The sequence below is a fragment of the Artibeus jamaicensis genome, unplaced genomic scaffold, assembly GCF_021234435.1.
Source record: "Artibeus jamaicensis isolate MK-2021 breed Jamaican fruit bat unplaced genomic scaffold, CSHL_Jam_final scaffold_612, whole genome shotgun sequence".
Classification (NCBI taxonomy): domain Eukaryota; kingdom Metazoa; phylum Chordata; class Mammalia; order Chiroptera; family Phyllostomidae; genus Artibeus; species Artibeus jamaicensis.
In genome coordinates this window covers 2,984,900-3,042,410 of record NW_026522049.1, presented here as the reverse complement: position 1 = coordinate 3,042,410, position 57,511 = coordinate 2,984,900, and the positions used below count along the sequence as shown (strand labels likewise).

Here is a 57,511-nt window from a genome sequence, read left to right as displayed (position 1 = left end):
TAAATAAAAAATGTTACAGAAATAGTGAGGACATTGCCTTCGAAGTGTCATTCTAAGCACCCAGGATTTTTCCAGCCTCAGCTCTCAGCGGATCCCACGTCTTGTGCCCTCCCCAGTGGCCTCACGGTACGGACCCCCAGCCTTTGCTTGTGCCCGCCGCTCTGCCCGCAGTGCCAGCCCGCTGCCCCCACCTCTGAGAGCTTTCTCCCCAGCAGGCGTTCATCGAGCATCTACTCCGGGCCAGATTTTAGGCCCCGGGGATACAAAGATGAGTGAGGCCAGGTCCCTCCTCTGCCAGGGACTCAGCGCCTTAACAGCGGCAGCGTGAAACAGAACTTTTCCGCATAGGACCCTGTGCACGGGGAGCCCGGAAGAGGAGCATTTTTATTCCTGACTGAGCTCTCGAGTGTGCAGCTCATCCTGCTCAGCGCTGCCAGGCTCTGTTCACGCTCCTCCCGGCCTCCCAGGACGGGTGCCCCGCCCCCAACCGGCTCCCTATCGGCGTTGGGGCGGGGCCGGCCTCTTGAGTCCTGTGTGTCTCCCGTCCCGTTACACTGCTCTTTATTTGTGCCTTGCGTTGTTGCGAAAGGGATGTGGAGTGGCTGAAAAAGGTTTGGACACAAGATACGTGATAAGGTCCAAAATAATTAAAGAATTTGGGATCAAAGTAAATGGGAAGAGAAAAGGAAAAGCAAGTAGGTGATAAGATGGATCAGAAGGCTGCTGTGCAAGTTGGCTCTCAGCCCCGTGGGGTTTGTGTGAAGAGGGACAGGGTGGTGCCTGTGCTTTAGTGGAACAGGCCTGATGGGATAAAGCGACAACGATGCGTAATGACACCGAGGACCAAGGAGTTTTCCTTCCGGGGCCTCCTCGCCGGGGCGTGGGGAATTCTTCAGTAGCCTCTGTGCCAGGCAGCCCACCGAGGGTCTCAGGGCTCGTGCCTTCAGCGCAGGCCGAGTGGGGCCGCCTCGCAGGAAACCGGCGGCCACCTGGCCAGCCCGGAGCCTCCGGCTGGCTTTTCTGCAGCGTAGCGCTCCTTACTCCTACAACCACGGCCTCTTTGAAGACACGGACAGCTCTCGTACCTCTTCCTCATTCTGATAAGCTCTCTCTTGTCTCTTGTATCCAACCTGTTACCCTCACCAGCTGAGAATATTTCATCTTGCTTAAGTTGATATTATAAAAACTGGTTACTCACATACAGTTATAGTATTATATTGAACATGATGTTCAAAGTGTAGATTCTTGTTCTACCAGTCTAGGAGTTTCTGGAATGCCACCTACTCTCAGTTCAGAATCATATCTCTCGAACCCTCACTTAGTTAACTGGCCAGTTCGAGTGGATTGGTAAGCTTTGGTTCCAGGAGTCTAGTTAAAAGGATGAGTGCTCAGGACGTACTCCACACACGTCAGCCAGTTGGCTGGCATTTAGTTCGATCGACGCTGTCTGCCCGATGACTGGTTTACGCGAAAAAGAGAGAACCTTGTATAGAACTTGTTTCTTGGACTTGGTCAAAAGTTGAAGGAGCTGTGCTAGCATTTTAGTGGATCAGGCAGCTCCCAGTGTCACGGCCACTCTGCCAAGGCATTGGGTGGACTGTCCTGCCACCACCGGGCCTCTGCCGCTGCCCAGGGGAGCTTTCTGCCTCATGATGGATGGGCTTCAGGTTCCACTCAGGCTTTGCTTCTGCTTCTCCTGGGACCCAGCTCACAACGTCGAGTACTTAGAATTGCCACGTGCTCTGCTGTGTACTTTTGAATTTATAGTAGGTTTTTATTTTCTTTCACTTGGTCCTCAAAATCAACTCCATTTTACAAAAGAGAAAAACCAGAAGTGGAGAGATTTGCCCAGCACCTTCCAGTTCCTGGACGACGAGCCAGAACTCGAGGTCGGTTGCTGGGTCATGTCACAGTGCTGAGTGTCGTAACCCGTTGCCTACCTCTGCAGAGTCTGGTGAGGCTCTTATTTGGAATAAACTGCACAGTAGCAAAGCCCCTGGGAATGGTTCTTCAGAGTCTCTGGGTGGTTCTGTTGTGGATTTGCTCGGGTTAGTAAATCTCCTAGATACAGCGAGGTTCTCAGGCAGCTTTCCAAGCACTGACACCTCTTTGAAGTTTCAAGCGTATTTATTTCAGTTACTGAAATGACCCCTGAAATATGTGGCTGTTAACACCCAGCTAATTGTTCAGGCCGGGCCTGGCCCCTGGCTCCCTGGAGGCTTCACCGCCTCCCTGAGGCCTGGCTGCGAGCAGCCGAGCTTTCTCGGCCACTGTGGGGACTGTCATCACTTTTTCATCGGATATCGGTATTCTCTCTCTTTTTGTAAAGATAGCCTTTTTTTTTTTTTTTTAAGAAAAAGCATTTTGAAATAAATACCGTCCGATAAAAGAATTGCATTTTGACAATTTCAGTTTCCGAAATATTTCCTTATGAATGACTAAGGTTCTGATTTTCTAGCTAATGTCTTTGAGTTCCTTCCAATTTTGGGAAACTATGAAATATCCCTGATCTTCCCTTTGCCTCTCTTAAAGATTCTGCTGTTTTTCTGATGCTACAACCCCTTTCTTATTCCAAAGAGAAAGGCCTGAGGTGTCTCTGGATGTTTCCTGTGGGTGCCCCAGCCCCCAGAAGGGCACCTGCGCCCAGAGGTTGGCCAGGAGACTGGTGTGACACCGTCCTATTCAGAGCGGCTCTATGCTTGTCCTCATTGCTTTTTACTAGGCTCATTGATGTCTCATTTAAATTTCTGCTTTCTCTTTCTCTTTTGTCCTCTGTATCTTTCATTTGTTTGAAGTCCACACTCATTTTCTCCATTTGTTTAATTTCTCGGAAACTAGCTTGCTTTGTGCAGGAGTTAGCTTCTCTATAAAAGGGGTGTAATACTGGTCTTTAATGCATCGGAATAGTGTTGGGGGTCACAGGAGCATGGATGCGCTTTTGGAAAACGTGTCAACAAAGACTCAGCTGTGAAAGGTGTTGCTTGTAATGGATTCTAATTTAATGAAAATATAGCAAACAGTAATACGTGTCCTCTCTTTTAAACAACCTTTGATTTTAAACCATGATGTTTTTACAAAAGTCTTTGAGAGAGAGAGAGAGACATGGATTTGACGTTCCACTCATCTCTGCACTCATTGGTCGATTCTTGTATGAGCCCTGACCCAGGACCGAACCTGCAGTCTTGGCTCACTGGGACGGTGCTCTAACCAACTGAGCCAGCAGCCAGGGTGCAGTTTTAATGTTTGGTTGGCATTACTTATACCAGTATTTGCCACGTATTTTTCCCTCCTTAAGTCATTTTTCAGATTATCTCATGGATCTTTCCCGCATTTCCCGTGGATGTCCTCAAATGTTGTAGGAACCTGGGGAGAGTCAGCAGTGAGTTCTGATGAGCTTCCACACTGCACCGCCATGTGCTTCACTGCCAGTCTTCCCTGTGGGAGGAATGGGGGCCTTGGGACTTCCCTGGCCATTGCCATGAACTTGGGGAACAGGCAGCCAGCAGTTGAGGTCCTCGTCCTGAACCCAGAACCTTGTACTCCCGGGAGATCCCTTAAGAAGGGCTGTCTCCGGCCAGCCACCCTCTCTGCCGTGCCTAACGCTTCTCATTCCTGAGCAGCACTTTACAGCTGGCTGTGGAGCGGCTGGCTGCCCTGCTGCGTTCTCCAGGGTCCTCTGGGCTCCTTCTTCCTGTGCTAGGCTGAGATACAGTGATCCCAGGGGCACCCGGGGGCAGCCTTTGGGGGCAGCCTCGGAGCTGCTGTTGGGTGGTGAACCCAGGCTGTGTCAGAGGAGGCCTGGCCTACTCAGCGCAGCATCCCGAGGTCCCTGCAGAAGGGAGGTGAAGCTCCAGATTCAGGGCCGGCTTTCTCTCCTCCTGAGAAATCTAAACCAACTTGGTGTTTAGAATTGGGATAGTAAAGCGGAGTGGGAGTGGTTGAGGGAAAGCAGCCCCTGCCCTGACCTGAGTGGTCCCAACAGACCTGAAGTCTGATTCCAGTGTGGGGTCTGGACCAGTGACTCAATCTGGAGCCCGTTTCCACCTAGGAAGAGAGAGGCGAACCTACCGAGAAACATCCCTGCAGATGTTTCCTGGAGCAGCGCCCAACGCCAGCTCCTGTGTTTTCCCACCAGTCACTGCATCCGAGGACCGGAGAAGACAGGATGGGCATGTGACTGATACAGAGGAGAGGGAGGGGGTCGCCGAGGGGGTGACTGTTATGGGAAGGTGACAAGAGCTATATCTGTGCACCATGGCTAAGCTGTGATGAGACTGCGGGGAGGTGTAAATGCCGGGGTGGGAGACGAAAAGCAAGGTGGTTGGGGGAAGCCAGGGCCGGAAGCGGAGTGACCTTGCCCCGTGTGTCATGCTCCTGGGAGGCAGCTCCTCTTACACGCTTCCCTTTGGGGTGGCGATCCCGCGGGAGCAGGCCTCAGAGCAGCCCTCGCTGAGCGGCTCCGACACAGCCCTGGTGTGCGGTGTTCCAGGGCAGGGTCCGCAGCCCCCGGCCGGCTCCACCCACGCCTCCGCCTCCGCCGCCACTCTGTGCCTTCCGTCTCCAGTGCCCAGCAGCGTGCCCTGAGCTTGGGTGGTTAGTAGACATTTAAGCTAAAGGAAATGTGTTATTTTGGAGCCCAGTTTCTTTGCCTGCTCGTAAAGCAATGCCGCTGACCCAAAAGTTCTTCCCGGGGAAGACTGGACAGCTCGGGATGGGGGGGGGGTGATACTGAGTGTGAGTGGGCAGAGCTATAGGGCAGCTGCTTTCTACTACGGAAAACTGTAAAAAATGTAAAAGTATTAAAAATAGGGCCATGCGGTTATTCCCGTCTTATGTTGAAGAAGAGTGGGTTTGGGGGCGTGGGGTCCTCACAGCCTGCACAGGACTCCTGGCCCGGTGCCCTTCCCCCAGCCCAGAGGTCCGCCTCCACCGGCCGGGCAGCTGCTGGCAGCGCTCTCCCCAGCAGGGTGTCCGTGGGGTGGGGCTCCTTATCTCTTCCTCGCCCTACTTTCCGGGCCCAGGCACCTGCTGTGATTTCCGCTGAGTGCCGAGTGCTAACCTGGAGCGGAGGAAGAGCTGGCCAGAGTCCAGCCAGAGTCACTGGAGGGAGCGAGGGGCTCCCCCAGCACCTGGGTCTTTGCAGGGCTCGGACGCCGGTATGATACTGGGGAGTATCCTCGCCCCGCTCTTACCCTTGCAAAGGGAGGCTTAAGAGGGGGGCGGGAGCAGGGAAGGCCGAACATCCCGCAGGAGCGGTGCCCACCGGTGCGGGAGTCTGGGTGTATAGGTTGTGGAGGACCCCGTGGAAGGGCTGGCGGGGCGGGCGGGGCGGAAAGCAGGGGCGGCTCCTGAGGCAGGCTCCGCCCCAGGGCGCGGGTTTAAAAGCGGGAAGGCAGGCGCCGAGGAAAGGCTCGTAGCTCAGCAGGAGTGGAGCGGCAGTGCAACTCGGGCACAGCCATGGCCCTACGGGCGCAGGGCGCCCGGTGGCTGGGCAGCATCCTCCTCTTCGCCTTGCTCGCTGCCAGCGCCGCATCGTTCAGTTGGGATCTCCCCGAGCCCCGTGGCCAGGCCAGCAAAATCCGAGTGCACCCACGGGGCAACCTCTGGGCCACCGGTAAGTCTTTGGGACCTGGGCAGGTGCTCCTCACCACTGTGCTCTCAAACCCTTTTTCTTCTCTGGCTGCCCTTCAGCCACAGACAGAGTGTCTGGGTGGGCGGGGACCCTGTAACTCATCTGATTTAGTAGATGGACAACTTGAGACCCAGACAGGTCAGTTAGTTGGCTAAGGTCCCTCGGCTAGTTTCACAAAAAGCTGAGAGGCTGGGTCTTGTGTCTGCCTGCCAACTGGTGGCCCTTCCCTGAAGCAAGACCCTGCTGACTTCTCCTCTAACCTGTGTGTGTCTCCTCCCTGCACCTCCACCTCCCAGACCCCTCTTCCTTCTCCACTTCCTTCTCTGCCCTTTGCTACCCTCCCTAAGCGCCCCGGCCCATCCCACCTGCTCCTCGCTGCACCGTCCTCTCCACCCCCTCCAGCTGTTCAGGAAAAGGTGAGGTGCAGGCTTGGCCACCAGCCAGAGGTCCTTATGGCTCCTTGGTGAAGAAGGGGGAGGTTGCGTGTACTCCTGCCGGGAAACTAAAAGGCGGGAGAGACCCGGAGCTTTCCCACTATGATGGGGTCCTCGCTCCCCGACTTCCTTGTGCCTCGGCACCTCCTTTCTAGGTCACTTCATGGGCAAGAAGAGTGTGAAGCCCCCCAGCCCACCCCTACTGGGGACAGCTCCCCACATCTCCCTCAGGGATCTGAGACTGCAGCTGAGTCATGATCTGCTCAGGATCCTCCTGCTGAGGAAAGCTCTGGGCACCAGCCCCAGCGGCCCACCCCCTCGCACCCAGGTGAGCCAGGCCCCACCTCGCACCCAGCCAGGGCTGCCCCTTGGCTCAGCACTGGGTTTAGGGGGTGCCTGCCCGGCCAGGCGTGATGGGCCCCAGAAATCCAGGGATTCCAGGCTCTCCCTGTGATCCAGAGCTCAAAGGAAGAGGACTCCAAAGAAAGAAAGGCAGGTGAAAAAATAAAAAGAAAGAAAATAATAATAAAAGGAAACTGACCTTCCCAGCAAACCCCACAGAGTAAGAAGCAGGTTTTCCCCTCACCAGTTGCCTGGTCTGAAATGAGCGTCTTGTAGCTGGACCTTCACCAGACAGTCCAGACTCATCCTTTCCCAGCTCTCCACCCTTGCGGTGCCTGCTCTGTGCTCATGGTTGACGCTGGGACACTGAGGCCCACAGGGGGCAGAAGGGTCGGTCAGCAGCTGAGACAGAGGCCGGCCTTGTTCACACTGACCAGCGCCCTTCCCAGTCTGTCATCGGCTCGGTGACCAGTGGCAGGCCTTCTCGACCTCCGCACGTTCTGGGCTGGGTAATTCCCTCTGGCGGGGGCAGTCCTGTGCATTGTAGGAAGTTTAGCAGCATCCCTAGTGTCTGTCCACTAGATCATCCCCCCCACCTTCCTAATTGTGACAGCCAAAAGGTCTTCAGACACTGTCAGAGATGCTCTGGCGAAGAGGCAGAGCAGGAGTTAAAATCAGCCTTGGCTGTAAACTACTGACCTCTGGGGTTCAAGGCCCCAAAGCTAAAGCCAAGCCAGCCCCAGTCTCTAGCCATTCCCCGCTGCTGCTGCTGCTATCCCCTCCCCACCCCACCCGCCCTGGTACTCTGCTGCTGTGTGCGGAAGGCAGAGTGAGGTGGCAGATTAGGGGCGACAGTGTGCTAGGCTGAAAACTTAGCTGCTTAGAAATGTCACTTAACCTCTCTAAGCCTCATCTTCCTCATCTATAAAATGGGGGTAATAGTGCCGATCTCCCCTTAAATGAGACCATGTCGTGCTTATTAGCCTGATGCCGGGTGTATAGAAAGTGGTTAGTAAGTGGGAGCTAGAGTAGTCTGTGAGCTCCCTGGCAGCGCCTGTTGCTGACTCACCTTTGCATCCCCCTCTGTGCCGAGCATGGACTGCGTACATTTTGAGAGAAGGCAGGGGCGTGCCCTAGAGAAGGTCCAGCTGCAGTCAACCCTCCTGACCCTCCCGATGCCCAGAACCACCCCAACCCTGGGGACCTCAGATGAAAGGGTTAGGTAAGAGCTCGAGCTGGCTGGGTCTGAAAGGGAGACGATGTCACCTCTGGGGCTGTTGGTCTTGAAGGCCTGAAACATGCAGACCAACTAGAAAATCTCAGACGACGCTGTACCTGGCCCTGGGAGACGGGCTTCAGAGGTGAGTAGGGGGGGTGATGAGAACACTGACCCTGGCAGAGGGCCAGTCACCATATGTAGACTTCCGTGATCTCCCTTCACTGGCATGACCATGAGGGTGGGGCTGTTACTGTGAGAAAACCACCGCCCCGACCCCTTCCAGACCCTTCCTCAGGGAGAGGTGAGGGAGGTTGCCTCCGATGACAGGCTGTCCCTGTGTGACTGGATGCCTAGTGCTCAGGGACGGCGGGATGCCCCCATCAGTCGCCCCTTCCGCCTGGGTCAATTCCTGTGCCTTCCCTTCCAGTACAGGAGGCTGCTGGTGCGAATGCTGCAGAAGTGATGCCGTTAATGAGGAAGACTCGACCACGTGGCTTAGATTGCGCCCACCCAGGGAAGGTGCTGAATGGGACCCTGGCAGTGGCCCCATCTGGTTGTAAATCCTGGGCTCAGATCTCCATTACTCCATTACTGTGATTTCTGGTCCGGTCACCAGGAATGTCGTCAATGCAGACACAAATTATATTCCTGCTGTATTTCTTGCTTCCCTGTTGAAGTGGTGAATAAAAAGGCCTTGCTCTTTGCATAGAACGTCTGGTCCTCTCCTTCCAGTGTGTTTGAGGGGATGGGAAGGAAAGGGGTCTGGATGATGGGGTGTTCAAATGAGATGGGGCTGGCTCCCAAAACCCCAGAACACTCCATGGCACCAGCCAGGCACTGCCCCGGGGACTCCTACTCGTCAGCCCATTCAGCAAGCAGGTTACTCAACACCTGCTGAAGGCCAGGTCTCGTGACAGGCAATTGGTTCTGCTCTCGCCTCTGCCACCTACAGGCAAGTCTTATGTTTCCTTGCCCGTCAAAAGGAGTTGCTTTGCTTACCCCATTCATTTCATCCTCTCGCCAGGCTTTGAGGGGAGCCCTGGCACATACAAGGGTGAGAGCCCGGCGGGACTCCCAACTCTGCTGCCCTCTCAACTCTTCTCTGCTTTCCGAAGGATTGCCGGAGTGGGCAAAAAGTACAGGACGCCCAGTTAAATTAGAACTTCAAATAATCGTTTTTTTCGTATAAGATGGCCTAATATTGCATGGATATACTTTTAGGATAAAGTTACTCAAAACTGGGATTTTACCAGGCGTCCTGTATTTTACCTGGCCCTGGCCCACTGGGCTTCAAATAACCTGGTCGTAAAGATCGGTGTCAGGTCCCTCAGGCCCTGCCCGGACCTGACCTCCTGGGGATTCCTGATTCTACGTCATTTTTCCGGAGCCTTTGCGGGGAGAACCCCGAACCTAGGCAGGTGAAGGGCACAGCGTCTCCGCATCCCCTCTCTTACGAGTCTAAGTCCCGCCCCCTGGCGTGAGGCTACGCCCCCTATGTCCGAGCAGGCCGCGCCCACTCCTCGCGAGAAGACTGCTCCGGCGCCGGAAGGCTCCCAGACGGAAGTTGGGTACCGGAAGTGGCAGTTACCATGGAGCTTGCGGAGGACTGGCTGGTGCAATCTTTGCGCTTGTAAATCGTGTGGGCTTGGGTTGGGGGACTCAGTTGCACAGCTAGGCTGGCGGGCAGGCGGGCGCGAGATGTATCACGTAGGGAATCCTGTCCTGGGTCCGGCGAGCGCAGGCGGAGGGGCGGGGCCGCACGGAGGACTCCGCCTGGGCCTCGGCTCCCGCCTCTGGGATGTGGCACATTCCCGAGTGTGCCAAGTGGTTTGAGGTGCTCCAAGTAGGAGCAGTGCTCGTGAAGGGTAATGATAAGTGTCCTATTATTTTGTGCCAGCCAGTGAGTCGAACCCCAGGTTATCTCATAGATTCCTCGCATCAACCTAGGGGAATCTTGGTGCTCTGAGAGGTCCAAGCCTCGGGGATATCGTGACTGGCCTGGTTCCAGTCACACAGGAAGGAAAACGTGTGTAGGAAGACTTGATCCTGGGTTTGGCTGACTCCAGAGCCTGGGTCCCCAAACACCGGACCACGTCAGAGTTCTTTAACAACTGTGAAGTGCTGTGCACCATGTAACCTTGTGTCCCTACCATGCAGGTACCAGGATTTCCATGCATTCGACCTCTCAGGTGCCACTCGAGTTCTTGAATGGATTGGTGACAAAGGTGAGGAGATGGGATCCCACTCAACCTGGGAAGCAGGAGCTCAGCCCAGAGGGACCCAACCCACTCTTCTGAGAGCCTCGTGGTCACTTGCGGCAATTTCGTGCCCTGCTGGCACTTACTAAGATGGGGATCTGTTCCATCCCCCAGTAACTTGGCTGCTTGTCAGTGACAAAGGAATTCAACGGGTTTGGCAGAGTTTCTAGACTCAGCCACAGTCCAGAATCTTTCTAGCAGTTTGTCACAGCTGTGTCTACTTCTTTCTCCAGGAGTTTTTGTTGCTGGCTACGAAAGCCTGAAAAAAAATGAAATTCTTCATCTGACGTTACCTCTCAGACTGTCTGTAAAAGAAAACCAGGTAACTTGAAATACAAATGCTGTGTATATGTGTCTACCTTTAGTCATCTATTATACCTTCCTGGAGCTTCTGTTGTCGACTAGCTGCTGTTGACTAGAAAGAGGGAGATGGAGAGAACAAACCGTGACCCTGCCCTTCCAATCCGATAGAGGGAGGCAGAAACTCACGCAGATAAGTATTAAGGAATGTCTTGTGATTTTCCAGAGGGCTACTGGAGGAAGAGGTCACTTGTAGTTTACCAAAAATAGATTTAAGGAGCTATTAAGGTGTAGAGGGTGGTTAAAGCCCTTAGAATGATCGAGAATAAGTGTGTAATAGATAAGGAATAAGAGGGGAAGATGGCTAAAGACAGAAGGATTGGACAGAGAAAGAGGAACTCAAAAGGAATACTAAGAAGTTGGAGAGTGCCCAGGCTAGTATGGCTCATTTGGTTGGGCATCTTCCCTCACACGAAAAGGTTGCCAGTTCGATTCCCAATCAGGTCACATGCCTGGGTTGCTGCTTTGGCCCCTTAGGGCACATGTGAAAGGCAGCCAGTTGACATTTTTCTCCTTCTCCCCCGCTTCCGCTCTCTCTAGATCAAAAATAAAAAATAAAATATTTAAAGTAGGAGGAATTCAGAAAAGGTCAGTGTTTCAGAAGCCAAGAAAAGAGAATATGTCAAAAGAAAAGAGTTGCCCTGGCTGATATAGCTCAGTGGATTGAGCACAAGCCTGTGAAGCAAAGGGCCGCTGGTTCGATTCCCAGTCAGGGCACATGCCTGGGTTGCAGGCCAGGTCCCCAGTAGGGGACACATTAGAGGCAACCACACATTGATGTTTCTTTCCCACGCTTTCTCCTTCCTTTCCCCTCTCTCTAAAAAATAAATAAATATTTTGAAAAAAAGAAGAAAGAAAAGAGTTAGTGTCTGCCTGGGATTGCTGTAAAATCACTGCGATTCATCCGATAGGGCAGCCGGGGTCCCTGTTGCCCTGGGGCAATTTCCTACCGCTCCGCACCTATCAAGCAGGAGCCCAGACGGGCCTTTATGAGAGACCTGGTTTGCCTCCCACCTCACCGCTGGCTTTTCCCATTCCCTCATGTGCCACTTCCTTTTTTCTGCCTCCAGTTCTTTGCACGGAGATAGCGGTCTGGTGGTTAAGACCATGGACTTAGTAGATGGACTTGGGTTCAGATTCACAGTATAACCCTGAGTGGTTTTAGAAAATGTGCTGAAATTCTCTGTGCCTTAGTTTTGTCATTTTAGAATAGGGATAATTCTAGTACCTACATCTCACAGGGTGTTTGTAAGAATTCAGTGAGATAAAGTAGATAAAGCACCAAGCACAGTGCCTGATACAATAAATGCTGGACTATTGGTAGCAATGTTTTTATTGCCAGAAGAACCCACCTGACTTCCAGTGGGAGGTGGTAGGAGAAATGGGAATATGTTAGTTGGCTGATAACTTCCTGTTGTTCTACCCCCCTCCCCCACTATGAAGCTGTTAAGCCTCAGTGACTGCTCTCAAAAGGCCTGGAGTGTAGGCCGTAGAAGGCCTTGTGCTAGAGTGAAAGGGGCTGGGGAAAGGTAGGGAGGAGGGTTTGGGATCTGCAATATAGCAGGGAAGCTGCCCATGAAGGCAGCTGAGACCAACACCGACAGATCGCAGCCCACGAGGCCCCGCAGGGGGAAGCATCTGTTGCCAGCAGAGCAGCTTCCCTGGCTTCCTGCTGGGCTGGTATCTGGCTCCTTACCTGGAGCTCTTCCTCAACATTCCTTTGGGGAGCAGGCTCTATCTGATTGGCCACCCCTCTGTATTTCAGGGCTTATTCCCAGAAAGAGATTTCAAGGTACGCCACGGAGGATTTTCTGACCGGCCAGTCTTTGATCTGAAGCACGTGCCAGACACCAGGTATGGTCAGCTCGTGACCCAGACCCTCCACTGGGGATGGAGTGGCTGGAACTGTGAGGGATGTTCTGCCTCCGTCACCGCCACTTCCCTCCCACCTCAGCACACGCACACAGAAGCTGGAACACAGAGGATCTATTGCTTGGTGGCTTCATGGTCCCTCAGAAGGCCTTTTGACTACCGTAACCCACAGATCTCTGGAGCTGCTCCAAGTAGAAAGTAGAAGGATGCTCTTAGGTTCTCAGAGAGCTGATGGCGTGTGCTGGGGGCTAACAGCTTGGTTGGCAGAGGCTGGGAGTTGGGTCAGAACTGCGTGCTCGAGCTCATGCTGGTGTCCTCTCTAGGACATTCCATGCCGCATGGAAGCCCAGCTCAGCCCCGTGACTCTCCATGGCTGTGGCCTTGTCCCTAGAGTGGATGAGCCTGCTCCTCCTATTCAGTGAGGGTAACTGGTCTGGACAGACCCTTCCTGCAGTGAGCTTTCCTGAGGGGGGCGGTGTAGGAGTCCCACTCTGAGTGGGCTGAAGAGGGGAAAGGGTGTGTGGGTGAGCTCTCCACTGTCTCACCCGAGATTGCCTGTCTGTCCTGAATAGGTTGCTCGTGACCAGTGGCCTTCCAGGTTGTTACCTGCAGGTGTGGCAGGTCGCAGAGGACAGTGGTGAGTGGCTTTAACTTGGTGCGGGTTGACACACACACCTCTGTCCCCTAATCTGAGGCAATTAAGAAGTAGACCCAGAGCCAGGTGGGAATTACAATTCAGTGTCTACTTTAATGCAGGCAGAGATGAATTAGCAACCACAGCATAGCACACAAGCCCCAAATGGAGCTTCCTGTAACTTGCTTCAGGAATTGAACTTACCAGCTCAGTCACAGGCGGGGCACGTAGTGAGCTGCCTCTCCCCCAGGCAGGTGAGCTCGCTTCTGGAGGGGGAGGAGGCAGCAGGAGGTCCCCTCTCTGCTGCATGGTAGCCTCGGGGAAGGAAAACCGGAGTGAGCGGGAGGCTTGGTTGACCTGGTCTCCCCCAGAGAAGCCACTCCAGCCGCGCTTGGGAGTGGAGAGGAGTGCCCTCTGCATCCCCTGTCGCAGGTGCGGAGCCTGCAGTGCCGATCCAGCCCCACGTCCCTCTTCCAGTAAGAGCCTTGTCGTCCAGCCTGCGCGATTGATTCTCTGCCTGCCAGCGGGTCCCCGCGCCACCTCGCTTGGCTGCTTCCCAGAACGGCCTCCGGGTTTGGCTCCCCTCCAAGAGTCCCTGTCGCTGGAAGGCAGTTCGTGTGGCCTCCCTCACTGCGAGGCTGCCGGCCCTGTGCACCCTCCTCCGCTGTTTCCCTTGTGTCACTTCAGGTGCTCGAATCGTTCTCTCGTCGTGTAGTCGTTGGCTACATACTTCTACTGAAATTCACCCATTTCTGGCCTACGATTCAGTGATTTTTAGTAAATTTAACAAGTTGTGCAACTGTCACTGTAAATCAATTTTTAGAGCATTTTCCTAACTTCCAGGAAGATCCATTATGCCATTTACTGCTAATCTCCTGCCCACACCCCGCCCCAGGCAACCACTAATCTACCTTCTGTCTCTACAAATTCCCCTTCGTGTGGATGGAATCAAACAATGTGTGGTCCCTGGTCTCTGGCTTCTCTCGCGTAGCGTGTCGCTTTGAGGTCGGCCTGTCTTCCCCGTCACAGCGTGCGGATCAGTAGCCTGTTCCCTTCACGGCCGAGTGGTGCTCTGTTGTCTGCATGTGCCGCATTCGTCTGCTCATCTGCCAGTGGATGGGTTTGATGTTTGGCTGATAAATCTCTGTGGATGTGTGCATGTTCTCACCTCTCCTGGGTAGACAGTGAAATTGCTGGGTCATGTGGTAAGTTTATGTCCGACATGTTTAGAAACTGCCACACCGTGTTCCCAAATGTTTCATCATTCGCATCCCCACCAGCAGGGTAGGAGAACTCCCATTTCTCCATCCTAATGGGTGTGAAATTGTGTATCATCGTGGCTTTCATTCGAGTTTTCTTCAGGACTGGTAGTGTGCAGCATCTTCCCTCATGCTCATTAGCAGTTCATGCATTTTCTTCGGTGAAAAGCCTATTCAGATAGATCTCTGCAGCGAGGTTGCTTTTTCCCAGCTGAAACAGTGCGCTGTCAAGGGCCCCCCGACACTCTGCTGTGTACGCTTTCACAGATACTTGTGCAGGTGGATCTGTAGGATGTAACCCAAGGTGTTCATGGGTGCGTGTTACGTCCCAGGCACTGTATTGGGCGCTTTCCACACGTGAGATCTCATTACATCCCTGAGTCGAGAACAGAGTCCGTACCGGGGGGCTAACCTGTTCACATTCACAAGGACAGTAGGACATGGGCTCCGAGAAAGGAGCCGGCGTTCTTGCTGACCACGGCGTGCACCACGCCCACACTTTGTCTGGAACTGGCCGGCGGTGGCAGCTCTGTCGAGGAAAGGGCACGTTCATAATAATGATAATAATTACTGTCACTGCAGCAGCAGCGGCCTCTCCCTTGGTCAGCACGTGTCACCGTGTACCTCCCACGCAGGCCGTGGGGCTCTGGGGACTCGTTGCCACGAGGTCTGATTTGTCACTGTTTCTCATTAGGGACTGCACTGTTCGTGACATAGCTAAGAAATAAATTTCCCCTGTGTTTTCTTTCACAAGACTTTTGATTTTGTTCCTCCCACATTTACATCTGCGCTCTTTTTAGAGTTCACTTTTGTGTGTGGTGTGAGGTAAGGGTGGCGTGCACTTACCTTTTTGCATCTGACTCTCCAGCTGTTCCAGTGCCGGTTGTCAGAAAGCCCGACCTTCCGCCACTGACTCGCCTCGGTGCCTGTGGTACCATCAATGGACTGTAAACAGAAGGATTCACTTCTGGACTGTCCAGTCTATTCCATCGATCTTTACATCTGTCCTTGCACCAGTAACTTGTGGTTTGCCCGCAAGTAGGCTGTGCGGCACCACGGCGGTTTGAAGATGGGGGGGTCTTGCCTTCCGTCTGGAGGCGCCTTGCTGCTGCCTCGGGTCTGCAAGGGGCCGGGGTGCCAGGCTGCCCGCCTGCAGAACCCGCGGCCCCTCCCAGGCATCTTGCTCTGATGCTCATGTGAGAGGAAATCAGGTAGTCATCTTCCCCAGGTATTAATGCGGAATGTTCTAGAGCCTGGAGAAAACTTTTCCTGGAAACCTAAAAGCATGGAATTATTTTGGAGAATTTTCCAAGGTCCAGTTCTGACCCACAGCTTCGGCATCTGAAAACCTGATTTTGTCAGCACGTCTGAAACAGATCTGACCTGTTCACCGGGGCAGACGCACTTGTCAGACTCACAGGCTGCCGTGCAAACCAAATGGAAGTTCATTACTGTATGGCGAGGCTGTAAGTGCCCCTGACGGGGTGTTTTGGGCCCCTGTTCTTTGCCCCTGGAAGACCTAACGCGACCGAAGGCTGTGTGACGCACACGGGGGGCCAGCTCAGAGGCTCCCAGGCCGTGTTTTCATGGCTGCCTGAGGCTGACCTTGTGGAGGCCACGCTGTCCAGGCCTCCTCCAGCTGTCCCAGCCCCTGGAAGGGCCGAGGGTCCCTCTCAGCTCCAGAGGGCTCCCACTTCCCCTTGGAAGTGAAGTGTTCAGTCTGGCGTGGCTCCCTCAGTCCTGCACGGACCTCAGCATTTTCTTTGGCTCCTCGGCTGCTCAGCCCCTCTCAGGGGCAGTGCCTCCGGGGTGTCGGTAGGTGTGCTCAGTAACCCGGGTCCGGGAGTCGTGGGGACTCCCGAAGGGTGCCTGGCTCTGCGCCCGCTGTTTTCTTAGTCGAATCTTTTGTGTTGTCACTGAGTTCTCAGAGCTGCCTTCCTGCATCTTCTGCTTTGACTGGTGGTTTCTCTGTACGGCGTGGGGCTGCGTGCATTGGTCAGTGTGCTGTGGACCTTCCCAGAGGAGGGCCTCGCCCGTGGCTGAGCGAGAGCAGGAGGGAGCCCGCCTGCCTTTCTCTGGTGATTGCAGAGCCGCTCTCTAGTCTCAGGCTCCAAAGCCCTTGTTTTCCCCCGCGTCTCTGAAATCCATCCTGGAAGCCTTGCCCTTGGCCTCCTCCTCTCCCGATCAGGGGTAAGTCACCTCTGCCACCAGGCCCGGGCTCAGAGCAGCCAGTCCCAGGGGACCTGCTGCAGGCTCCCCAGAGGCGCTGGGAAGGGAGGAGGGAGCTGCGTTGCTTCAGTGTGGCCTGGAGAGTCAGGATGCTCTGCCGGGCGGGTACCCGAGGCCCAGCTTTTGTGTCTGCCACGAGCCTCTGCAGATGCTGTGGTGGGAGCAGGTTCCTGGAGTAAGTCCAACACTGCACTGAGGGCTGCAGGCCTGGGCAGCAGCAAGGCCCAAGGGCCCTGCGCTCTCTCGCTCAGCCCAGGCAGCCCCCTCTGTGCGCTCCCTGCTTGGGAACGGCCTCGTGGCCTATGCTCTCGGGCTTGCTACCCAACTCCTGTTAGCGTTCCTTCTCACATCCCTTCTGTTCTTGTCCTGACTTACCTAGCCCTTAGAATTTACAAAATATGTAGACCTCCCTTTTCCAGAGACCGGGAAGCAGACAATGTGTGCTCTCTTGGAGCAGCAGAACAGGCCTCTCCCTGTAAGTGGCTCAGACCGCAGGCCGCTCCTTCTGAGTGCGGCCGTGCACGGCTTCTCTCCAGAGAGGCCTCGGTTGCAGGTGCAGAGGTGACGCGGAGCCTGCCTGCCCCCGAGCAGGCTGGAACAGACACAGAAAATGGAGGTTTGGGTCAGCTTGGGGTCACACGTCTTCCTCTTGTTCAGGGTGAAAACGACTCGTTCGTGGACACGGACTCTCTTGTCCAGTCTGTGTTTGAAAACAAGGACTGTTGCACCATAGTCTTTGCCTGTGAGGCCTCAGCAGTGCGCTGAGGTCATGGGATATGTTTTTGAAGAACTCGTATTAGTTCACGAACCCATAGCTGCTATTTGCACGTGTGGTACAAACGACACGGTCAGTGTATTCCTTCCTCTCCTTTCATTTGTGCTCCGCAAAACTGTAAAAAGCCAGAATTGCTGCTGGAGCTTTTGAGGTGGCGGCTGTGACTCATTGTCACCCGTGTGCAAAAGTTTATAAGACAGATTATGAAGAAACTGTGGTGCTGCTGACAGTTTCAAAATGCGAACATAACTCAGTTTATGTTTCCACATCGTCTCTTGCCAACTGTCAGTTCCCTCTTCCTGGACCTTCCGATGTGCAGGGGAGGCTGGCTGCCTTCCTCCCATGATGATGGAAGCCTCCCCTTTCCCCTAGATGTCATTAAAGCTGTCGGCGCCATTGCTGTGCCTGAGAAAGAGCAGGGTCTCTGGCCCAGGGTCTCCGTCTTCCCAGCAGCGGCACCCGCAGTCCTGCACGGGGCTCGGCTCAGCGGTCTGAAGGTGGTGGATCTGGAGTCCCAGAAGACCACGTATGCCTCAGGTACGGCCGCATGCGCCCCGTGCCCGCCCCTCCAGCCACGAGGTCGGGGACACCAGATGAATGAGTCAAGCCCTGGCTTCAAGGGGCTCCCATGCTGGGACCAGAGGAGGCCGTGCCAGGGCCAGCAGCCACCTAGCTGAGGACAATGGCGAGACAAACAGGACAGGGAGATGCGGCTAATGCTGCCTGGGACGGGGGACGCTTCGCAGGGGAAGGACTTGTGGCCGGCCAGTCCTGCCATCGCCAGACCCACGCAACTCCAGCAGCTTTTCTCTTTCTCCCTCTGTCTTCCAGGTGTCAGTGACAGTGAGGAGCTAAGTGGCCTGCAGGTCCTGGATGCAGACACCTTTGCCTTCTGCTGCACCTCGGGCCGGCTGGGGCTCGCTGACACCCGCCGGAAGTGGGCGCCCTCACAGACCGGCAGTCCCGGCTCCGGGCCTGGTGGAGGGCAGTGGTGTGCGGAGGTCAGGGGCAAGGCCCCGGGCCCTGGACCCAACATCGCCAGCCTTTGCTCAGATGGGCAGCTCCGTCTTCTGGACCCCCGCGACCTCAGCCATCCTGTGCGCTCAGTCCAGTGCCCCGTGTCCACACCCAGCCCTGACCCAGAGCTGCTGCGGGTGACTTGGGCCCCAGGCCTGGACAGCTGCCTGGCCGTTTCAGGTGCTGCCGAGCAGGACTTCACGTGTGTTATTTGAGCTTTCTCTCCCAGGGCTCCTCAGGGGCAGGCCTCCCCCATTCTGGCTGCTGCACCCTCACACACGGTAGCAGGCTTCCCTTTCCTAGCAGGAGTCGGTTCTGAGGTTGGTCAGGAGGCCTAGGGAGACAATGGGACAGCCACGGGCTGCACCGGGATCAGGTGATGGGGTCACACGGGGTCTCTCAGTGTCCTTGCTTTTTGAATTACAGCAAGCCCCTCGGGCAGCAGGCTGCTGGGCCCGTGTCTGGTTTAGTGGGGGTTTTAATGAGGGTAATCCAGAGGCCAGTGGGAAGCATCCGCTGAGGGGCAGGGAGGTTGAAAGACTAGTCGAAAGAGCAAGAAAGGATCATTGATAATGGCAGGATGCAGAAAGACTGGAAGAACTGAGCCTGGGTGGAGGGACCATCTTCTAAAGACAGCCGGGTGGCGTGAGTGTGGGTAAAACTAGGTCACGGGGAGCTGAGGATGTCCCTCTAAAGGTGTCTCTTTCCCCGTCAGGTGGGACACAGGGCCATCTGCGGAGGGAGACTCAGATGGGCTGGAATTTGGGGCAAATGGGAAAGGTCTGAAAAAGTCTCTTAAGCCTCAGGCTCCTGGGGTGAAGACTCGTACCTACTTCATACAGTTGTGAACACTGGAACGTTTGTCCAGGATTAGCCTCAGGCCTGGCACCTGAGAGCTGCACGGCCGACTGTGGTCCTCACCTGCCCCTGCAGCCGGTGCCCCATGCCCCCGGCTCCCGCCAGGGACCTCGTTCGCCGCTAGGTTCCTCCCCCAGGGCCTGTTTCGGTTCCATGGCACCAACTATACGAACTGCTTCAGAGATTCAGTGTCAGCCTTCTCGTTTCTTGTTCTTCCTCAGGTTTTGATGGGACAGTGCAGGTCCATGACGTCACGTCTTGGGACGGAACGGAGGACCGAGCAGAACCTGTCTTCACTCACAGGGGTCACATCTTCCTGGATGGGGACGGGACAGACCCTGCTCCGCTGGTCACCACCCACACCTGGCACCCCCACAAACCAAGGACCTTGTTATCAGCGGCGAGTGACGCCTCCCTGCACGTGTGGGACTGGGTGGACCTCCGCGGCCCCCACTGACACCAGCGTCCTTCTGCCAGGCCTCTGGGAGGGACCTGCCGGATGTACCTCGAGGGCACTGATTTATTTGGGACTCAGGTGACCGCGGGTCCCTGTTCACAGCTGAGGGACCTTGGGCCGGTGTGGCAGCCCCTCGTGGCCTCGGTGTCTTTGTTGGTGAAGTGAGAAGAGTAGTAACTACCTCGTGGGGTTGTTGGGGAAGTTAGGAGAAGTTTATGGAAAAGCACCAAGTAGGATGCTTGATGTAAAGATTTGGTGGCTGTCCATAGATCTGGGGACTTGGGGGCGACGGGATTCTGCTGCCTCCAGCCGGTTTAAACCCTGAAGGGTTTGGGCACGAGACGCCTGCCCAACTGTGGGGACATCCCCAGCAGTCACGCCGACCTCGCACTGTTGTCCTTCCCCGTGTGCCGGCTCTGCCGCCCACCCCCATGCAGCCTGGCGCCCAGCGCTCTGTCCGGCCGGGAGGCTGATGTGACACCGTGACGGAGACACTTGTGTCGGAGCCGGACAGAACAGGACCCCTGTTCATTCTCCTCTGTGACGTGGGCCTGTCACTGCAGCACCTGGCAGAGTGGCTGTTGGTGATCTGTGACATTGCAAAAATTCAAGTTGTTTCACTGGGATATCGGTGGTTTTATAAATGTTTTCAGTTTTGTCTACATTCGCCAGTAGCAGGTCGCAGCTGAGGTGGGGGGCACTGAAGTTGAAACTGACTTTCGAGGATCTCACCACAGGAGAGCGTGGGAAACCCAGTCGGTTTTCCAGGTCGGAATCTTGGACTCCACCTGCCTCTTGCCCTGTCTGTCTGTCTGTCTCCATGAGGAGAGCCGAGTTGACAAAATGTACTGAGTTCCTGTCATACCCAAGCCCTGAGCTGGGTGCCGGAGAAGAGCTGGGGACCTGAGTGTGGGCGTGAACATAAAAACAAGACTCATGGGGGGAGGGGGTGGGGCAGGGCCCCGGCACTGCAGTTGGACCCGGGCGTGTGGTGGGTGGGGCCACAAAAGGGAGGGGGGAGTCACGGAGGAGTTGATGGGAAGCTTCTAGTGAAACTTGATATATCAAGACGGGCCTCGGGACTTCCTGTTCACCGCCTTCCCGTAGAGCTAGCACTGATGGAATTAGAGATGGGGGTCTCACGGTCGGTGTGGTGCGGCTTAGCAGCGACGGCCTTGGTGTAAGTCCGGAACCCCCCCCGCCCCGTGTGGTTTAGTTGATCTGCATGGTGAAGAGTCAGGAGGCCACCCAGCTCTCAGGCAAAGCTTCTGCTCCCAGTCCAGGCTGGCAGCCGGGCAGAGCTGGCCCGGGACTCTGCAGAGGTGTGAGCACGGGGCACACACACAGGTCCGGGCTCACCCAGGAGTGTGTGCTTCAAAGCAACTGATTTTTCTCCCAGAAGGCCTTCAGCCATTTTCAGCCTGGGACAGGAGGTGGGACAATGATGTGAGGTGTGGGTTTGCTACCGACAGTCAAGTTTGGGTTTTTTGGACACACGTTGAAAGACTGTCAAGCCCTGGCTCGGTTGGAGCGTCGTCCCATAAACCAGATGGTCAGGGTGCACGACAGGCAGCCGGTCAGTGTTTCTCTCCCTCCCACGTCCTCTCTAAAATCAGTGTGTCCTCAGATGAGGATAAAAAAATAAGCAGTAAATAAATAACAGAGTCAGGAAAAGAATAGATTCTACTTTATTAGGGAACACCAAGCATCCACCCTGTAAGAACCAAGGCCCATTCTGAGCAGACCCCCGTGTGGGAAGAGGCCGTTTGGCATTTCCCAGAAACACCGTATCTGCTCTTTTCATAACAAACCCTTCCACCTGCTCTCATCGCCATCTTGTCTGTTTCAAGGCTCAAGGACCCACACACAAGGCCCCGCTGGCACCCTAAAACCAAGGGCGACCTCTGTAGGACAAATGATTCAAGCCCAGAGCTCCCCTGGGAACAGATGAGGAACGTGTCCTCAAAATCCAGACCTCCTTAAAAATAACATTCACAGTACAAAAGCTACTGGACAGAAGTCTGGCTCTGCATGTGTAAGAGCGTTTTTTAAAAAATGAATGGGCAACTGCCAGGTGTGTAGTGATGGCTACAGAGCACTGTGTCTGTGGGGTAAAGACCCAGCCCACCCTGCAGATGAGGGAGCTGGGGGCAGGGTCTCTGCCTTCACTCTAAAAAAACCAAGCCCCACAAAAACTTGTGCGTGCCCCTGGCAGCCAACTTACCACAGGACAACAGCAGACAAGCAAACGTCAACCTCGTCTGTGTCTCCCCCCCAGGCCCTGCCCAACTATCAGTGAGGTTATTGGGACACTGGTTCCAGGACCTACCCCATGGTCGGTGTTCCTGACACTTTCCAGAAAAGAGAAAAAGAGTTGACCTTCATGTGGTGACTCAGAATTGAAGAAGCCTCCCCACGTTGACCTGAAATCAAAGCCCAGAACAAACACACAGGCAAGGGGCCTGGGATGCAGGCACCTCAGCCTGGCACAGCCGCAGCCCAGACACCGGCTGCACTGGCAGATCTGCATTTCTCCGGGGACTCGGCGGGGTGCGGGCCAGGCTGTCTTGCCTTCCACCACTGCCGAGTCCCACTAAAGAGGATCTGGACCCAGAGGGACCAGGAGAGGGAGCCAATCAAGCCGTGAAGCAGAAGATGACCAGCTCCCCTACCTTCCAGCCCAGCTGTTCTTGGGGTTTGGCTCCAACCACTGAGACAATGGGATCCTAGGAAGAAGGACGAGCAGGCGGTTCTGGCACAAACCCGCAAAGACCACTCAAGAACGGCTCTTCTACCTAATGAGACGTCCCTACGTGGGGGTGTTGTGACTGTTCCCCCTCCTGGGCCAGCCCCTTCACTGACCCTCTCCGCCACATCAATAAAGTTTCTCTTTCATGTGCGTTCTCTGGTGTGTGATGAAGTTGGAGCTGTTGCTGAAGCCTTTGCCACACTCGGGGCACTTGTAGGGCTTCTCCCCGGTGTGGATTCGCTGGTGTATGATGAGAACCGAATTCCAGCTGAAGCCCTTGCCACATTCGGGGCATCTGTAGGGTTTGTCCCCCAAGTGCGCCCTCTGGTGCATGACCAGGATGGAGCCTCGGCTGAAGCTCTTGCCGCACATGAGGCACTCGTAGGGCTTCTCGCCCGTGTGGGTCCGCTGGTGCACCACCAGCTGGGAGCGCTGGCTGAAGCACTTCCCGCACTCGCCGCACTTGTAGGGCTTCTCGCCGGTGTGGATCCTCTGGTGCTTGATGAGGTTGGAGCTCCAGCTGAAGCTCTCCCCGCAGGTCAGGCACTCGTAGGGCTTCTCGCCCGTGTGCACTCCCTGGTGGGCGATCAGGCTGGAGCTCTGGCTGAAGCTCTTCCCGCACTCCCCGCACTTGTAGGGCTTCTCCACCAGGTGGGTCCTGCGGTGCGTGGCCAGGTTGGAGCTGCGGCTGAAGCTCTTCCCGCACTCTCCGCACTGATAGGGCTTCTCCCCCGTGTGCGTCCGCCGGTGTGTGATGAGGGCCGAGCTCTGGCTGAACCTCTGCCCACAGTCGGAACATTTGTACGGCTTCTCCCCCGTGTGGATCCTCTGGTGCCTGATCAGGTTGGAGTTGTAGGTGAAGGTTTCGCCGCATTCTTTACACTCGTAGGGCTTCTCTCCGGTGTGGATTCCCTGATGTGTGTTAAGGGTGGACCGATTGCCGAAGCTCTTGCCACACTCCGGGCACGAGTAGGGCTTCTCGCCGGTATGGGTTCGCTGGTGCGCGATGAGGTTGGGGCTCCTGCTGAAGCTCTTGCCACACTCGGCGCACTGAAAGGGCTTTTCGCCCGTGTGAATCCTCTGGTGGGTTATGAGGTTGGCGCTCCGGCTAAAACTTTTCCCACAATCCCTGCATTTATAAGGCTTCTCCCCAGTGTGAGTCGTTTGGTGTCGGCTGAAGTTTGAACCGTCACTAAAGCTTTTCCCACATTCGTCACATTTGTAGTATTTCTCTCCCGTGTGGGTGCGCTCGTGCGTGACGAGGTGGGATTTCCGGCTGAAGGTCTTGCCGCACTGGGGACACTCGTAGGGCTTCTCGCCTAGGTAGGTGCCCTGAAGGCCGATGAGCTGCCCGGCCCCCCGACGCTGCGCTGGCAGCTCCCTGGGGTCCTTACCTGGGGCCTTTCTCCGGGGCCCCCGGGAGCCGCAGCCCCTCTCAAAGTCACTTTCCCAGCCGGACCGCTGACCGCCTTCCCCCTCCGGCATTTCTGAGAAGATCTCACTCGACTCCCCGTCCTCAAATATGTCTTGATTGGAGTTCTCCCCATTTTCACTCTGGATTTCAAAATCTGGAAGAATGAAGGAAAACATAGTTTATACTCAATTCCCTGTAATGATGAGAACAGGAAACCAAAGGAGAAATTTGGAAAATTTCAACTTGCAATGAAAATAAAGAGGCGAAACAGTCCTTGAAACTTTCAAAAAGTCAGTTTATTTCCTTCTAACTGGTTACCTAGTTACCAGGCCTCTCAAACTGTCTGGTACTCACCCGGGATATCTAAAGGCTTAAAGCTGTGGGTCTGTCTCTCCTGCTCCTCCCCTGGGCAGTGAGGGCAGGGGGGAACCGGGAGATCCGAGTCAAGGGGAAGGAATGGGGTGTTTACTGGAGCTTACAAAATAATCTCATGCATTAAAAATATGTCTCATGTTTATAATCTTCACTGGTGTGTGAGACACAGACCAGGACTCCAGCCACGAGGACTGTGGTGATCTCCCAGGCGACTGGGAACGAGGGAAGCAGCTACAAAAGCCCTCAGCTCTAGCTGCAGAAATCGCCCGCAGACAGACCTGCCAGAGCTTGGTCAAACCCTCTACTCTCAATTCTACGGAAAGAAATCACACCCCTTCCTCAGATCAGAGACTGATGAATCCACCCCAGGGTTAAGCCAGAGCTGCAGAAAGCCATGAACCTGGACCACACCGTTCTGACCCCAGCGGACGCCGTTCGCTGAACCGTGCATTTCAGTTTAATGGCCCTGGCCGACGGGGACACACTAAGGAGTGTCATTAAGTACCGAATGGCTGTCAGGAACATTAACGCTGCCAGGAAGTTGTTGACAACATTGTTTCTTGTTTCTGACACACAGTGTTCTCTTGATGGGCCCAAGGAGGAAGTCTCCTCCTGACGGTAACACCAGAGGGCAGCCCATTGGTGGACGGCTCCGCCTCCGCCCTGCCAGCCCAGCAGCTTGGAGCCAAACACTCAGAGAACACCGGATGTTTTACAGCGTGCAACCCGTGTTCTTGCTTTTCTTCTTCCCGTTATTTTCTTTCCTACTACAATTTCCTTGTGCACACTACCTGTAAGGTGTCTTAAATCCCTTTTCTTTAGTCTGTAGCACATACAAAGATACGTCGAGGATTTATTGATGAAGATGATAGACAGCCTGCTCACTCCTCAGACCTGGCATCAGACCCCCTGAGAAAGCCAATCTGTCCATGGCGGGGGAAGACAATTCACAAAATAATTACACACAGCCGTCCTGGCGTTTCCATTATTAAAGCTGACAAACTGTTTATTTACAGAAATGCTCAATTTAGTGATTAGTTTCTGTGACTTCATGTAAATTTTCACTTGTGCATGATAAAATTTGACGTGCATCCTTTAAAAAATATTTTTAAAAACTTTACTGATTTGAGAGAAAGCGAAACGTTGATTTGTTGTTCTACCCATTTATGCTTTTATTGACTGATTTATCGTATGTGCCCTGAGCCGGGATTGAACCCAGGACCTGGGACTGCTGGGACAACACTCTGAACTTCCCAGCCAGGGCCTCGATGTGCATCTTTCAGGAAGAACCTGGGTTCCACTTGTGCCTTCAGTCAAAACAAGATTGTTTTAAACTTGCAAAGAGGTGCGAGACTACATTATGTGCTCACGCTAACACATGCACTGCTGGTAATCTGTGAGCCTGAACGACTCCCCTCTGGGTCCTTCCTGTGGGTCTGGGGGGGGGGGGGGGGAGGGGCCAAGCTCCCCCCTGGCCAGGGCCAGCACATCTCGCGTTCCCCAGTTCCCTGCGACCGGGTTTTACAAGCTGCTAGCACAGAAGTGTGTTGTCCTATCCCTTCTGTAAATGTCCCTATGTAGGGACATTTGTTCTGTGTAGGGACATTAGCCATGAAAGGTTTCACTGGCTGAACATCAAAAGCCCTGGTATGTTCTGGCACGAGCTCAGAAGCAATGGGGAAAATGAGCAAAAACTCAAACTTGGTGTCAGTGAGATGAGGAAGAAAACTAACTTGCAGACACTAATGCACATAAGGGCTTCCAAAGACGGAGGAGGTGGGGCAGCAGCCAGTGAGGGCGGAAGGTGGGGAACAGTGTGCCGAGTGTGTGTGGGGAGGGACGGGACTCAGGGGAAGTTGATCTCAAAAACCTCAGGCAGAAAATCACTTTATAAAAAGACTTTGATAAAAAAAAAAAAAAGAGCCCTGGCTGGTGTAGCTCAGTGGATTGAGCGCGGGCCTGCGAACCAAAGGATCGCGGTTCGATTCCCAGTCAGCGCACATGCCTGGGTTGCAGGCCAGTTCCCAGCAGGGGACACATAAGAGGCAACCACACATTGATACATCTCTCCCTCTCTCCTTCCCTTCTCCTCTAAAGATAATAATTTTTTTTTTAATCTTTAAAAAATTATTTTAAAAGTAAAAGAAAGAAAAGAAAATCACTTCCCGAAGGGAAAGGCCTGCCTTCCAGTGCGGCGAGGCCTTTGGGGAACGGGGGCGCAGAGAAGCAAAGGAGGGGAGGCTCCATCCAGAACCGCACAGACCGGCGAGCGCCTCTGACTCTCGGACATTAATCATGAGAATTATTATTACTGTGGAGAAAAGTGAGCATTTTTCATCCACAAAAATAGCTACGCGCAGCAACCACCTCTGTGGTTGACCCCACCTCTGTGAAGACCGTGGAGCAGAACTTGAGGACGAGACGGTGAAACCATGAAATGTACATGAGCAAAACTAAACAAGGAGGGGAAAATCCAGAGAAATGAATGCAAACGGGGAGAAACACGAAGGGACACAGGCACCGTGGACACACAGAATCGGGGAGGAGGAGGAGCGGAGTGAGCAGAGCAGTGAGACTCAAGGTCACAGGCAAACAGCTCTGAACACACATAATTCCGTGGGATGCTGGTCCTGGGAGCCCTTCCTGAAGAAACCAGCAGGAGACCAATGTCAGCTGACTAAGAGAGAAGGGGCACTCGCCGGACTGGAGGTGAACACCCGACAATATGAATTCCGAGCAGAGGTCCAAAACAGCCGTGGCAATGAGGGTGTTAAAAGGCACTGTAAATGTTACACGGCCGTGTAGAAATGATACTCTAATCAAAATCGGGGTTGGGAGGGGGAAGAAGATGGCATATAGGACGTTTCAAATGGACAAGTCACGTAACGGAAGTTTAAGTTCAGTTACCAACTGAACTGAGAGCACAAAATAAACATGAGGATAAAATTACTACAAGAGATTACTATGGAGAACAGTATGGAGGCGCCTCCCAGCAGGAGCATTTTGCTGGGGCAGCAAGTTCAAAGTCAGTAAACCCTGGCTGCCTTGTGCCAGAAAGCCGGGTCATGCCGGGGATGGCTGGGGGCCTCAGCTGTGCCCCTTCGGTTCGCCCGTGGGAAAAGAGCAAGTCTGAAGATGACAATCTCCATTTCTCTACAGATAAAAGAAAGAAAAAGAGGTTCTCTGCCTTCTGGAATTTTATAGATTTCTAGAAAAAAAAATATGACATGTATTCAAAGAAATAGAAAAGATGGAATATGATTAAAAGCCAGGAGAGAAGACCCATCAAAAGGCGTGGGCAGGAGACTTCCGGCAGAGGTGGTCCAAGGCCCTCCCATGTGGGTGCAGGGGGAACAGGGGAAAGTGACCCAAGTGGGGATGGCTTCGTGGAGTAGGTCACCCAGGGTGTACAGCCCAAGGGCAACCAGGCTGTTCTCACACAGGGTTGGGACGAAGCCATTCCAAGCCATTATTCAGGAGCACAGGTGAACGCCAGAAAGCACAGGCGTGTTCAAAGAAGCCACGAGACCAGGTCCGAATGGAGCAGGCACAGGGGCTGCAGCAAGAGGACCAGCTGGCCGCAGGGCCGCCTAAGCCAGGTCTCACAGGGCCACAGGCTCCGAGCAGAACAAGGAGGTCACAGCTGATTTAAAGACACCGTGGAACTTGCAAAGATCTGGAGACACGTGGGATCTCAGGAAGACTTTCCTGGAGAGTGATGGACCACTCAGGTAGGAGTGGAGTGGCTGCAATGACAGAGGCTGAAGGCAGGTCCCCTTCGGAAGCTGCCGCGAGAGTTCAGGTCGAATACCGAGACCCAGAATGAGGGCCAGAGACCGAAATGTGGGCAACACCAAGAGAGGAGCTTCATCCCTTAACCTATTAACAGAGGCCCGATTTCCACTGGTGGGGATACTGGGAGCACCCAGTGGTGCCTGCCAGTCAACCCCAAGCCACCTCGCCGGGTAGATGGGACCTTCCTCCGAGCAGCCATGAGGAAGGTCAGGGGTATGTCACACAAAGACCAACAAAGAGGACCTCCAAGGCAGGAGCTGGAGGACTGGAAACACCTCCTCTCCAGTGTCCTGGAGGGACCGGGACAGGAAGTCCCTGCACCACCTGAAGCGCCAGCTGAGACCTGACCTTCTTGCTTTGTGACCTCCCGGACCACACGACCCCTGAAGCCTCTGCTCAGCCCTCAGCCCCTCGCTCCTCCTTGCACTGACTGACTGCAGACGCTGCAATTCACGACAGACTCGTCCCACCCATCGGGAGGCAGGTAAACCAAGTGTTTACATAGGATGAGAAGTTTCTGTGTTTTTTTAAACAGGAAGAGTAAAATTAAAAGTTACTTTAGGACTTCCACCAAGAGGGAGGCATAGGTGGAGACGCCGTGCTTTCTCACACAACCAAGTTTTGAGACAACAAAATATTACCAACACAAAACACAGCCAGAACACAGAAAATTGAACTTTTCGGAAGTCTGATAACGAATGCTTCAGCCTGACCAGTAAGAGGGGCAAAACCAGCAGCTGGCGGAGCGGGGTTGCACAGGAAAACTCGGTCAGACGGACTCAGGTGTGCGGATCCCAGGCGTGGGGTTACAAAGGGCCAACCCAGTGAGCCACCGGTGGATCTGGCGAGGGTGAAGGGCGGCGGGTTGACTGTGCTGGTGCATTCCTGCGCAGATAGACCAGTGAGGGAGAGGGCAGTGAGACGGGACCTAGTGGGTCCCAGCGAAGGGAGGCAGCAGAGGGGACCGCCATTTCCCCACTGTGACCCCGAGACCACATACAGCATCACAACCCAGTGACCCTGCCCTGGAGGCCCTGCCCCGCCCCTAAGGCTTAGCTCCTCATACTTAATAGGCGCGAACAGACCAAAAATGGCTCAAGAAGATCTCAAAGCCCCAAAGCCCATAAATCTAAGTGACGAAGAAATAGTAAAACTTCCAGATGCTCAGTTCAAAACACTGGTGATCAGGATGCTCAGAGAACTGGTTGATTTTAGTCACAAATTAGAGGAACATATGAAGGCTAGACTAATTGAAATGAATGGCAATGCACAGGAAACCAACAGTAATGGAAAGGAAACAGGAGTAGACCAGAGGGAGGATAAAAATGACCAAACAGAAAAGAACGAAGAATCAAGAATTCAAAAAAGTGAGGAGAGACTTAGGAACCTCAAGGACATCTTTAAACGCTCCAACATCCGAATTATAGGGGTACCAGAAGGGGGAAAGGAACAGCCACCAATGGAAAACTTATTTGAACAAATAATAAAGGAGAAGTTCCCAAATCTGGCAAAGGAAATAGACTTCCAGGAAATCCAGGAAGCTCAGAGAGTCCCAAAGAAGTTGGACCCAAGAAGAAACACACCAAGTCACACCATACTTACATTAGCCAAGATTCAAATGAAGGAGAGAATCCTGGAAGTAGCAAGAGCTAAGGGGACAGTCACCTACAAAGGAGTTCCCATCAGACTGTCAGCAGATTTCTCAAAAGAGACCTTACAGGCAAGAAGGGGCTGGAAAGAGGTATTCCAAGTCATGAAATCCAAAGACCTACAACCAAGATTGCTCTATCTAGGAAAACTTTCATTTAGAATGGAAGGGCAGATAAAGTGCGTCTCAGATAAGACCAAATTCAAGGAGTTCACCATCGCCAAGCCCTTATTATATGAAATGTTAAAGGGACTTATCTAAGATAAAAAAGATGAACAGTGAAAGGACAGCAAACGCACAGTTATTAGCAACCACATCTAAAACAAAAGCAAGCTAAAAGGACAGCTAGATCAGGAGCAGAACCATAGAAATGAAGATCACATGGTGGGTTAGCAACAGGGGAGTGGGAGGAGGAGAGGGGGGAGAAGGTACAGAGACTAAGTAGCATAGACGATAGGTAGAAAATAGATAGGGGAGAGGGCAAGAATAGTAGGGGAAATATAGAATCCAAAGAACTTGAAACACATGGTCATAAACTAAAGGGGGGGAATGGTAGGGGTGGGGGGGTGCAGGGTAGAAGGGAATGAAGGGGGGAATAGAACAACTGTAATGGCATAATCAATAAAATAAAAAAATTTTTTTTAAGTTACTTTAAAAAAAGATTTTATTTTATTTCTTTTTAGAGAGAGGGCAGGGAGGGAGAAAGGGAGAGGCACATCCATGTGCAAGGGAAACATCAATCAGTAGCCTCTCACGCGCCCCCAAGTCAGGAACCTGGCCTGCAACCCAGGCATGTGCCCTGACTGGGAATCGAACCAGTGACCGTTCAGTTGGCGGGAAGAACATCTAACCTACCAAGCCACACCAGTCAGGGCTACAAGTTACTTTTCAAGGCCGAAGAAAATCAGGTACTTTGCTTCAGAGAAAACCTAGGATCTACCCCACACACGTGGAAGCAAACAGACTGGATTTTCGGTCCTGCCTCCACCACTTAGCCACTGTGTGACCTCAAGTGAGGGCTGACCTTGCTGCGTTTCCCCGTCCTCACCTGCACAGTGACAGCCGACCCACAAGACTGTTAGTGAGAGGGGCAGGGAAGGTGCCCACCGCAGGGCCGGGCTCACGGGAGGCCCTGAGTGGCAGTCCCTGTCTCCAAAAGACGGCTTTAGTCCTCTCCCTCAAGTCCCCGAAGGCTGCCACAACCTCTGCCCTTCCCTTTCTTCTCTTCCCAGTTCTCCGGCTTCTCTGGACTAGATGCCTCTGAGTGAGTGACCTCTGCCTCAGGCCTCGTCAACACCCTCCTGGGAACGACCACGCTGCATTACAGAGAAAGTGAGTTCCACGCTCAGGGCCAGGAGTTTGAATCTCGGCCCCATATGACCGTGACGGGAGTCACCGAACTTCTCTCACTTAACTGGCAGGGCAGTGAAGTGATGCGAATTTCGCCTTCTCCCCAGGTGGTGGCTTCCATGAGTTCTGCACATCACGTGCTAGGCACACTGTCTAGCCCACAGAGAGGGTCTGATAAGTGCCAGCTATTGGGACCGAGTTCTTCCTCCCAGGCATCCAGTCTCCTCCCTTCGCCCCGCTGTCCCCACCTTGACCCCACCCCTGTACAGCTGGTGTCTAAGTGGCTTCCTGGCTGATCTCCTGCCTCCAGCCTCTCCCTACTCTAATCAAACCCACATCCTGTTGCCCAACTCAGCTTCCTCCCCTGCCCCTTGGGCCCCAGTTCAAGAACCTGCCGAGGCCAATGACAGACAGTCCAAGCCTCCACCCACCCTTCCCCCCAAACTCTACTTCCTACCACTCCCTCAACACACACGTTCCACTCCATCAGCCAGCCTTTCTGTCACCTGAGCCAGGGCCCACCAGGTCCCCCTTCCAAGCCTCTGCTTAGTAGCAGCACAGCTGCGCTCGGAGGCCGCCCCTCTGTCTGCCCCCCACTTTTCCAAACTCTACCCCTGCCTGCAACTCTGCTCAGGGTGCAGAAGCCTCTCCACAAAGCCTCTCTGACCTCTCCTGCTGTGTTCTCACTGCCCACAGGTCCTGAGGCCGTCCCGGGGCGAGATGGAAGCAAATACCTGGGACTCACGAGAGTCCAGTTTATGAGTGAAGAGCAGGATGGAAGCACACAGTTCGGGGGCGTGCCTGCGTGCCGCTGTTTATCAACACCATGGGGACCCACGTGCTAACTGCTGCAAAGGACCCGAGTTCGTAATTCCTCTTTTAAGATACATCACGACTTTGTGCTACAAAAAATCTCTAGTTATCTATCAGCTGGTTTACATGTCATTCATCTCCGTTTCATAAAAATAATCCCTTGTGTGAAACCAGGATTCGTTTTTCCGAACTGCCAGAACCTCAAACGTTTGGATGTCTACCTATTGCACATCCAAGTAAAGGTGCCAAGAAGTGACTTACAGGGGCTTCGGCCCTTCCCCCAAACCTCCGTCAGCTTCCTAACACTTCAGAGGAACGCAGAAGTAAAAACCATGCTTACTATGTAAATACACTTCCAAGAATATTCCTCTAAGTCCCTGCTAGACTGAAATTCTGGAATTGTCATTGCACCCCAGGGACTTGAAATAGGTGACAGCGTGCTGATTTTCCAGATAGTGGAGCGGCACGGGGCGGTCCCGAACTCTGTCCTGGACACCACCTTCTCCTCCTCCACCGTGGAGGGAGGCCGCCCCACCCTCCCTGGGAGTTTTGGCGTCTCACCACTGTCCTGAAGGGTCTGGGTCAAGTCTTCCATCAGAGCTACTGCCTCCTCGCTGCTCTCCGGCCTGTGCTCCTGCAGCCAAGCCTGAATTTCCCTTGGCATCACGGTCAGCATCTGTTCCTTGGTGTGCATCTCTGGCCGCAGCCAGCGCCGGCAGAGCTCCCGCAGGCGGCCGAGGGCGCCCTGTGGCCCTCCGACCACCTCCTCGCAGGGGCTGCCCTTGTCAGTGCTCTGGAGAAAGGGCTCGGGCTCAGGGCCATCCTCCTGCAGCACAGCCTCCTGTACCCAAGAGTCATCCTCCAGGGTCATGGTGGTGACCTCCTCCTCCTGTTCGTCTTCCTCTGGGGGTCCCTGGACCGTGGGGCTCAGGGGAGGGGCTGCTCTCGGCACCTCCGCAGCCATCACCCGCGTCCTTGGGGCAATCACTCAGGCTTCTCCAGCCAAGCTCTCTGAGAAGACGCCTCCCTCCTCAAATTTCAACAAGTAGCCTGGCAGAGAAATGAAAAAGAGAATGAGAAGCATTAAGTAGACTGTTCTAAAATGATCTCACTCAAGCAGCCTGAGTCGGACCCCCGAGGGGTTCTCACACCCACAAATCAGCACAAGGTTCCTGTCCCTCTTAAAGGAAAGATGGCTTATTCCTGAAAACCCATCCCTAGAGCAAGAGAAGTTAAGAAGAATCATAAACACAACATATACAGCATTTTTCTTTCCAAAAGGCCGAAGCATTGATTGATTGAGTCCGAGAAATTCAAAGCCCTTGCAGGAATCCAGGACTGAGTTTTCCTGCCCTACATCAGCGATCCTGACCTAACACACTCAGCCTCTCTGACCACCGCTAAGTAGAGGTACCAACATCCATCTTTCTTACTTTACGAGGACACCTTAGGGATTAGCGATGGGTCACACGTCAAGATACTTTGAGCCTCATTAGAAAGAAGGCGACATCTCAACTGAGTTATTATCCTATTTCAAGGTATGAAGTTTTTTGGTTTTTTAAAAATTATTTATTTTTATTGATTATGCCATTACAGTTGTTCTATTCCCCCCTTCATTCCCCTCCACCCTACCCCCCCATCCCCACCATTACCCCCCTTTAGTTTATGACCATGTGTCTCAAGTTCTTTAGATTCTATATTTCCCATACTATTCTTGTCCCCCCATCTATTTTCTATCTACTGTCTATGCTTATCTTCTGTACCTTCTCCCCCTTCTCCTCCTTCCACTCCCCTGTTGCTAACCCTCCTTGAGATCTTCATTTCTATGTTTCCAGTCCTGATCTAGCTGTCCTTTTAGTTTGCTTTTGTTTTAGGTGTGGTTGTTGATAACTGAGTTTGCTGTCCTTTCACTGTTCATGTTTTTTTAACTTCTTTTTCTTAGATAAGTCCCTTTAGCATTTCATATAATAAGGGCTTGGTGATGATGAACTCCTTGAATTTGATCTTATCTGAGAAGCACTTTATCTGTCCTTCCATTCTAAATGAAAGTTTTCCTGGATAGAGCAATCTTGGTTGTAGGTCTTTGGATTTCATGACTTGGAATACCTTTTTCCAGCCCCTTCTTGCCTGTAAGGTCTCTTTTGAGAAATCCGCTGAGTCTGATGGGAACTCCTTTGTAGGTGACTGTCCCCTTAGCTCTTGCTGCTTCTAGGATTCTCTCCTTCATTTGAATCTTGGCTAATGTAATGATGATGTGGCTTGGTGTGTTTCTTCTTGGGTCCAACTTCTTTGGGACTCTCTGAGCTTCCTGGATTTCCTGGAAGTCTATTTCCTTTGCCAGATTTGGGAAATTCTCCTTTATTATTTGTTCAAATAAGTTTTCCACTGGTGGCTGTTCGTTTCCCCCTTCTGGTACCCCTATAATTCGGATGTTGGAGCGTTTAAAGATGTCCTGGAGGTTCCTAAGACTCTCCTCATTTCTTTGAATTCTTGCTTCCTGACTCTTTTCTGTTTGGCCATTATTTGCTTTCTTCTGGTCCACTCCATTGATTTGAGTCCCAGTTTCCTTTTCATTGCTATTGGTTTCCTGTGCGATTCCATTAGTTTCTATTAGTTTCGCCTTCATATATTTGTCTAATTTGTGGCTATAATCAACCAATTCTGTGAGGATCCTGATCACCAGTGTTTTAAACTGTGCGTCTGAGAGTTGCGCTATTTCTTCATCACTTAGATTTATAGGCTCTGGGGCCTTGAGATCTTCTTGAGCTATTTTTGGTCTGTTCACGCCCGTTAAGTACGAGGAGGGGAGCCTTGGACTCCCAGGTCGCTGGGTTGTGATGCTGTATGTGGAGGTGTGGTCAGAGCGGGGAAATGGCGGCGCCCTCTGCTGCTGCTCGCCACTGGGGCCTGCTGGGTCCCGTCCAATCGCCCACTCCCTGGCTTGTCTATCCACACACAGATGCAAGACCACAGTCAACCCGCAGCCCTGCTCCCTTGCTGTTTCCCCGCGGTCTCTCGCTGAATTGCCCACCAGGTCCAACCCTGCGCCTGGATTCCGCGCGCCTGAGTCCGTCTGACCGAGTTTTCCTGTGCAACCCCGCTCTGCCAGCTGCTGGTTTTGCCCCTCTCACCGGTCAGGCTGAAGAATTTATTATCAGACTTCCGAAAAGTTCAATTTTCTGTGTTCTAGCTGTGATTTCTGTTGGTAATATTTAGTTGTCTCTAAACCTGGTTGTGTGAGGAAGCCCGGCGTCTCCACCTATGCCTCCATCTTGGCGGAAGTCTCAAGGTATGAAGTTTTAAAGTGTTCGTACTCTTTGACTCAGCCTTGGCTGCTCAGGAATCTATCTTTTATTTTTATTTTTTTAAATATATATTTTTAATCAATGTATGGTTACTTCTGGTACATCCCCTGCTAGGAACTGGCCTGCAACCCAGGCATGTGCTGTGACGGGGAATCGAACCGCAATCCTGTGGTTCACAGGCCTGCACTCAACCCACTGAGCTACACCAGCCAGGGCCAGGAATCTATCTTTTGAAATAACCATCTTTGCAAAGAGAAATTTATACACAAGGATGTCCAACCATAGCATTCTTTCTAATCGCAAAAACAAACAAAAAAAAATTGAAATATTACAAATCCAGCAGCAGAAAAATGGTTAAAAAATTATGGGACATCTACAAAGTAAAATGTATTAAAAACTATGTTGAGGCCCTGGCTGGTGTAGCTCAGTGGATTGAGCACGGGCCTGTGAACCAAAAGGTTGCTGGTTCAATTCCCAGTCAGGGCATGTCTGTCTCTCTCCTTTCCTTCTCCAGTGTCTAAAAATAAATAAATAAAATCTTAAAAAAAAAAACAAACCTATGTTGATATAAAAATGCCTACCTATGACCAAGAAGGGGCTCAGTTCTGTATCTTAATTTGACAGTAGTTGCACAAGAGCATATATATGAAATTTAAGATTTGTGCATTCTGCTAAAAGTACTTGGAAATATTTTAAAATTATGATGACAAAGATCATCAATCCTTAAGTATTTAAGGTAATCCTCATAATATGAAAATTAAGAATAAAAATAAGACCAGCAAGGCCTTAAAACCATAGATAACAGTATGACCCCAATACCCTTTAAAAATGAACATACGCGAGAAAAACAAAAAAAGGGGGGGGGTCTGAACGGAAATTCTACAACATGTTGAGGTCAATGAAATTACAAATTATTTTAAGGCTATAAAAGCAATGAAAACTCATTTTAAAAGATCATTATTGTATCATAAAGACGCAGATAGCAGTTCCCTCTCCACAAAAAAAAAGGGAGAGAAGGAAAAACTTTAATTTAGACAACAAAATAGAAATACTAGTGGGAAAACTGAAGTTCCCAATGTGTATTCACGGATACTAGAAGAAACACAGGGATAACAACTCTTACTTAGGAGCCCGGGTAAACTGTTTCTAGTAAGCAATTAATTTTCTGTGTGACCAGGGGCAAGACACTCCCCCTCTAAGCTCAGTTTCCCCGTGTAAAATGAGGAGCTGAGCGGCGTGTCGTCCAGTGTGCTTCCGTCCAAACCCTGCGCCTCCCCTAGGGTTGAATGTGCCAGGAGCTCATCGCTGGGAGAAGAGCCTGGGTGCGCTCGTTGAGCAAACCAGCGCGTAAACCGGGACTGCCCAGGTCCCCCTGGCCACGGACAGCGCCCCTGATGCCCCTCCCCCAGTGGGCTGCCAGCAGTGGCTCCAGGCCCGTTATTCCCACGCCTCGTGCTACTCCTGTGGGCCGCGAGGCTCCAGGACTGCATCTCCAGGCTCACCTCTCCGGAGACCAGATACTGTACTGGCGGCGGCTTCGCATGCAAAAGCACCCCGTCCAGGGACCGGCCCCTCCGGAGTCAAGACTGCTCGGTGGAGAGGCAAAGAGAACAATGGAGGGTAGAGGCCCGCCCCCAACCATTCTCATTGGCTGCGGAGAAAGGCCCCTGGAGCTCTGCTTTTCTATTGGCGAATACATCTCCCAGCCCAAGGCGGGAAAAGAGGCTGGACCGAAGGCATTGTGGGAGTTGTAGTCCATCCACTCACACCATCTGGGTTGCGCGTCTGAGAGCGGAGTTTGGGGTCGATAGCTTGGGCAGCTTCCGAGGGCCAGAGCAGAAAAGTTGCGGACTGGCCATCAGGACCCCAGTGTCGGCTAGAACTGTGGCCTAGAACAGGTCAGTCATTACACTTCTTTAAGGCTTCTATATATTCATTTATAAAAAGTGAAAGTTAGGCAGAGGGGCTTGAAGGTCCTCTTCAGCTATTGTTAGGCCCCTGGACGACCAAAAGCAGTCCCGGAGGAGGAAAGGCATCTGAATAGTAAAAGCCCTCTGTCGCCGGAGCCCATCACCACTCCCCCAACATGCAGGTGCACCTGGCCTTTGCACACACCTTTATTTTTGCACGTGGCATTCCTGTGTTTTGAAGGAAAGACCTGTCTTGCCTCTTCTGACAGGAACTCCCATTCTTTCGTCTGTCTCCACCAGCAGCTTACCAGGCAGAAACACCGTCCTCCACGCACCTTTATTCTCTCCCTGTTGTCAACACTGAAAGATGAGAGTGGAAAGTAGGCCTCTATCGAGGTGTTCCCATGCTTAGCTTTCTTAAAGAAGAGACTTCCTCGATGCTGGATGAGAAGTAAGTAACTGTGTGGAAATCCAAGGGGGAAAATATAAGAACGGAAGGAAAGAACTTCTTAAAAGATCGGTGATAGAACAATCCTGTATATTTGTACAGAGTAATAATTGGAGGTACACAGGAATGACTGCATTTACTGTTTTTTAATTTTAGTTTAAGTTTCACTTCATACAAATTTAATTTTCATTTCATGGATGTTTGAGAAATATTTTATGTTTACTGGGGATTTAAATCTTTTTTCTATGTACTGACTGGCTGTTCATATCTTCTTCCCTTTTTTGTATTGAATTTACCTATAAGAGCTTTTTGTATGCTAAGAAAATGATTCCTTTGTCACAGAAATTGCTACGATTTTTCAGTTTTTTTTTGTTTCCTTTTTGTTTTTTTAAACATAGAACTTTGACATTTTTATGACAATTTTGTCAACCTTGTCTTTTTATAGATTCTCAGATTTGTGTTATTCTTATGAAGTTCTCTGCACCACTCCAGACATTATTTGAATTTCACTTATTTTTCACTAATGATAACCTTTTTTTAACTAATCCAAGTTTAAAGATGCAAAGTGAGGTTCTGCGGTTTGTTCCTTCCTCCCTAGTAGTGTCTTAATTGATTTGCCCAAAGTGACTACATACAAACAGCGCCACCTCCAGGCCAGCCTGAGAAGTCTACACTGGCGGCCTGAATGCAGAATTCCCTATCACCTCTCTGGAAGTCAGCGTTCTAGGCGAGCAAGATATCCAAAATGTTTGAGTACGATAATTCTGGGGGGTGATCATGTACTAACAAAGATTTGTTTCTGCACATTCCCATCCTCAATTGGGATGTAAATGTACACAAAAGCAAAAGGATATTTGTTTGGGGTTGGGATACAGCTGAAACTTTCCAGCAGCCTAAGAGTGCATTTACCTCGGCTTCTGTTTATCCCAAACCAACCCTGGACCCCAAGAAACTGGCACTATCTCGTTACAGGAAAATCCTGGGGTGTCGGCCATCTCTGCCCTGTGCCTGATTCTCTAGGAAGTCGGTCCTGGCCGGTGTCCACTGTCCCAGTTTCAGACAGACAGGAAGTCATGCTTAAAACCATTTCCTGCCATAACCTGGTCCCTAAGCCAGTGCCCTAAGACCAGCCCAGGGCAGTGACCAAGCCTAGAAGCAGAGCGCCATTTGCTCTTGTGATTGATTCTTTTCTCCAAACCGGAGGGGTGACAGAGGCTCTGTTCTACCAGTGAGCAGTCGCGGTTAAAAGCTCCAGAGAACTACTCCGGCTAATTTAAGCAAAAGGGACTTCCTTAAAGAGTATCAGGAAACGCACAGAATCAGTGGGAGCTGAAGGATCAGGCCGGAGAAGCTGGGAACCAAGAAACAGAGTAAGGCCCCAAGAAGCACAGCAAAAATCTCTGAGCAGAAACACCCGGCCTGCCCACCCGTGAACCTGGTACCCGTGAGCCATGCCTGCTTGCCTGCCTTCCTCTCTGGGCTCCAAAGCAGGCAGGGAGCCTTCGGTGGCCTGAGCCGAAATCACATGCCCACCCCATGTGAAAAGAAGCTAAAGCAGAACTTTCCTTTTTAGAATGTTTTTTTTTACTCCTTAAGGCCACTATCTTTTTTTTTTTTTTAATGAATGGTTTGTACTTATTTAGTGTGACAGAGGGAGGCCCTTTGAACCTTGTGTTGCTCCTCAAGAGACACTAGCATTTCCTTTCCCAGACGTCCTGTGCCAGCCTGGGCTTCTCCAGCCCCTTCGCGCCAACAAGGAGAGTGGATTTACGACCTCTGTCCAGTTCCCACGCTTTGTTCTGAACTGCTCTATACGAGGATATTTCTGGGAAGACCAAGGGTGCTCTGGGCTGGACAGAATGCCTCAGGAGGCGCCCCCGTGTGAGGCGGTGCCTGCCAAGAGCGGCTCCAGGGGCGGCTGGAGAAGGTTTGTGTTTTAGAGCGAATCTAGCACGAGAAATTTCAATGTCCGCCAAGCTCTCACCAATAAAAAGAAATTATAAAGTTAGGGAGGGAAAAAGGAAAGAGAAGGAAGCAATTTAAATACACGCACACACGTGATCACACGCCATCTCTAGGCTGCTTAGTTCATAGGAAGAAAATCGTCACTGGATCCATTAGTTGACAATTGGAAAGAGAACATAAAAATCTTGTGACCTTCAGTGAAAGTTTGCAATACAGTTCGCTTGCAAAAGAGGCTTCAAGATGAGTTCCCTAACTAACTTGTCAAACGGGGTGCTGCTCCTAAGCTTCTCCTTTACACACTGAAGCCACTCACTATTGTTACCGAACAGAGGTCCAAGAGAGGGGCAATATTTGGCCCACCTAGGGACGCCAAAGACTGCTACAGAATAGGGGCCCCTCCCAAGGACGGAATACTAATATCTACTGGGCTCTTCTGTCTGCCACCAATTGGAAAGACATCTCTCAATGCCAGAGATTTGAGAAAAGGAAACGAAATGTTTGTTTAATGCTATTCAGGCCTAATGCCTCTATTAAAATATCAAAGTCCTTTAGGGTATACACCTACACACACAGCGCTCCCTTCTCCCGCTGACCCAACTCCGGGTACCGTAAATCAGGAAAAGAGGACACGTCCGTCCTTCCAGGCCGCTGGTATCGTCAGCTGTGTTGACCGTCAGGCAGGATCTCTAGTTAATCCAAAGTCATGTGGTACCTTCTCACAGTCCACTGGCAAGAGTTCTTTGTACCTATTTTTCCAGTCAAAGTCTCTCTTGCTTTCTAGGCCATGCGGCCAAAGGGAGCATCCCAAAGCCGCGTGGGCCTCTTCTACCAGAGCTGCAGGGATCTGCACTCTGGCCAAAACCGAATGGTTCTCCTTCCTCTTCACCACACAGAGAGGGGGTCCTTACTCTGCCCAAGACCGCATGGCTCTCCCTTCACCTGGCCAAGAGAGGACCCTCACTTTCCTGCAACCGCGTGGCTCTCCCGCAATGGCTGCCACGTCTGGGTTTAAATTTCTGCACCCATCCTCCTTTGCAGCCCCATTTCCGACTCCTCCTACAATCAGTTACACCTGCCAGGACTGTCCTATTATTGCAAGTTTACTGGGCTGCCATCATTAGTCTGGGCAGGTATGGCCCCCATGGCGTGGAGCCAATAAACTCCAAGCTCTCACGCAAGCGCTGTGACTCGGGAGCAGCCCCTAGTTACATCCTGGGTAGAAGCCACTCCCTTCTTCCGGGTTCAAAGCGTAGCCACAGCTACTTAACATATCTATGCAACCAGTTAAAGGCTATAGATATGTTAAATAATCATTCCAGAGGTTAGCTGCAAAACTGTTGCTATGCAAAACAGCTCTCAATGGCTCTGCTTCCTTTGTCCCTTCCCCCAACTAACACCTGGGTGGGGGGACATCTTAATATTTCCTGGACACCCTGAACTCTGGACCCCATTCCAAATCCCTTTCTGGGGCCCCCTTCTTGGCTGCACCCTGTTATACTATGAGATTTCCTGAGACCCAAGGCCTGGGAGGTAGAGGCAGTCCCCTGGGGGTGGTTTGGTGCCCTGAACTTTCCCCTAATGGGCTTTCACTACTGTGTGTTTGCTAATTCTCTTTCTCTCCTTCTCTGTCTTTCTCTCCTGCTCTCTCTCTCTTTCTCAGAAGCAACTTGAATTTTTTTTTAAGATTTTTATTTATAGACAGAGGGGAAGGGAGGGACAGAGAGGGAGAGAAACATCAACGTGTGGTTGCCTTTCACACGACCCCTACTGAGGGCTTGGCCAGCAACCCAGGCATGTACCCTGGCTGGGAATCGAACCGGCCACTGTTAGGTTAGGCCGGAATTAGATAAAATTAGCGGGGAGGACGAGGCAGGTACCAGACTGTCTCAGCAAGGGAGATAGAAAAGTACAGAAAGTACAAAGAGTGCTGAACAAGATAAACCGCCTTGTGCATGACCTTGTCCTTGCAGAAAAGTATCCATTGTTGCAAGCAGAGAACATAGCCATGTGTGTTCTCTCGGGATAGCCAATTGCTAACAGCTACGTCTGCTTCTGTATTTGCTTGCTTGCTCACCCCAATAAAAACCCCAGGCTGTAAGCGCCAGGCGCGACTCTCATCTGCAGCCATTTTGGCACTGTGTCTCCGGAGACACCCCGAGAGTTCGCCCCTGCACAGGTAAAACTTTGAAACTTTGGCCAATAAAGTTCCATCATAAACTCCTGAAGGCTTCCGACATTTGCTCGCATTGGGGTATGTTACACCATCCTCCGGTTCGCAGGCCCGTGTTCAATCCACTGAGCCACACACCAGCCAGGGCAACTTGAATTTTTTAAAATTATAAAACCAATGCACTCAGAAATCAGAAAGAAAAATAAAGACAAATTTGAACACACAGAATTTTAAATGTCTGCATACCAGAACAGGCCATAAGTGAGGTGAAATTAATTAATTAATTAATTAACTAATTAATTAACGACAAAACGGTGGAAATATTTGTAATACATTTTATAAACCAGGGGCCAATTTCTAATTTACTATGAGTTTATCCCAGTGAGCATAAAAAAAGACCAAAAACTTACCCTGGCTGGTGTAGCTCAGTGGATTGTGCGTGGGCCTGCGAACCAAAGAATCGAGGTTCAATTCCCAGTCAGGGCACATGCCTGGGTTGCAGGCCAGTTCCCAGAAGAGGACCCATGAGAAGCAACCAGACATTGATGTTTCTCTCCCTCTCTTCTTCCCTTTCCCTCTAAAGATAAGTAAATAAAATCTTAAAAAAGACCATGAACTCAATAGAAAAATGTCTGAAGGATAAGAATAAGTAGGTCACAGAGAGAAAGAGGGACAGAAGCTCAACCACAGTAATACTTTTTAAAATGCAAATCAAAGCAAATGTAGAGTGTTTGGAACATCTGTCCTTGGAATCCTAGTAGCTTTTAAAAAAATGAGGTTGATCTCTATACGCTAATAGAGAAAAATCTCCAGATGGGCAAACAAAACAAGGGTCAAACAGTGTGCATAAATGCATCGTACAGTACAATGTACAACAATGTACAACAATGCATTATACTTTTGTGAAAAAATGTAAAGGGAAGAAACAATATATATGCTAAGAGACACCTAATAAATCTTTCTTGTTGCATACACAAGGAAGTGTGAATGGTGATTAGCTTTATAAGGAGGGACTGAGAAACAGGATGGGACTTTTTTATTTTTAATTTTATAGTTTCCTAAAGGTTTGGATGTTTTCCCATGTGCATGCATTTACTTATTTATTTTTATTTTATTTTTTTTAAGATTTTATTTATTTATCTTTAGAGGGGAAGGGAAGGAGAGAGGGAGAGAAACATCAATGTATGGTTGCCTTTCATGTGTCCCCTGCTGGGAATTGGCCTGCAGGGAACTGGTCTGCAACCCAGGCATGTGCCCTGACTGGGAATTGAACCGCGATGGTCTGCTTCGCAGGCCTGTGCTCAATCCACTGAGCTACACCAGCCAGGGCTCTACTTATTTATTTTTAATATAATAATAATGGACTTGAAGAATTTTGTGATATTTCACCTGAAAATATTTTTTAAAGATTTCATTTATTTGTATTTAGAGAGGGGAAGTGAGAAAGATAGAGGAGGAAACATTGATGTATGGTTGCATGTGGTGAGCCCCTATTGGGACCCTGGGCTACAGCCCAGGCATGTGCTCTGACGAGGAATTGAACCTGCGACTCTTTGGTTTGGAGGCCGGCACTTAATCCACCAAGCTGCACCAGCCAGAACCATCTGAAAACGTTTGGTATTAGAAAAAAAGCCCTGATGGGAGTGTGGAGCAACAGGAACTCCCAGCCATTGCTGGTGGGAATGCAGAATACCAGAGGCTCTTTTACAAGACAGTTTGGCGGTTTCCTAAAAATGTGGACATATTCCCGCCATATGATCCAGCAATCATGCTCTTTGGCATGTACCCAGGGGAATCAAAAATCCGTGTCCACATTGAAAAATCTGCACACAAAACAAAAAAGCAAGGTAATAATACACACATATGCTTATTGTCAAAATTATGGAAAACACAGAAACCTTTAAAAAAGATAACAAAAATCTATGTATAACTTCAGTACCTAAATATAATCTCTGCTGTTGATGGGGTGGGTTTCCTTCCATTCTTTTTTCTACACATATGAGTGTAGCCAATATGAATTGTACCATAACGTCAGGATGCCTTCAGTTTTTTCCCTGAAAAGGAAACTAGCCCTATCCTCTAACTCGTGAATTAGCTAATAACCTTCTTGGAGCTCTCGGTTCTCCTGGACTGCCCAGAACCCTGGGGTTTCTGTGCCGCACAAAGGGGCCCGGTGGACGCACACCTAGGTGGGGAAACGTCCAAAGCATTCTTAAGCTCTGGACTGTGGCTCTTTCTGCAATTACTCCTGATTACCACAAGGTGTCACTCTCTGCACGTTCAAATCAATCGGACTCCGTAGGCCCGTCCTTTAGAACTTGAGACATTGGCCTGTTGAGTGCCTTGCAGGAAAAATGCCACCCCCACAGCATCAGCTAATGCAGAATCCCTTGACAATTCCCAAGGACTGCTTCTTAGTATCTTAAAGAGAGAGGAAGAGACAGAGGGAAAGGGAAGGAAGGGGAGAGAGAGAGAGAGAAACATCGCTCTCTTGTTCCACTCGTTCATGCCTTCATTGTTTGATTCTCATTTGTGCCCCTACTGGGGACCCAGCCACTGTGTTGGCATATTGGGGATGATGCTTTAACCCGCTGAGCCACCAGGCCAGGGCCTAAAACATTATCTTTAAGCATTGCCCATATTCAAGGCATGGGTTAATAGCTTATGATCTAGATTCTTGCAGTAGACAGGTTATTTTCCAGGTTAAATTCAATCAAGTTAAAAGGGTTAGGACAGGACTGACGGGTCGTAATTATGAATCATCAGGAAAAGCTAGAATTGGTACATATTGTCTTTCCTACTGAATCATGATACTGATGGTTTTTGACTCCGTACCCCAATATGTCCTTCCTTCCTTCCTTCCTTCCTTCCTTCCTTCCTTCCTTCCTTCCTTCCTTCCTTCCTTCCTCTTTCTCTCTCACCTTCCTTCCTCCTCCTCCCCTTCCTTCTCCTAGCAATGGCTTAATAAACCCTTTCTTTTAAAAAGAAAGAAAAGCTAGAATTACTTCTTATGCCTATAAAACATAAATATATTTATTTACATTTCCGAGTGTCCAATAAAACAAGTTATAGCCACACACTGCAGTCTGTCTGGGTTTTGTTGTTGTTCGCTTGTTTGTTTGTTTCTTTCTTTCTTTACTTGTTTTGCTACCTTAGAGTCTTCTCAAGTCTTTAAAACTTAAAGAGCCAGTGAGCTGTTGGGGAGTTCCTGAAGGTCAAACACTATTTTCATTCATTTCTAGCAATAAGTTCTCAGTTGACCTAAAACATTTGTGAAATTAAGCAGTTTCCCTAGCGGTGTGAAAGTTCCTATGCATCTGTAAGGGTATCGGGCAAGCCTCAAGAAGAACAGGAGAAGGGGAAGAATCTCCTCTAGGTGGGGCAGCCCAGGGCACAGAGGCCCAAACGTCTGTGTCCCTCCTGAGTCTTTGCAGTCTCCTCCACACTCCCCAGGCCATTCAGGTGGCAGAACCAGGACAATGGGGAGCAAAGAGAAAGGCGGATGGAGCTGGGCTGGGAACTGTGCTGTTGGGACAGGCTCCTCTGTGTAGGCAGTGTGGGGACCGCTCTGGCCAGCCTGAGCATTGCAGAAGTGAGTGGCAGGGAAGCCCCTGCTTGGGGAATGACACACTGGATAGATCAGGGAGTTGAAGAAAAGGAGAGTCTGAGGCACCCTCAAGGACATGGTTCCTAGCATTCTTGACTCCTTCGCCTGCCTCCTCTAGTTACGAACGGGTGTATTAACAAATGGAAAGGGGATAGCCTGGAAATTGCGATACTAATGACAAGAAGTAGAACATGTCTCTCTTCCACTAACGGTTTCTGCTTGGGGTTTCTTGTACGCAGTCTGACTTGGCTTTGAACTCAGCGGCGGCAGGCGCGGTTCACATTCCCGCCGCTGGGGGGTGGGGTGAGGAAGTGGCCGGAAGAGGATGCGCAGCAGGGTCGGTGCTGCGAGCAGCTGCGCGGGCTGGAAGGGGCTGGGTGCTAGAGCTGGAGACATCTCCTTTGGTACCCGGTTGCTCCGCGGTTGTCGGGTGGGGCTAGGAGGTTCGCATCCCCTAGGAGGTTCATCTCCTGGAGAGCAGTCTGTGATTCCCCTCTCAGCTCCGGAGAGACGGTTCCCGCAATCGGGTAGCTGGGGAATTGGGTTTAGCACTTGTCACTGAATAGAGACTCCTATTCAGTGTCCCGGGACTCTGAATCCTTGGCGGGCTTGCTCAAGACTACGTTTCCCAGAAGGCAGTGCGGGGATTGAAAGCTAGATCAGCCTATGGATGGGCAAGATTTCTTGTCTCGGAAGCTGAGAGCCAATGGCCAGAGGGCGTGGGCGGTGTTTTCTGGAGATGGCCTTGGAGCTCAGAATCCCACCTGGGTGTACGCAGTCCTGTCACGAATCCCGCTAGGATTCGGGTAGGGAGGGACAGGCTCGCGCGGTGGGCCGGGAGCCGCTCGGCGGTGGACTCTCCTTCCTGCTCCGTCCCCTCCTGGGCCCTGGGGCGGTGAGTGGGTGCGGGGAGGGAGACACCGGGGCGCCGCTGAGGAGCTGGAGGGGGCTCGCCTGCAGCCGCGACGCTGTCTCCGCCCGGTCCTCGCGCTCGCCCTGCGGAGCCCGCGGGTCTGCTGAGGAGTGGGCGGAGGTAGCTGCGGTTTTCTGTGCGGTCCTCGGCATAGGGATCCTCGTCTCCTTTCCCTTTCCCCGTGGTGGTGGTCCCCGGGGTCGCAGTGGAGCTCTGTGACCCTCTGACCTCCGCACCCCGATTAGGGCCTGCAGCGCCGCGAGGGCGTGGTGGAATGGGTGGCGGCCGATCGGGGCGGTCCTGTTCCTATTAATAAATCCAGTGACAAGCCGGTGCTTCTCACAATGGCACTTAGGCAAAACGCCAAGCGCTCTAGGGCCTTTGCGGCCTCCGGTCCAGGGGGCGCTGGAGAGAGCGTGGGAGACAGGGTTTCTGTGACTGTGTCGCTCGAAACTCGGTCCCCTCACCTGCTCTGTCTCCTGCAGGTGGGCCCTGCTGCTGTGCTTTGTAATGGATGGAGAAGTACAATTCATGCTCGAAGCTCAGCCCAGTGTTTACGTCTTATTGGGAGATGACATGTACTGCGACGGGTTTTAGGTCCTTAAAAACTCAGCCCTTTATAAGTGACCAGTAGTAGTGGCTGTAAGTGGATACATGTTTCCCTGAAAAGTGTTCGTGTGTGTGTGTGTGTGTGTGTGTGTTGTATAACTTCTAGGTGCTTCGACTGGGGAAGACGAAGGTGTGCAAGAGTCAAACTTTCTCACCCGCATCTGGTCCATCCCACGCTGGAACGGGAAAAATTCTGTGTCAGTCAGTGGCTGATTTGTGTTTGTTTCTGCTGGAAACTTTTTACAGGGAGGGTGAGGGGTCTATCTTCTGTTTCTTGGTGACTCCTGCTGCCTTACAATATATTAGTTAATGAATAAAGTACCGATCCATCCAGTAATCTGGCCGTCTCCTCTAAAAGAATTTTTTCTTGTTGCTGCTGTCAATTTTATTAAACCGATTTTAGTAGTAATGATTGTCTTCAGCCCCTAGGGTTTGTTTTGTGCTTATCCCCATTGAATTTTTTCTTTCTTTGTATTTTTTAAAAAGATTTTATTTATTTATTTTTTAGAGGGGAAGGGAAGGAGAGAGGGAGAGAAATATCAATGTATGGTTGCCTCTCATGCATCCCCTGCTGGGAACTGGCCTACAACCCAGGCATGTGCCCTGACTGGGAATCGAACTGCGGTTGTTTGGTTCGCAGGTGCATGCCCAATCCACTGAGCTACACCAGCCAGGGCCCTTTTTTGTATTTTTATTAGTTTCAGATGTACAGCATTGTGATTAGATAATTATATATTATCCCCATTGAAGTTTACTTAACTTTACAGCCTATCTATCTTTTTATCATTATTTTAAAAATTGATGTCTCCTTCCATCTCATTTTTTTCACACCATTACACTTTGAAATAGGGCCCTGGCCAAGGAACTCGGTTGGTTAGAGCATCTCCCCCCCACCCCCACCCCTTGACAAGGTTCCATCCCCTGTCAGGGCGCAGGCAAGAAGCAACCAACGAATAGGTAAATAAGGGGAACAAACTGATGTCTCTCTCTCTCAATCAATCAATCAATCAATTAAAAAACAATAATTAAAAAAAACACCTTCAAATAGAATGATGCCCAGGGCATTTCCCTTTGGGGTTTTGTTTAATCAGTCCCCTGAGTTTGACACCAAATCTACAAGCCTGGAAAAGTCAACTCTTCTCATCACTAATATGAGTGTGACTAGGTTCGCACTTGCTCGTCCCTCAGGAAAATGTCGTTGGAAAGAATGTAAAGCTTTCCAGAAATCCAGTTCTATCTGGACACCCTCTCCTTTGTTGACCACGGGCAATTTGTTCCTCAGAAAGTTAGTGTGTCCAAGGACAGGGTTCTGTTCAGGTGTTTGAGAGGCGGGAGACTCTCTGGTAACAGGAAAGTAGCCTGAGGGAAAGATTATGTAAAAAGAGAATAAGAAAAGCAAACCTTCTGTGGGTGACAGAATTTCAGTGAGAGCTACTAGAGTTGGGGGCGAGGGTGGGCTTTGTTTGAGCACATTGGTATCCTGGGCAGGTGTCTTTTGGTTTTTAACTGTGGGGTGGGGGGACATCCAGAGAGCTGCTGATGCATACTGAGGACTCTCACTTTAGCACCTGATGACCCTTGATGATGCGGCTGGTGATCCCAGGGAAGAGTGGACACTGCTTAGAGAATCCTCCTTGGGGGCACCGCCTGGCACAGTCAGAAGAATGGGCTCTCAAAGGGTAGGGACGCTGCTCTCCTTTAGATTTAAAACATGTATTTTAAGAAGGTGCAGGTCTCCATGGTCTCTAAGGAAGCTGGTCTTTCAGAGCTCCAGATCCCCGCAAGAATAACTGTCACCTCCCCGGCAGTAAAAGGAGGACTTTCTTTTTTATCGTTTGCAGATGTCTTTGATCTTTATTATCTTGTTAATATTTCACCATACCCTTTGGTGTATGTGTTATCTGTTACACAACTTTTTTTTTTCATTTTCTTAGAATTCCCAGAATTAGAAATGCTAGGTAAAAAAAAAATAGGTACATTTCTAGGGTACTTGATATTTTTGCCAAATGCCTCGTGAAAAGGTTGTATCAATTGATTTATTCCCACACCATTATATGAAAGTGTCCATTTCTCCAACTTCTACCACCACAGTGGATATTATAATGTAAGTCTGGATTAATTAATAATGATAGCTAACGTTTATTGAGGACTTACCACTTAACCCTCATAACTCTGTGAGATAGGTCTTATCATTAGCCCTATTTTATAGATAAAGACACAGGCACCGAGAGTTTAAGTAACTTTCCTGAGGTCACACAGCTCGTAAGAGGCAGGGCTAGGATTCAAACTCGGACAGTATGAGTCTTGAGTTTGCACTCTATGTCTATGCTATATTGCCTACATGTATCGTTCTAATTTTAATTTCTTTGGTTAATAATAAATGGGAGGTTTTCCATATATTTATAGGCCACTTTTGTGTGTGAATCGCCTATTCATGTCCTATGCCCATTTCTTTTTTCTGACAGTTGTCTATCTTTTTTCTCAGAGCTCAGCAATTTTCAACCTTTTCCATCTCACGGTACACACAAACTACTAAAATTCTGCAGCCCACCACAAAGTATATTTTTTGACGATCTGACAAGATATAGGTATAATTTTAACTCATTCACACCAAAAAGCTCTTGCTGTGTTGGCTGTTGTCATTTTTTTACTGGACATCTAAGGGAAAAGAGGTCAGTAGGTCAGCGACCCTGACTCAATAGTCAGGCATTGCAAATAAAAATTCTTGCAGCCCGCCCGTCGAAAACTGCTGTTACAGCCATGCCTATTGCTGCCCTTCTGGGAAAAGTTTGAAGTCCAATATGATAATTCGCTTCCTTAGGGTCGTGGAGACTTTGAGTCTGATAAAGTTATCTCGCCCGTGGTTTGAGCCTTGTGCCTTCAGAGATGAGTTACTGCACTTTCTCTAGAGTGTCAATGACAAATCAGGTGGGGTTGGGTTTTTTGGGGGGTTTTTTGTTTGTTTGTTTTTATAAGAGGGAAAGGGCTCTTTCTCAGCCTCTTGGGGAGGTCACCTCTTCTGTCAGTTTGTCATGGCTGCCCTTTTAATGAGACCAAACACACATAAGAGTGTCTCCTGGCATTCTCTTCTGTCTGGGGAAGGAGGAGGGCTTACATTTTGGCCGCACCTTGTATGAGTGCCTCTGACTGACGTCCCACGTTCGTCTTCCTCTGCAGGATTTTTAGGCCAAGTGTCATTTCCCAGCTGGAACGGAAAGAAGAGCCATGGGTGCTGCCACTCCAGGCTTTGGAGACAAGGCAGATCCTGAGGGAAGAAAGCCACCCAGGTGAGATGTGGGTGTCGCCCGGTGGGAGGAGAATTGGGGAGGCTGCCCTAGACTTTTGTTCTTCCTACCAGAAGTTTAAGTTTGAGTTCCTGGGCACTCAGTCATTGACCAACTAAAGTCTCTGTTTAAGTAAGCATTTTGCTCTTGTTTTGATCATAACATCTCTGAAAGGAGTTGCCCAATTTTGACGATATGTGGCTTACTGTTGAAGGGTGTGAAGTGCATGTCATGCTTTCTGTACGCTTAATGAACTTCAATAAACTTCACAAAGCGAAAACCAAAGCGGTCAAATTACATAGAAGTCTGCTGCAGCAAACACTAGTTTTCATCTCTCTTGCTGTTTTTTGATGTGTGTCCCTGATAATTTTATTCTCAGTCAACTTCTGCTCATTTCTCAGACTTTGAGAATCAGGTAGAAAAGCTCCATCAGGACATTTCTGAAACAGCAGAACAACGTGGAGCATCCTCAGAAAGGGCCAACAAAGATATTGCTCGTACTCCCAGCTGGGGAGGCACCTGGGAGAGGGGCCTTGAATTAGAAGAGTATGGCAGCCATCCAGGACAGAATCCGGGACGCACTGCAGGACACCCGGGACAGGGCCACCGGGAGCCCTTCTCACAGGACGGGGACCTAACCCAGCTCCTGGACGGGTATGTAGGAAAGAAGCCTGTGTGTGCAGAATGTGGGAGAAACTTTAACCCGAGTTCCCATCTCACGAGACACTGAAGAATCCATACTGACGAGAGGCCTTATAAATGCATCAAGTGCGGGAAAGGCTTCAGATAGAGTTCAGACCTTGTCACCCACGGCGGAACCCACACGGGATAGAGGCCCTACCAATGCAATGCCTGCAAGAAAAAATTCAGTGACAGCTCCATGCTCATCAAACACCAGAGAACCCACACCGGGGAGAGACCCTACGAGTGGCCCGAGTGTGGGAAGACTTTGGGCAGGAAGCTACACCTCCTAATGCACCAAAGAACCCACACAGGAGAGAAGCCCTACACGTGCCTTGAATGCCATAAACGCTTTAGCTGAAGCTCAGATTTCATTGCCCACCAGAGGACTCACACGGGAGTGAAGCCTTACAGGTGCAACGACTGTGGGGAGAGTTTTGGCTGAAGCTCGGATCTGGTAAAGCGCCGGCGGAGGCGCACAGGGGAAACGGCCCTTTCGGTGCCCGGAGTGCGGGAGGGGCTTCAGGGACGGTTCTCACTGCGTGGCTCACAGAGGTACTCACTCCGGAGAGAGACCTTTCAGTTGTCCTTCCTGTCACAAGAGTTTCAGTCAGAGCTCACACCTGGTCATGCACGCGACGACACACACGGGCGAGAGGCCTTTTAGGTGTGACGACTGTGGGGAAGGCCTTGCGGACAGCTCGGCCCTCCTTAAGCACCTGGGGACCCGCACAGGAGAAAGGCCCTGTCGTTGTGGCCAGTGTGGGAAGAGCTTCAGTCAGAGCTCCCACTTCACGACGCACCAGCGCACCCACGTGGGAGACAGACCCTATGGATGTCCCGAGTGTGGCAGAACCTTCCATCAGCGCTCGCACTTCCTGACGCTCCGCAGGATACACAGGAGAAAGACCTTTCCGCTGTAGTAAATGCGACAAGAGCTTCTGTCGGAAAGCACACCTTGTATTCCACCAAACACTCATCCCACGTAGGAAACACTCTCCGGGGGTCATCCTACTCCCTTCCGCGTTCCCATCGCTGCTGACTTCAAGCACCCCGTGCGGAGAAAACCCGAACCTGGGCCTCGGCGGTTGCCCGCGGGCCCTGACCCCATCCGTCTCTATGTTTTTCCCCAAGTTTCATGGGGAGGATAAAACCATAGGATCCAAAGAACGTTTTGAACACAAAAGGCATCCCTTCAGTGATTTTGATGGACTCTTAGACAGGGAAACAGGAGTTTAAGGGCTGATGCCTGGTCTCTGAAAGAGAAGCGAGATAAATGTGACCCAGAGATCTCGTGTGTGTCGCCTCGCACGGTGCCCGGCACAAAGTGGGTGCTCCGTAACCAACTGGTCAGATTATCGCTGTGATGATTTACATCTGCGATCTTATATAAAACCCTCACTATAGCGTCTGTTCCTTAAAAGACACTCCATACGGAGTTGGTTGCTTATATCAGACTTACTACTCACTAAGGAATTTATTAGTGCAGCCCTGCGCTAATTAGTGCAGCCCAGGACTTGCAACCAATTTGGTTGGCGTTAGAAGATTTGGAGTGTGAGCACTCGGATTCAGCAAAGCGGACAATACTCTCCTAAGCAAGTGCTATGCAGGCATTAGTCACCAGATGTCTCAGCGCCTTGACAACGCCAGATTACCACAGAGAACATTTGCAGTCTCGTGACTAAAGCTGAAACAATTTCAGAAGCCCTTAGACTACAGAGTCTTAGGCACTGCTCCTGGGGGCTTGCTGCCGTCTGAGGCCCAGGAAATATGCAGCGACGAGCAAGCAGGAGGGACCTGGAAGAGGACTGCAGTGACTCCTTGGAGACAAAACTCCCGAGACTGTTAAATAGCATTCCAGGGATGCTTCCCGGCATTCATTCAGCTGTAGGAAACGGCTCCTGTTTTCCAATTTGCTGGGTCGTTGCCTTTTTGTTTTAAGGTAGTGCAACGCTCTGAGGGTCATTCCTCTGACCCACTGGTCCATTCCTGCATTTAATTGAAATGTGTTGAGGGAGGGCAGCGTGTTGAAAAGGACACGAACGTCACGGAGCTGGTGAGCTGAGTCCTGGCCCTGACACTTAAACTTGGCCACACCTCCGCCTTCTCTCAGGGTCTAATTCCCACATGGGCACAAGCACCCAATACAGGCCCACAAGCACTTTCTTGTTAAACTATGAAGTTCAGTATTACAGTATTGTCACCAAAGTCTCCCACCACCCCCAAGGAGCTCTGGGTAATATTTCTCCAGATGTCTCGTTGTCTCTTATGACGAGGGACTTATTTTTTCACCCGTAGAAAACATAAGGCCTGAAAAGGCCACACGACTTGTTGCGGGTCACACGGTTCACCGCAGAGCCAGGTTCTGGCTGCAGGTCTGCTCGTGTATGAGGCACAGACCCCCTCTGGAATTTTTCATGGTCCCCGGAACAACTGCGAGACCGGAGGACCCATCCTTACAGCCTTGGAACCACCGTGAGTTCGGAAATGGTGGAGGCCAGTAGCCTGCATTCCCAGGAGCTTTCCAGGATCCTGGGCTGCGGGTCCTTGATCCTCCTGCAGTCGGAGGGGACAGGTAAGAGCAGATCCAAGGGGCAAAAGGGGATACGGAGGGCACTGGGCATTTGACACTCTGGGGAGAAAAGTGGTTGCTGGAAGGCGTTAACAGAGAGTCATTACATCAGCCTTGGAATCCGGTTAGTTCCCTTCCCTTAAGGAATGCCACCTGAGGGCTTTAACTCAGGGAGGAAGAATTCACTGATAAACTAAGCTCGCTCTTTGCCGGAATTAGATAGTTGACCAAGAAAAAATAAATTTGGTTAATCCAGTGCAGGGGTTCTCAAAATGTGAGTCCTAAGAAACAAACCCTCCCTTTATACACATTACAAATAAATGTCCAGAAAACTACAGCCCCAGGCTTCTATAATCTGCCAGACTTGGACCACCTCTCCGAATGCAGGATGCCTTGCTACATTAATAAGGCTCTTGTGTTATTAAAAATAAAAAATAAAAAATAAACGGCTTTGCAGAGAGAGAAAAAAAAACAAGGCTCTTGTGAATGGCTTTTCTTTTCCTCCCAGAAGACATATGTTCCCACAATTTTGATTACTTCTACAGGGTGTGGATATTTTCATAGCTCCTGTTACTTGCTGCTAAGTTGTCGTCTGAGCCAATTGTACTAATTTACGATGCCGCCAGCAGCAAAGGACCACAGGTTTTACCACACCCTCATTCTCAAAACCAAGTTTGCTAATTTAAGAGACCAGATCTTTAATTAAAAAAAATTTTTTTAAGTAAATCCCCAGCCATTTATTTATTTACTTACTTATTTATTTATTTTAAAAAGATTTTATTTCTTTATCTTTAGAGGGGAAGGGAAGGAGAGAAGGAGAGAAATATCAATGTGTGGTTGCCTCTCGTGCATCCCCTGCTGGGACCTGGCCTGCAACCTAGGCATGTGCTCTGACTGGGAATCAAACTGGCGACCCTTTGGTTCGCAGGCCAGTGCTCAGTCCACTGAGCTACACCAGCCAGGGCAAGTGCATCTTTAACTACCTAGTGCCAAATTCTTCTCCCAAATAGTGGTACTGATTTCCACTCTCGCAGTAGGTATTCCCTTAACTGTTCTTCCTTGTCAAGTTTTGATATTGTCAGACTTCAGAATTTTTCCAATCTGAGGGGTATGGAATGAATGACATTGCATTTTTAATACACATCTCTCTGCTGGTCAGGGAAGCTGAACAGCTTTTTGCAAGTTGGCTGGTTGTTCATTTGACCTCTTCATCCCTGAATGCTGTGTCCATAAAGCGCTCATTCTTCACGGTCCCTTGAAAACCCTCTCTCCACAGACTGTTTCCGGATCTCGGCCGTCCGGCAGGGGGGATCTCCTCTGCATCTCTGTAACCTTTTCTGCAGACGTCTTGGATTACCCTTTTCACCTCATCTTGTAAAGTCACTTGTGCACTATTCTACAGGGCAGGGACTATATTTAATTCAACTTCATGACCTTGTTAGTACCTAGTGCAAAGCCCACATTTCATAAACCTTTGTTGAGTCAAATTAGAACTCTCCCCTGCTTTTAAAGACTTACATAGTTTCCTATCAACTACAGAAGAGAATGGAACCTCTTTCATGTAGAATTTAAGACCCTCACGTGGTCATCAGCTTTCCTTTCCTGCTGCTTCTCCCAGTCTGACCCTGCCTTCTGCCCCAGATAGCAGGCTCTTTGTCCACAATGAGGGCCCAGTCTGCAGACGTCTGGCTTTTCTCCCTGCAGCCAGGACGGCAGGGCGATCCCACCTGTAGCAGCTGCCCATCAGATTCTGTAGGAGGCATTCCAGGAATCCTGAAGCCACAGCTTGTTTTTATTGCTAAGCATGGCTTCTGCTCTGAATCTGTCATTTGTGTACTAAACACAGGTTAGCTATGTTTCTGGTTACCCAATGTCGTCCTATGGACGTTTAAATACATGCCAGGAGGGCGCCCTGCCCAAGCAGGCTTGGCTCAGGACCCAGTCTTGTGAAGGAGTCTGGTTTTCCTTTGCCCACCTGCCTCTTTTCTATCTACTTTGATTTGGCTCAGGGTTCCTAACTGTGTCCTTACACTTGTCCTTTGTCTTTGGCCTTGAGTCCGCCTTGGTGTCTTGTGGCCTCTTCTAACCCCTGCCCTGAAACCAATTCCCCATCGCCGTTCTGGGCTGACTTCCTGTCTTCCTCCCACGGCTTGCAGGTCTTTGTTGTCAGTGGTCTTTAGACCAAGACATGGGCATTCGCATGTGTTTGGTGAAGGGCTTTCAGAGGCTCTTTGGCCTGTACAGAAAGGGAACGCGCGCCTTCCTGGTGATGGGCTAACGATAAACTGGGACAGGGTGTTGAATAGCGAGATGGCAGAGATGTCGGAGTCAGGAAAGCCTAGACCCGATTCCTCACTCTGCACCTTACGACTTGAGCAAAACGCCAAACCTCCCTGTGCCTGTTTTCTCATTTACAAAATGGGGATGATTCTATCTTCTTCATACGGTTTACTGTGAGGATTAAATGAGACGATAGAGAGTATTTAGCACATTCTGGAACGTGGTAAGCAGTTGGCACATGACTGCAATTAGGAAGAGGTAGTTAGAAACTTTTGCTCCTTTCAGAAAAATGATGAGGTTGAAGAGGCGTCTGCAGTCAAACCACCGGGCAGGAACGGTGCCCATCCACCGGATCCAGCACAGTCTAAAGTACAAGACACAAGAGGTTTTCTTCTCATGAGGAAATAAAGGAGCGTTACAGGGTGGCAGGTAACACTTAAAGTTCATTAAAGATGAAGACCGGCTCTTACCAGAGACCCACTGGCTGGCATTTAGTAATGGGCTATATGTCGTCCCCTTTGTTCTGTGTCTAGCCTGAGTTGAATAACCAAGGAACAGACAGAAATGAGATTGGAGATTTCACAGAGCAAAATGGAGGACTCATGTTATTATGGACTCCATCTGCTCGGAGGACTCACTGACTGTGTGGAGTCGGTCCTGTCTGAGGGGAGCAGGGTGCCCAGCCAGTCACAGTTCTTTCTCATGCAAAAATGTTATCAGTAGTGTATGTGACAACAGTTAACCTGTGAACCCTCTCACCCTGCCCCGCCATATACTCAAATATCTTTGGACACGTGTATTAGTTTTCTACTGCAGACTGGCCAAGCTTAACTGTGCTTTTTGCTCTAGTCTTACAAGGGGAAACTCAGCATGGCTGCCGGGCTGGGCTCGTTTATCTTGAGGGTCTGGGGAAGATGCTGCTTCCGAGCTCAGTTAGGTGATTGAGAGAATCAAGTTCCTCGCTGTCATAGATTGAGGTCCCTGTTTCTTTGCTGGCTGTAATCCAGGGGTCACTCTCAGCTCCTCAAGGTCCTGCCCTCTCCATCTTTAAAATGGGCAATGGCCCACTGAATCCTTCTAGTGTTTTGAGTCTCTTTTATTCACACTTCTGATACCAGCTAGAGAAAACTCTCTGCTTTTAGAGATTTTACTTATTTTTAGAGATAAGAGTAAGGGAGGGAAAGAAACATCAGTTGATTGCCTCTCGCACATCCTCAACCAAGGACCTGGCCGACAACCCAGGCATGTGCTCTGACTGGGAATTGAACTATGGAACTTCCGGTTTATGGAACGATGTGCAACCCACTGAGCCACACCAGCCAGGGCAAAAACTCTCTGCTTTTAAAGGGGTTACGTGACCATCCAGATAATCTCACTATCTTAAGGTCAACTGATTAGTAACCTTAATTACATTGTCAAGAACCCTTCAAAACACTACGTAGAATTAGTGTTTGAATAACCAAGGGTTGGGGATCTTGGGTAGCCACCTTCGTATTATGCCTATGACACACACCGTAGCTCCAGTCCCCTGAAAAGTGATCCCTCGGGGTCCTTGACACTTGACCTTCCTGGGTGTTGAGAAGCTGCCTGGTATGTGTCCCATTTCTTTCCTGATCAGAAGCCTCAGATTTCCCAGCTTCCTTAACAAGATGCTGGGATCCAAAGGTCTATTTTTTTCTCATTCAAGACAAGAGACCAAATCAGTCAACAGTGCTAGTGATTGTCCTGGGGAATCCTCCCTTCTGAGAAATTTCTATGTAAAATATATATATATAAAGCAAATCTGAAACATCCAACAGGAAGGCTATTACATTTGTTAACGATTCACAGAGTTTATTAATCCGGTTTTCTGACTTTGAGGCATTAATGATGTAATTGAGTTAAAGTCACACATCGGCAGGCCGTAACAGTGATGTTATTTTTCCATTGGCTTTTCTGTCTACCTGGTATCTGGCTAGTTTTCTTTCATGCTGATTAGAAGACCTATTCCGATTTCAGAAGTGTTACCATGTGAAAAAAAATCTGGGACTTATTTTTGAAGACATAGGGTTTTTAAAGTGCTCCTGGGAAGTAAATGAGGAAGTGATTCATTCAGCCTGGCGAAGAAGGTGACATTAGAGTTGGGTCTAGCAAGTTGAGTAGGAATTTCCCAGGCAGTTAAGAGGCTAAAAGGTATTCCGGGCCCAGAGAAACCTGTACTACGGTGCTTACCTGAAGCTGTCCTGTTCATGTCAATCCATTCCTGGGAGTCTTACAAATTCTGGAGGTCATGGATCA

General features: G+C 50.9%; 4 protein-coding genes across 6 annotated transcripts; 3 read left to right on the top strand and 1 right to left on the bottom strand.

Moving 5' to 3' along the window:
- The first annotated feature begins 4,536 nt into the window (after window positions 1-4,536).
- NMB (neuromedin B) lies at window positions 4,537-8,338 on the top strand. 2 transcript variants are annotated; one of them, XM_053658887.1, is made up of 3 exons: window positions 4,537-5,614; window positions 6,222-6,394; window positions 8,060-8,338. In XM_053658887.1, exons 1-3 carry the CDS (start codon window positions 5,458-5,460, stop codon window positions 8,222-8,224), a joined length of 495 nt encoding a protein of 164 aa, XP_053514862.1. In that variant the 5' UTR covers window positions 4,537-5,457; the 3' UTR covers window positions 8,225-8,338. The 2 variants fall into 2 exon arrangements, with proteins under 2 accessions (XP_053514862.1, XP_053514863.1); XM_053658888.1 differs by having other exon boundaries at window positions 8,055-8,182.
- Window positions 8,339-9,196: 858 nt separating this feature from the next.
- Window positions 9,197-20,012, top strand: WDR73 (WD repeat domain 73). 2 transcript variants are annotated; one of them, XM_053658954.1, is made up of 8 exons: window positions 9,197-9,257; window positions 9,785-9,852; window positions 10,119-10,207; window positions 12,011-12,099; window positions 12,690-12,754; window positions 17,387-17,551; window positions 17,846-18,211; window positions 19,111-20,012. In XM_053658954.1, exons 1-8 carry the CDS (start codon window positions 9,217-9,219, stop codon window positions 19,344-19,346), a joined length of 1,119 nt encoding a protein of 372 aa, XP_053514929.1. In that variant the 5' UTR covers window positions 9,197-9,216; the 3' UTR covers window positions 19,347-20,012. The 2 variants fall into 2 exon arrangements, with proteins under 2 accessions (XP_053514929.1, XP_053514930.1); XM_053658955.1 differs by having other exon boundaries at window positions 17,846-18,233; window positions 19,111-19,202.
- Window positions 20,013-21,042: 1,030 nt separating this feature from the next.
- On the bottom strand, window positions 21,043-36,401 carry ZSCAN2 (zinc finger and SCAN domain containing 2). Its single transcript, XM_037149178.2, has 3 exons — window positions 36,298-36,401; window positions 32,052-32,540; window positions 21,043-23,663 (listed from the first exon to the last, which is right to left on the bottom strand). Exons 2-3 carry the CDS (start codon window positions 32,452-32,454, stop codon window positions 22,222-22,224), a joined length of 1,845 nt encoding a protein of 614 aa, XP_037005073.2. The 5' UTR covers window positions 32,455-32,540; window positions 36,298-36,401; the 3' UTR covers window positions 21,043-22,221.
- A 9,247-nt stretch (window positions 36,402-45,648) lies between these two features.
- Window positions 45,649-52,628, top strand: ZNF774 (zinc finger protein 774). The gene is given in 6 exon segments (XM_053658857.1): window positions 45,649-45,701; window positions 47,983-48,096; window positions 49,595-49,704; window positions 50,103-50,869; window positions 50,871-51,274; window positions 51,276-52,628. Coding segments are annotated over 5 exon segments (1,725 nt in total). The 5' UTR covers window positions 45,649-45,701; window positions 47,983-47,998; the 3' UTR covers window positions 51,622-52,628.
- Window positions 52,629-57,511: the final 4,883 nt, after the last annotated feature.

Excerpts from the sequence above, each read along its gene's own strand:
- ZSCAN2 (XM_037149178.2), bottom strand. The coding sequence starts at position 32,454 with ATGGCTGCGGAGGTGCCGAGAGCAGCCCCTCCCCTGAGCCCCACGGTC. Across the intron at positions 23,664-32,051 it reads CCAGACCCTTCAGGACAGTG|ATTTTGAAATCCAGAGTGAA; the intron begins GTGAGACGCCAA and ends TCATTCTTCCAG.
- NMB (XM_053658887.1), top strand. The coding sequence starts at position 5,458 with ATGGCCCTACGGGCGCAGGGCGCCCGGTGGCTGGGCAGCATCCTCCTC. Across the intron at positions 5,615-6,221 it reads GGGCAACCTCTGGGCCACCG|GTCACTTCATGGGCAAGAAG; the intron begins GTAAGTCTTTGG and ends CCTCCTTTCTAG. Across the intron at positions 6,395-8,059 it reads GCCCACCCCCTCGCACCCAG|GAGGCTGCTGGTGCGAATGC; the intron begins GTGAGCCAGGCC and ends CTTCCAGTACAG.
- WDR73 (XM_053658954.1), top strand. The coding sequence starts at position 9,217 with ATGGAGCTTGCGGAGGACTGGCTGGTGCAATCTTTGCGCTT. Across the intron at positions 9,258-9,784 it reads CTGGTGCAATCTTTGCGCTT|GTACCAGGATTTCCATGCAT; the intron begins GTAAATCGTGTG and ends CCTACCATGCAG. Across the intron at positions 12,755-17,386 it reads GCAGGTCGCAGAGGACAGTG|ATGTCATTAAAGCTGTCGGC; the intron begins GTGAGTGGCTTT and ends CCTTTCCCCTAG.